The sequence below is a fragment of the Castor canadensis genome, chromosome 2 (assembly GCF_047511655.1).
Source record: "Castor canadensis chromosome 2, mCasCan1.hap1v2, whole genome shotgun sequence".
NCBI lineage: Eukaryota > Metazoa > Chordata > Mammalia > Rodentia > Castoridae > Castor > Castor canadensis.
In genome coordinates, this window is record NC_133387.1 from 173,259,195 (window position 1) to 173,331,283 (window position 72,089).

At 36.4% G+C, this 72,089-nt stretch overlaps 3 protein-coding genes and 1 pseudogene across 4 annotated transcripts; 3 read left to right on the forward strand and 1 right to left on the reverse strand.

Moving 5' to 3' along the window:
- Positions 1–11,858: 11,858 nt before the first annotated feature.
- LOC109678490 (olfactory receptor 8B12) lies at positions 11,859–17,911 on the reverse strand. Of its 2 annotated transcripts, XM_020154017.1 has the most exons (2): positions 17,891–17,911; positions 11,859–12,779 (listed from the first exon to the last, which is right to left on the reverse strand). In XM_020154017.1, the coding sequence occupies exons 1-2, from the start codon at positions 17,909–17,911 to the stop codon at positions 11,859–11,861; spliced, it is 942 nt and encodes a 313-aa protein (XP_020009606.1). The 2 variants fall into 2 exon arrangements, with proteins under 2 accessions (XP_020009606.1, XP_020009609.1); XM_020154020.2 differs by lacking the exon at positions 17,891–17,911 and having other exon boundaries at positions 11,859–12,794.
- Positions 17,912–47,859: 29,948 nt separating this feature from the next.
- Positions 47,860–48,789, forward strand: LOC109677963 (olfactory receptor 8A1-like). The gene has a single exon (XM_020153689.2). The coding sequence runs from the start codon at positions 47,860–47,862 to the stop codon at positions 48,787–48,789; it is 930 nt and encodes a 309-aa protein (XP_020009278.2).
- Positions 48,790–52,132: 3,343 nt separating this feature from the next.
- LOC109677968 (transcription initiation factor IIA subunit 1 pseudogene) lies at positions 52,133–53,138 on the forward strand (annotated as a pseudogene).
- A 13,001-nt stretch (positions 53,139–66,139) lies between these two features.
- Positions 66,140–67,183, forward strand: LOC109677962 (olfactory receptor 8A1-like). The gene has a single exon (XM_020153688.2). It carries the CDS (start codon positions 66,260–66,262, stop codon positions 67,181–67,183), a length of 924 nt encoding a protein of 307 aa, XP_020009277.2. The 5' UTR covers positions 66,140–66,259.
- The last annotated feature ends 4,906 nt before the right edge of the window (positions 67,184–72,089 follow it).

Genomic DNA, 72,089 nt, shown 5'->3' on the forward strand with positions numbered 1-72,089 from the left:
TAGAAAAGCAATTCATTAAAATAAGTCCATAAGGCAGGCTCTTCTTGAGATCCAAGTGCAAAGAAGACGGAGGTTCTCTGGAAGCTCTGGAGAGATTTTGTCTGTTACTTCAGAGACAGTTGCCTTGGCAACTTCATTTCCAAGTGAAACTTAGGCAAGGCTTCTTGAAAGCATGTTACCTAATGACTTGCTCTAGTGCAAGCAGCAAGCAAAAAACCAAATATTTTAACTTTTTCTCATTTTGTACAATACTGTCAACTTCCAAAACTTAAGACTCTGAAAAATGGTTTCCTTCTATTTCTTTCTAATTTAAACTACATATTATATGTTACATTATGAAGCAGGTGAAAGTTTACATACAATAAAATGTTTTTGCATGCATGTGCATTAGCTTTTAGACTTGTGGTAGACAGAGTTGCTCAAGTATGGTTCAGAATCAATTACTGAACATAGTTGGGTTCCCAACTTCAATAAGAAGCAAAAACCTAGCCAAACAGAAGAGATGGCAACAAAGACCTTTTACCGACATAGCCTCATTTCAATTAGCTCCAGAGAAAAATAAGAATTAAATTAATTTATCAGCAGAAATAAGAGTCTGCATTGTACTTAATGTTAAATTGATTTTAGTAAATGTATTTGGAAATGTAATATGTTGACATATTTCAGCATATTCATGGTTCACACCAGAAAGAAACTTACAGTGTAACAGAGCCATCTTTCATATTGACTGTTCTTATTTCTGTCCCTTCACTTACCAGGAATCCATTCTTAACCTATAATTTTCTGCTTCCTTAAAAATCTCAGTGACCTCATTTGATTCATGGCTTCAACAATCCCTCTGTACAGATGGCTCCAAGTGTGTCTTTAGTTTTCAATTTTCTGTTAAGCTTCTTTTCTGTTTATCCAGAATTTTTTCTAGGTATTTCCAAAGGCTTAGTCTGCAGTCACCCCAGAACTTGAGTACAAAAATGAGCAAAATCAGATGTCCTCTCAACCACTCCCCTTATTTATTGAAGTATAATCAAAGGTGAAGAAATAGAGTGTAGAACATATAGTTATTCTAAGTCCTGATTTTCTAGGACAAGTCCCAATTTTTATCTATTACCTGAGAAAATTGTTAGTAGCTCCCCCCTTTTCACTCAGAAATGTATTCTAATTGAGTAAGTAATTATGGCATGAACTTTGGACTCTGGTAGACCTCAGCACAAATCTGTGCGGTTTGGAAAATTTGACTTTTATGATTAATTTTTTATTTCAAAATGAGAAAAATAGCCAGGCAGATTGGCTCATGCCACAATCCTAGATACTCAAAAGATAGAGATCTGGAGGATAAAAAATGCCTAAGTTTAAAAAGGCTGGGGAGTGGCTCAAATGGCAGAGCACCTGCCTAATAAGTCAAGGCTCTCAGTTCAAATCTGACTACTGCTCCATACCCACAAAAATGAGGAAAACAGCCACAATTCAAAGGATTGTTTTAGTGAATGCATGATATACCTTCTGGTACAAAAAAGGCACAAATTTTATTTTTTATTATTATTATCTTAGAATTATATGTTTTAAGCATATTTATTTTAAATTTTTATTTATTTTATTGTTGTGTTGGGTAAGGGTACATTGTGGCATTTACAAAAGTTCTTACAATATACCATACTTGAATTTAGCCCCTCCACCACTCTATTTCATCCCCTCTTCCTCCATTCCTGGAATAGTTTCAATAGGTATCATTTTTCCATTTACATACATGTGTACACAGTATTTGCACCATATTTGCCTTCCTATACCCTTTCTCCACCTCCTCCCCTCTCCCACTGGTACCAACTCCCCCATGCAGGACCTGGTCTACCCTCCTGCTCTCTGATTTTGTAAACAACAACAACAAAAAAATGATATTTTTGCTTTTTTAAGATAGCTACATAGGGAGTTTCCTTGTGGCACTCCCATGTATATATGTATGATTGTCTGATTTGGTTGATCTCCTCTATTTTTCTTCTTTCTATCTTAGTCCTTTTCTTAGGGTGGTTGCAACTGGTTTAAAGATTCTATATTCATTCTTGTATAAAGAGTACATCAACCATATTTACCCCTTAACTTCCTTCTTTTACCCACTCCCTTGGTGTGTGACCTCCCCTTAGCATGACCTGTTTTTTATAACATTGCTGTGTTTGTACTAGGTCTATATTGCATATATGAGAGAAAGCATGCAGCTTTTGGCCTTCTGAGCCTGGCTAACTTCACTTAAGATGATGCTATCCAATTTCATCCATTTACCTGCAAATGTCAAAATTTAATTCTTCTTTGTGGCTGAATAAAATTCCATTGTATATAAATACCACATTTTCTTAATATATTCATCATTAATGGGGCATCTTGGCTGTTTCTATGCCTTAAATGTTATGAATAATGCTGCAATAAACATGGGTGTGCCTTTTTTGTAACCTGACTTACATTCCTTTGGGCATAGCCCTAGGAATGGAATTGCTGGATCATATGGCAGTTCTATTTTTACTTTTTTGAGGAGCCTCCATACTGTTTTCCTAGTGGTTGTACTAATTTACATTACCACCAACAGCGTATAAGGGTTCCTTTTTCCCCACATCCTCGCCAACATTTATTGTTGAGATGTTCTTGATGATAGCTATTCTAACAGGAGTGAGGTGGAATCATAATGTGGTTTTGATTTGCATTTAAGAGGACTTAATTTTAGAATTGATCTTGGGAAATTTAGTAAATATATTATTATTTAAGAATTAAATGTTTTAGGTATATTACTTTATTTTAAACAGTTATTAAAAAATAAAATTTATTCACTACTCATAAAAGTAATAATAGCTAACACCCTGGGATAAAATGTGCTGGTACAGTATAAGGCAAAAGGCAAGGAAATCAGCTTGAAGGCTTTACACAGCAGTAGAAATAAAAAAAGATGAACAGTGCCACCTGTTATGACATAATGGTCCAATGCAAAGCAGGATTTAGAATTCCTATGGTTTGAAAGAAAGCAGCAGAGGAGAAGAGACGCAGATCAAATTTGATTACATTTTCAAGCCCAGGGAAGCAGGAACAGCAGGAAAGAATTGGAAAATGAGAGGAAAGATTAAAGTGCTGGATTTTAGACAAAATTATAAAGTTCTAGCAAGACTTCCAAATGACAATAGTCAAGAATAAGTAGAAACTGAAGATCAGAACTTTGTGAAAGGGATCACATGCCACCTGGAGAGTCATCTGGTCAGAGGCAATCACAGAAAAGCAGGGAAACTGCTTCACAGAGAAGTGTGCAGGACAGAATAGTCAGTAAAATAATTAATTGCAAGGGTTGAATCTTTCAAAATTGTCACAAATATGTAATAGGGAAAGGAAATTGACCCCCCACAAAATACAAGTATGGCAAACTAAGAGCAAAAATTTGAGACAAATAAACCTGAAATTAAACCTCAACTATATTTCTCATTTCCTTGTTAAACATGAGTAAATCACGAATTAGAGACAGTGTCACTGTCTAAAATACAGGAATCATAATACCAAATTTGTAGTTGCTATATGAATTAAATTACACTCCAGTGAATATTCATTTGACAAATAATAGCTAGATTTATGAACTGTCAGAGGGCAATGTGGAGAGGATTCAAGAGTGAGAGATAAATAATGTTACTAAAGGGGAAAGGGGAAAGAAAAACTGAAAAATAGCCTTGAACCAGGTCATTTTCTTGCCTTCCTATTTACTTTTTGTCCACATAGCTCTTACTGTGCTTAGTTTAATACATCTAATATAGTCTTATGCAAGTCATTGATTATTTCATAATTATATTCCATATGCCCCAACTAGATTTCTGGGGTTTTTTTCAAGGAAAATTCAAAATCTTGTAGCATTGGGAAACATTAACACATCTATTATTAATCAGTTGTGAGTATAGTCTAGATATTTTTCAAATACTTGCTGAACATAATGAGCTTTCATGTACATATAATGTAATAATTGTTTATATTGCAAACCCACAATTCCAGAGAATTTTTAAACTATCTGTAATAATTAGTTGAGCTTTTGATAAGCAGCAATTTTATTTTTACCAAAAAATAAAGTAATACAAACTACATAAAACTAAGTTTACTGAAACCAAGTTGGAAGCTTTTATTATGTTGACTTTGATACTGAAGGCAATGATGTCAGAAAATTTCTGCCTACCAAGGTCAAGGTGTTTGTACAAGAAACCTCCTCTCTCTTATAAGTACTCACACAGTCAAATCACTAACTTCAGAAATTGATATAAATGTTTTAGCTAGAATGTTGCTAAGCAACTAAAAACTCTTCAAAACTGAATTGTTTTTCTTAAGGGCCTTAAATTCAGGTAAATCATTAGTTAGTAAAACAGAGTTGTGCTAATCAACACAAAAATACTGTAAAATCTATCATTATCCAGGAGTTTAAAGGATGCAAAAGACATTAAGACTAAGATAGAAAATATAATCTGGATAGAATTAATCAAAACAAACTTTAAAAAAATTTCAAGTGTAATTTGCTAGAAAGGAGATATGTAGTCTGGTGAGTAGAAGCAAGGAATAGTAGCATAACAGAGACAATTAAACAGACTAATAAAATTAAATGTTTTATATATGCAAAAAACTAAACATAAAAGAAAAAGCAATGAAACAAAGTTATCTTATTGGATATAAAACTTTCTGTAATACTAACTGCAGGATTGGGAACTTTGTCTGCAACTTCTAAAGACTTCTAGAAAGGAAAATCATACACTCTCTCAATTACATGTTATATTTTACAAAGTTTTCTCTCTGGAACTTTATTCTAGTGACTATCTTAACTCAATAGGAAATATGTTATTCTAAAGGGACCTAGCCTTAAAAGCTCAAAAATCTGCCTCTGGTGATACAGTTTGGACAAGTCAGAATGTTGTTTCTGCTTGGAAATTCCTCTTCCATAAAAGGAAAGACTAACATGCCTTATTCTACCACAGTATCCATGAATGTCAAGCCAGATATTGTTAAGCTCAGTGAATATTTTTAGTCCTATTTTATTTGATACAGTGTCAAATAACTCCTTAAACTACTCAATTTCCTTTTCTTTCAAGGCATTTCACCCTTCTGGATTTCTCCAACTTCTGGCCACTTCTCAGTCTCCTTCAGGAGCTAATAACTAATACTCAACATTCTTCTCTTGCATTATGCTCTCTGAATTATTTTCCCCAGCTCCCATACCTTGAATACTATGTGCTGATGACTTCCAAGTCTGTTCTTCTACCAACATCTGGACATTCAACACACATCTAAAACACAGCATATTAAAAATTGATATTGCTATCTATCCTCAAAGACTCATTCCTTCTCCTATAGTTCCTATCTTAATAAGTAACATTTTCCCAGATGCTAAATCACCCACATCAATCAATAATAAAGTCAAATTGATTCCAACTTTTAAGGCAATTAGGCCAGATCCCTGAAAATCAGTTCACTGAATGCTAATTTACCAAAAACTAATTCATTAAATAAGCAATTTGAAAATTTTCATTGTTCTTTGTAACAATTTACTTTCACAAGTACTAAATTTATGTTAGAAAATGGTGTAATACTATTAATATAAAGAAGGAAATAAAAACCACACATATTTCCACCATTCATAAACAACAACTATTTACATCTGGGTGCATAATGTTTGATGTTATATTTATTGTATGTATTACCTTCAAATATAACAATGTATTATTGTTATCTTTTCATGTCAATAAACTTCAAAGCATTGTTCTTAATGACTTCATCACATCTTTTCAATGGAAACACTCCTACTTAGTATAACAACTCTTTGCTTGGCATTTTACTGCTGCTTAGATTAATGTGAATTTTTTAAAACAATTTTTTTTAATTTTACTTTATTTTTAATTGACACATAATAATTGTCTAGTATACAATTTATAGGGTATGGTGTGATGTTCTTGTATATATGCACCTCTAACATTTATCATTTCTTTGTGATGAGAACATTAAAAATCCTGTCTTCTAGCTATTTTGAAATATATACATTATTATTAACTGTAGCCATTGTACTATGCAATAGAACACCAGAATTTGTTGTTCTTATCTTCCTGTAATTTTGTAGCCATTGACTGAGCTCTCCATCCCCCTCTCCCCACATCCTCCCCATTCTACTAAGCATTAGTCTACTCTCTTCTATGAAAGCGACATTTTTAGATTCCACATGAGTGAGCTCATGCAGTGTTTTATCTTCTGTGCCTGGTTTATTTCACTTACTTTCTGAGGATAAATTTCTATTTCTAACAATGTGCTTTTGAAGAAGACTGCTGAAATGTTCTAATAAAAGGCTTGTTTCAATTACCAGAAATATATGAACATGCATTTTGCCTTGTCTTTTCTAGCAATAGTCTAACAAGTTGAACCAGTTCAATGCTAAAAATGTCACCCTATTATTTTAATTTGTATTTCTTTAATTATAAGTTATGTTGGGCTTCAGGAATTTATTTTCATGCTTCTTGGCCTTGGCCACATATACATTGTGTATGAATGCTTAGGTGTGTTTACTGAGGTATAACTGAAATATAACAAAACCAATTTATATGGAAAGTGTGGTAATTTTTTAACAGGTACTTAGAACTTTCTTTTACTGAAAAGCACTGGCTCCTTACTAGGGCCCATGAATTATCTAAAATCAAAATAAAATTTTGATATCTCTGTCTCCATTTTGTATCTGTGTCCTTTGCTCTGACACTTTGCAATCATCTTGGAATTCCTAAAGGCCAGGACTAAGCAATAACATCTTTATAACAAGAGCTGAAACCACCCCAAGGAAAGGATCAGTAGAGCCTCACAGGACAGACAATCCCCCTATGAGGACAATTACATATAATGATGAGCCTTCACCCTGGAAAAGTAGTAGTTATCTCATGGGAACTAGATTGCTCACCTCAGTGATGACATCAATAACTTTTTGAGAACCCCTCCCAGAATCAGAACTGAGATAATGAGGAACAAGTCCACATTGTGACTGATAGTGTTTAACTATGCATACCTCTCACTCCCTACCCCAATTCTTTCTCTATTTAAACCTAACGTTCATGTCTGTGTCCCAGAAGATGAGTTGAAGTGCTTAGTTTACCTTATCTAGTGACATGCCCATGTCACATAAGAAACCTCCTTTCTCTGCTCATCACCATCACTCATCTCTTCATTTGGTTTGTTGAGACAAGTGATTGGACCTGATATGTGGAACCCTTGGAATTGGGCTTGTAGACTAAAACTCCACTTTTAATTTTGCCAAATATATATAACTATTTAACTACCACTCAAACAATACATATGACATTTTCTTTACCCTAAAAAGTTCCATAGTATAATGGGTGATCCCCATCTCCAGTCCTGGACAACTAGTGCCTAATTTCAGTCAGTATATATTTTTGCTTATTTTCAAATTTTATAAAAATACTATCCAGTTCATATATTTTTGTGTCAAGTTCTTTCACACACCATAAAGTTTTAAGGTTTATTCATCTTGAGAGTTATTCAAGTGTGTATTAAGTAATTAATCCCTTCTTATTGCTAAATAGTATTCAATCAGATGAATAGACTACAATTTGTTTACTCACTTTCCAGTTGAGGGAAGTTGGAATTGCTTCCAATTCAGGACTAGTATAAACAAAGCTGCTATGAATGTCCATATGCAGTCTCTTGGTGGGCATATGTCTCCATTTTACTTTGTCAAACACCTAGGAGTGGATTTTCCACATCCCAAAGAGCTTGTAATTTTAATTTCATAAAAATAGCTAAGGTATTTTCCAAAATGGCTATGCCATTTCACACTTTTACCAGCAAATAAAGGAGAGCCAGGTCCTCATCAACACTTAGTATTGTCAGTAGCTTTAATCCAGCCATTTTAGTAGTGATGAAATGGAATGGTGTTTTTTTTTTTTTGCATTTCCTTGATTATTAACAGTATCAATGCTATTTCTGTATTCTTATACCCTTCTTGAACTGTGCATTGCTTATTTGACTATTGCGTCTTCTCGTTGCTGACCCTGCATATATCTTTTGTTGATACATATGGAGAATATTTTCTCCTACTCAGTGGCTACTTTTCATTTTCTTAGTAGTATATTTTGAAGAACCAAGTTTTAAATTTTTATGAAGTCATAGTTATATTGTCATTAGTGCTTTTCTTGTTCTGGCTAAAATTCTTTGCCTAGCCCAAGGTTATGATTTTTTTTCTTTTATATCTTCTAGAAATCATATTGGTTTTTTCTTAATGTTTTGATCCATTATCCATTTTGAGTTAATTTTGTTTAACTTTTGATTGTGAAACATTTTAGAGAAAACGGAAGAGTATAATAATCTTATTTGTACCCATCAGTTTATTACCAACGATCTGGCAGTCTTATATTACCTATTCCTTATTAGCGCTTCACACTTGCTGTGGATGAATGACGATAATGTAATTATGGTTCTTTTTGAGGTAAAATTTGTGTACACTGAAGCATGTGATTCTTAGCTATTCTGAAAGTTAGATACATATCCAACATTTCCATCATTCCAGAAAGGTTTCTCTTTTTCTATCCAGGAAATCTTTCCCTCCAAAACAGATTTTTTTTCACCTTAAATTAGCTTTGCCCCTTCTATATCTTCATTAAAAAATCATATAGAATGTGACATTTGGGATGGCTTCTTTTTTTTTTGCCATAAATAACATGCTACCTGACTAAACTGATCCCACTTCAAGTGACTGCACAGGAATTTTTTGCCTCTTCCAACCAAGTTTATGGCTATAGCCCCTATCACCACCACCACCAAGCCAAGGTTATAGTTACAACCTCCCCCTTTTTGCTCTATTCTGATATTTGGCCAGACCATCTCTGATGATTGACAATACAAGAGAGAATCTCACCACCTTATACTATTTCTGGAATTTAAAACTCCTACTTCTTGTTTCTCTCCCAAAAACCTGGGAGACAGAAATTAGAGGAAGGAAATATATTTATTCAAGCTTGGCCCTATGGAAAATAGAGGAGAATTTCCTGTCTCACATCTACAGCTTTTGCGGGGAGAGGGGCTTAGAGGTATTAAGAGCCTCTATGGAACACAAAGAGGTTTTAGTGACACATAGGCATAAAACCCACGGGCTGGCCTGGGTCCTTCTCTCCAGAACCACAGCTCCTTCTCTTCTTTGAGAGTAAAACTAGCACTTATGGAAATACCACAATGAAACCTCCCATGTTGTATAATTAATAAGTATTAATTAAAAAATGTGAGAAGAAAAAGAAAGTAAATCTGGACCTCAGACTTCAACCTCCTGGGCCAGCATCTGTATTTTCAGTTTATGCAAACACATTACTTTTCTAAAAGTCAATTCATGTGAGCTGAAGAAAGAAAGAAGCTTAGAGGGGACTCTTTAGAATTTAGAATACATATCTAAGTTAGGACTGGGTCGTGTAATGTAAAAAGCAAACTACACCTAAGCTTAGGACACCATCATAGTAGGTGTCTTCGAAAAGCAGCTCTAAAATTTTACAATGAAAACAAATTCTAGACAGAAGCACTTTAAATTTCAACATCTAAGTAAGTTTTGTGTTATTTCAAAAATTAAAACTTTTATTCTGAATTACATATAGGTGGCCTCTACAGATCTTAATCAGGCCCTGCTTTAGGGAAGTCAGCTACCCTCTCTGGGTCCTCTTTCCTCCCCACCTCCAGGATTATGATTACATCACCTAAGTGAGGAGCCATACAATAAATGCTGGCTCATTTTACTTCCTTTTTCTTCTCTCTCTATTGCCCTTTCTTTCTCTCCAGAACCCAAGACATGCAAACATAAATAGATATATTTATTGTTCTAGACTCTAATTCAGCAAATTTCCATATGGGAATTGGGTTTCTAATTCTCTCCTCTGGTATGTTGCTAGCTTATCACACTTCCCAGGAATCTTTCATCAGTCTTCCATCCCCTTTTCCTACAATCACAGGATGGAGATAAGTGCTGCTTCTTCCTCTGACACACTTGGCTACTGTGGCCCAACAGGTTCCAACCCAGAAAACAGGGGCTTGGGAGGACAACTAAAGAAAATCAGGAAAATAGATTAACAGATAAAAATGCCATCTCCAGAAACTCTTAGGTCTTTTCTCCTTGGGCTTCTTTTGCTCCTCTGTTCTAGCTCATGGCAGCCTTAAACCTCAAAACTATCTCAACAAGATCTCTGCTGAGCAGTGTGCTTATGTGCTCAGCTCCTGCAGGAACTCCTTGACCACTGCAATCAGGATGAGTCCGGCATAAAAACATGACTCCTCATAGCTCACCTCACTATGCAAAGAGGGAAGACAACCAGCACCTCACATTCATTAATGTTTAAAATTACTATTTCTTCATGCCATGTGAAACCATCAGAGGAGAGATGATTGTACCAAGCAACCCAAACTTTGTCCAGGAGTTTGTTCCCAGTTTGAAATTTTAACTGATTTCTGAGATTATTTTTTAAATGCTACTTTTTCTCAATATTTTCTCTCCTATGACAATTTTGCCCAACATAAGAAATAGCTTAAGAAAGCATAAAAGAAAAGAAATTATTTCTGCTTACAAAGTAAAAAAATCAAAAGTCTATTCCTTCATTAGCTTTTTAAATTGATATGCATCTAGTCAACTAGCTATTTGGATGTGCAGAAAAAAGTCTTACCACTAGAATACTGTAAAATGCTGAAAAAAAATGCCAAAATTAAAAATTCTAAGCCACTAATTTATTTAGCTGATTGTTAAAATTCAGTGTAAACAAACTGTCTATTCTAATAAGCAGCTGCTTTTTACTGCCTTGATAACTAACTACATCCCCCAAATAATTTCCTTTAAAACTCCCAGATCCTTAGTTGATTATTCTGAGTCCCAGATTTCTCCATCCTGACTGAAGTAGCCATAGTAACCCCTAAAAAAAGACTCTAAATTCTGATTCCATCTTGTAATAATGTATGACTTTCCACTCAGCATCTTTATAGTCCTTAACCTATAGAAGTCCTAATTCACTAGGCTGAGGTTTTAGGATTCTACATGTTCTCAATCTTAACTCAATGCAAATTGCACAACACAATCTTAACACATTTCTCTTGTCACTACGCTAAGACCAATTTTTTAAAATTTTCATCTCCTACCCTCTCAAAAAAGTATAATATTCAAAAATTTCATATTGAGAAATTAAACTATTGTAAATAGAATCAGAAATTAATGTGTTATCATATTTTAGAAAGAAAATCTGTGAGGATAATAATAAAGCAAGAAAACATGATATAACAGAAAACAAAATACACTGGAATTCAGTGGCTGGATTTGCATCCTAGTTCTGATACCAAAAGGTTCTATAATCCCATTGTAACAGTATATTTCTGAATTCTAATATATGTGAAAGGAGGAGGTTATATTAAATGATTTATAAGATTAAGTGATTTAAAATTAAATGATCTATGATTATAGAAAAATTCGCATAAAATTAAGAAATCTTGGAATAGTTGAGGTAGAGCAAGTGTCAGAGAGAACAGATCTGCACTGAACACTCAAATGTAAGACTTAAATTTCTCTTCTGTACAGGAGAGGAAAAAAGCTATAACTTGAATCCCTCATTAAAAACATAGACACTAGCCAGGCTTTGGTGGCTCAAGCCTATAATCCTAGCTATTCAGGAGGCAGTGATCAGGAGGATCACAGTTTGAAGCCAGCCTGGGCAAATAGTTCATGAGACCATATCTTAACACAAAAAGGGCTGGTGGAGTGGCTCAAGGTGTAGGCCCTGAGTTCAAGCCCCAATATTGAAAAAAAAATAGACACTAATAAACAAAGCGTTATAACTCCTTGTCCAAATACTGCTACTTTCTTAAGAAAATATTTTCTTGTCCAAGGTTTTCCTCAGGGCAACTTTGACATCCTTATTCCTGAAGCTATAGATTAATGGATTTAACATGGGCACCACAATGGTATAAAACAGGGAGGACACTTTTCCTTGATCAAGGGGCAAAATGGAAGATGGTTTGAGATACATGAAGGCTCCAGAACCAAAGAAAAGGGAAACCACAATGATGTGGGAGCTGCAGGTGCTGAAGGCTTTGGATCTGCCCTCCGTGGAGTGAATATGAAGGATGTTAGAGAGAATGAGAGCATAAGAAATGAAGATGGTGACAATAGGCATTCCAATGTCAATGGCCACAACAATAAAGACTACCAGCTCATTCACATAGGTTCTGTTGCAGGAGAGTTCAAGGAGGGGAAGGATGTCACACATGAAATGATTGACAAGGTTGTCAGCGCAGAAGGTCAGACTCATTATGCTTCCTGTGTGGGCCATGGCTCCAGCAAATCCCATCAAGTAAACACCTACCAAAAGGAGTAAACACACTTGGGGAGACATGGTGACTGTGTACACCAGAGGGTTACAGATGGCAACACAGCGGTCATATGCCATTGCTGACAGGATGAAGGACTCAGAGATGACAAAGAAGCAGAAGAAAAAGAGCTGAGTCATACACCCAACATGCAAGATAATGTTCTTCTTTGACATAAAACTCATCAGCATTTTTGGGGTGATGGTAGAAGAGTAACAGAAATCTATTAAGGAAAGGTTGAAGAGGAAGAAGTACATGGGAGTGTGCAGATGAGAGTTCAACCCTATCAGAGTGATCAAACCCAGATTCCCCACCATGGTGACCACATAGAAACCTAGAAACAGGAAGAAGAGGGGTATCCGGAGTCCTGGATGGTCTGTTAAGCCGGCAAGGATGAACTCTGTCACAGAAGAATTCTTGGCTTCCATTCTCCTCTTGTGAGGGAAATCTGTGGTGATAGAGAAGAGGACCACTTGGAGAGAAAGAAACATCACTAGCACCCTTCCATATCCATCCCCTATTGTTAGAAGAAAAAAAAAGAAAGAGAGAGAGAGAAGGAAGGAAGGAAGGAAAGGAAGAAAGGAAGGAAGGAAGGAAGGAAGGAAGGAAGGAAGGAAGGAAGGAAGGAAGAAAGAAAGAAAGAAAGAAAGAAAGAAAGAAAGAAAGAAAGAAAGAAAGAAAGAAAGAAAGAAAGAAAGAAAGAAAAGAAAAGAAAAGAAAAGAAAGAAAGAAACTGAGATTTGCTCTTTGGAAGAAAAGTTTTTACCATTTACACTATGTAGTGGCAAACTACCCAGTGACTTTAATTTCCAGAGTACACAGTATGAAGCAAAACTTTGCCTCTATAGTGAGAGCAAGGGCTGATCAAGAAAGGGGTATAAAAATCAAGCTGGATGTCTTTTTACCTATGAAGTCAGTCCCTTCCTTCTGCTTCTGCTTTAATTGCTGAAATCTGAGCCTTTTCCCTGGAGGGAGTCCTGATAGGTGGAAGCCACCAGGATTCTGTGACAGGCAGAAGTTACTGTGGCTCAGGGTTGTGCTCTAAGATAAGGTGAAGTCATGATTTTCAAGATATCTTAGTTCAAGTTTAATAATAACTTTTTTTAAACTGACACTTATTTAGGGGCTATTGTGAGAACCTCTGTTCTAAGAGAGTTGTATGACATATTACTGTCCTCGTTTTATAGATGAGACAACTGAGATCATGTAACTAGCCCAAAGTCACCTAACTATAGAACTTTAGCCAGGAGCATGTCAGCCACCAGATTCATAGTTTGAACTTGTATCCAATGTGTGACATGACTGGCCAGAGTCAGGCAAGCACTCACCTTCCTTTATTTAGAGAGCCATAACACTATACTCTACTGTCTACTGTCCAAACTGTATTGGAGAGGATAAGACTCAGTGAATAGACTCTGCTCAGCTCATATTAAGGATCTGAATCTCCAATTTACTTCCTTTTTCTGCTCAAAAGAACTTGACTTACAGTTGTTAATTTACCCAAAGGAAGAAGACAGCACCTATTCCTGACTTGGGGATAAGAGGAGAATAGAGTTCGATTCTTGTTTACAGATTTCAATGACTTGATTATGAAGACAGAGTCTCTCTCAAGACCATTTCCTCAGAGACTACCCTCCCTAAGGAAGAAGAAATGTTTGTTTATCCCTAGGAATTGCTTGATTTGGCTTTCAGGGACAATTCTTTCTTTAATACTTATCCAGTACTGTTAAGAGAAAAATTATTTTGATGATTTCTTGAATGCTCAATAATGTATCTGACACAGTGCCTTTACACTGACCCCTGACTACCAAAATTCAATATATCTTATTGAATGTATCTTATTTTTAAAAAATAAGAAAGATAATATCTTATTTATTCCTCATGATAATGCTAGCCATTTCAGAAGTGAGCTGCTCAAGATATCTGTTTCAGAGACCACAGTCATGTATAAGTCTGTCTGATCCCAAGTGTCATACTGAACCACTGGACTAAACTACCTCTTGGTGGAACCCATAAAGCCTTCTTGGATCTGACAGTCTCTTGAAAAATAACAAGTAGACACCCAATAAATTTAATGAAAAGGTATGATAAGAGCAGCTTTAACACAGAGGACTATTATAATTTAGAATAGGACGCTCAATAATTTATTCATATTTCATTTCATTCCCAGAATCCATTGCACTACTCCAACAACAATGGACACTTCTCTGATTCCCCTCTCTGTCTTCTTATGGAGGGTAAGTTAATGGAATACGTATGAGGTACTGTTCTGAACCTCTGCCAAGACCAGCCTTTCTGTAAATCACTGAGAAGTCAAAACTCCCTTCTGTCTTTTTCCTCTACTCACTTTCTTTGAACACTTCTCCCAACTGCCTCGTGTTTGCTTTGCCTTTTTCTGTCTTCTATTCCCCTCCACCAAACCTCTGCCTTGACAAAAATTGTCTGTCACATTCCTCAGTCCCTCAAGATAATACTTAACATCGAACCCATAACATATAGGATTTTAAACCTCATTATCAACTCCAGCGTTTCTCAAAACTGACTGAGTTCCACAATTACCTAGAGGGATTATTGAAAAGTTCTGGGTTAATCCAGACTATTTGCATCAGAAATTCTCTGGGTATGAATATGGTCATTGTGTTTTTTAATCTTTGTATTTCCAATGCCTGCAACTTAGGAATTCATATAACTAATATTTGCCTTCATCTTGCACAGATGTATGGAATACTTGCCCAAGGTCACAGATAAAGTTTCAGACTCTGCATTTCCAAACCCTCTTCATTTATGAACCCATATGACCTTCAGCTTGGTGGGGATGCAAAGTACAAATAATGAAAATGTAAGTGATCAGAATTCATACGTTCCAGGTATAATGGACTAGCTGATATTGCACTTAACCTTTGAACAAAAACAACAATAAGACTAGAAAAAAATATATAAACTACTCTTTGCAAGCTTTTGGAAAGAAAACAACACAAAGATGAAAGTCTTGAAGAAAAAACATAAGGTGACTACCACATTCACCCAAGTCAATAACAAGTCAAGATTTGGGTCACATGATAAGGGGAGAGTACATACGGGAGGTATGGGGATAGGTAAGAAACCCAAAACATGAAAGTGTTTGATGTCCCCACTGCAAAGGAATTGATTCAGAAACCTTAAAGGGACAGAGGTCAATATGAGAAGGGGATCAAAAACTAGTAAAAAGGTCAGTTAGAGATTAATCAACTTGGGTTGTAACACATTTGTACATGGAAGCAATACTAGGAATCTCTCTGCATAGCTATCCTTATCTCAACTAGCAAAAACACTTTGTCTTTCTTATTATTGCTTATGTTTTCTCTTCCACAAAATTGGAGAAGAAGGCAGAACAGGTTCTGCCTGGAAGCAAGGTGGTGGGGGAGAGGGAGAGGACTGGGGTTACGGGGAAGAAATGGCCCAAACAATGTATGCACATGTGAATAAATGAAAAAAAACAAGTCAAGAATATTCATTCTCTCTTCTCCTCAACCCCCTCCATGGGGGCAAGGTAACTAATGTACATTATAAGTCTAATGAGAATTGTCACTGTGAATCCCCCCCATATAATGAATATAGCCTAATAAAAATTATGTAAAAATCCTAAATAAATAAATAAAACAGCAGTGCCTTTTTGCTCTATGGCAAAAAAAAAGAATATTCATTCTTATTTTTTTTTAAATATTGTTGTGTTGGGGGTACATTATGACATTTACAAAAGTTCTTACAATATGTTTGTAGTTGAATTCAACCCCCCTCCATCATTCTCCTTTATACCCCCCCATTCTCATAAATTTTATTCAACATTGTATGGGTAATTATAGGCTACCATTCAATAAGAAAAAAAGTGTAAAGCTTCTCAACACTCCCAAAAATAACAATATAGTTCAGTCTTTACAATATATCAGTCAAAATGTCAGTCATTCCCCTTGACTGCCTCTGCCTCTGTGTAATCTCTATTCACAGGTAGTCAACTAAATCCTCAGAGACAAGTTTCCCAGTATCAGTTTGTTCTCTGTGTTTCACTTGTATAAACAGGCCTAAAGATTAGACTAGAAGATATAAACTCATCTCTCTTTTTTTGAGACAGTCTTGTTATTTATAGTGTAGACTGTCCTCCAACTCAGAATCCTCCTGACTCATTCACTTGAATACTGGGATTACACACAGGGTCACCACACCTGACTAAACCCATCAGATAACTTAAGTGTACATAAGAAATACAAGTAAATCTATAAACAAACTATAGCATTTAAAAGTAAATTTAAAAACACCACAGAAATCATCAGAGACTACTTTGAGAATCTATATTCTAATAAATTTGAAAATCTTGAAGAAATGGACAGATTTCTAGATACTTATGACCATCAAAAACTGAGCCAAGAGGATATTAATCACCTGAATAGATCTATAACACCACAATTATCCCATGAGAACCTGAGTTCCTTTCTTCTACAACCTTATGGGGGAGGTAGTTGAGATTTGCACAGATTTCTTACTACTTTTACATAACTGATTTATTGTGGAAATGTTGAGTCTGTTCCTGCTGCTGATTCTCTCTCATCTGAGTGAAAGTAAAAGAGGAACTCATTACAACGTACATGCAAATCACAACATAGAAACATAAACAAAAGAAGTAAGCCCTATCAAATCTCCAAAACATCATAACAAATCAATAACTGAATCCAAAGAAAATTGGTTGAAATGTCAAATAAAGAGTTCAAAAGCTTACTTTTAAAAAATGATCTATGACCTTTTTGAAGAGGATTCAAATAAGCAGGTAAAGTTAAGAAATCAATTCAAGACCTAGATAAGAAAGTCAGTAACATGAATGAGAAATCTTAATAAATAAATAAATAGCATCAGCAACAGAAAAAATCAAGCATAAGAATTAATATAAGGATGGAGGATAAAATTCCACTAAGACAACAATACAGACAAAATAAAAACTGAAACTAGATCCATGTTTATCACCCTGTATAAGTATCAACTCAACATGGATCAAGGTCCTTAATATCAGACCCGAAACTCTAAAGTTGGTACAGGAAAGAGTAGGAAACACTTTGGAAGTAATAGGTATAGGCAAGGACTTCCTCAATAGAACCCCAGCAACTCAGCAACTAAGGGAAGGTAGAGACAAATGGGACTTCATAAAACTGAAAAGCTTCTGCATAACAAAAGAAATAGTCTCTAAACTGAAGAGACCACCCACAGAGTGGGAGAAAATATTTGCCAGCTATATTATTCATATGTGCATGCAACACTTGGGTCATTTCTCCCATCTGCCCCCACCCCCTCCCTTACCACCCACTCTGCCCCCTCCCTCTCCCCCCTACCCCCTCAATACCCAGCAGAAACTATTTTGCCCTTATCTCTAATTTTGTTGCAGAGAGAGTATAAGCAATAATAGGAAGGAACAAGTGTTTTTGCTGGTTGAGATAAGGATAGCTATACAGGGAGTTGACTCACATTAATTTCCTGTGCATGTCACACTAAGATTTCACCTGACCCCTGTTAGAATAGCCATCATTAGAAACACCAACAACAACAAGTGTTGGAGAGGATGTGGGAAAAAAGGAACCCTCTTACACTGCTGGTGGGAATGCAAGCTACTGCAATCACTCTGGAAACAAATTTGGAGGCTTCTTAAAAATCTAAACACAGATTCGCTGTATGATCCAGCAATCCCACTCTTGGGGATATACCCAAAGAAATGTGACACAGGTTACTCCAGAGGCACCTGCAAACCCATGTTTATTGCAGCACTATTCACAATAGCCATGTTATGGATACAGCCAAGATACCCCGCTACTGACAAATGGATTAAGAAAATGTGTTATTTATATACAGTGGAATTTTACTCAGCCATGAAGAAGAATGAAATCTTATCATTTGCAAGTAAATAGATGGAACTAGAGAACATCATTCTGAGCTCAGAAGACCAAAAATTATATGTTCTCCCTCATACGCAGACTTAAAATATAGGGCAAATACAGCAAGGTGATTGGACTTTGGTCACATGATAAGGCGAGAGCACACAGGAGGTTTGGGAATAGGTAAGAAACCCAAGAAACATGATAGTATTTGATGTCCTCAATGCAGAGGAACTAATGCAGAAACTTTAAAGCAACAGAGTTCAATAGGAGAAGGGGATCAGGAACTAGAGAAAAGGTCAGTTCGAGAAGAATCAACTTAGAATGTAACACATTTGTACATGGAAGCAATGCTAGGACTCTCCCTGTATAGCTATCCTTATCTCAACTAGCGAAAATGCTTTGTCTCTCTTATTATTGTTTATACTCTCTGTTCAACAAAATTAGAGATAAGGGCAGAACAGTTTCTGCATGGAAGCAAGGAGGTGGGAGAGAGAGGGAAGGGGCAGGGACAGGGGAGAAATGGCCCAAACATTGTATGCACATATGAATAAACAATAAATAAATAAATAAAAGTAAATTTAATAAAGTCACAGAATACAAAGTTAATATATAAAAGGCAATAGCATTTCTACATAGTAGAAAAAGCATTGTGAAATTAAAAGACCATTTATACTAACAAAAATTATAATATCTAGGAATATATTTAACAACATTTTTGTACAACTTTCATACTAAGAAATATAAAATATTTCTAATCAGTATTTAGAAAAGCTACATAAATGAAGAGACAGATCTTGTTCATGGATTAGAAAATGAAGTACAATCATTCACTGAACAGCATTTAAGCAGGTAATGAACTATATCTGTGACTGTGGTCTCCTGAGATGAAATTGCCTATTGAAATCATAGCCATCCTAGTTTGTGCAAGTATGCTCTGTGACATTCATCCAGCTATGAAATTCTCTGACAATGAGTTTCTCACAACATATCCCCTTTGTTTTGCCATGCATGACTATATTATTAAATTGTTAAACCTTCCTAAATGAATCTATGAGGTCAATTAAATACTAGTTAAAATACCAGCAGATATGTTGGTAGAAATTTACAAGATGATTCTAAAATATACATGGATATGCAAATGTCATAGAATAGCAAAATAACCTTAAAAAGAAGAAAATTGGAAGACTTATATTACTTGATCCCAAGAAGTATATAGTTTCAAAGAGTAATGAAATAGGCAGCATAGATAAATGAATGGATCAAAGTATAGCAATCTAGAAATCAACTCACTTAGAGAGTCAACTGATTTAATTCCAAGGTATTAAGCAATGCCACAGGAGCAGGGGAAACAACAGAAATAGATAGATGATAGATAGATATAGATAGATAGATATAGATAGATAGATAGATGATAGATAGATGATAGATAGGTAGATAGATAGATAGATAGATAGATAGATAGATAGATAGATAGATAACAGGTAGATAGATAGATAATAGATATAGTTATATAAGCAAAAGTGATCTTTGGCCCCAATCCCACACCATACAGAATTAATTCATGATGAATCAGAAGAATAAATGTAAAGCTGAGCTTATAAATGTCAATAAGAAAGCAATAAAATATCCTTAGTACTGTACAGTAAGGAAAGATTTCTTAGATATAAAATGCACTAACCCTAAAAGAAAGAACTTTCATTTTGATAGAATTTTAAATTTTCCACTCTCCTAAATAGACCTTTAAGAAACTGTAGGAAAAACTACAGCCAGGGAGACAAGATTCACAAATATGTACCTGTCAAAACACTCATCTACAAATATATGAAGATCTCTACACATAAATTAATAAAACACTAAAAATATTTTAATGAGACAAAGATTTAAACAGACACCTTAGAATATGTGTAAATGATCAAGAAACATATGAAAAGTTGTTCAAATAATTACTTATTAGAAAACTACAAATTAAAACCACAGCAAGTTTTCACTACATACCTATCAGAGTAGCTAAAATAAAGGGACTGTGTTACAAAACGTTATCAAAAATAGCAAATAAAACTCTTCTATTGCTGTAGAGCTACTTATAAAACTTGTGATATCTAGGAAAACAAAACTATATACCTATCCTGTGACCCAGAAGCTCCAGTCCTGGTCATATGTCCCCCCTCCAAAAAAAAAACACATTAATGCATATGTCCAACTCATGGAAAGCCCCACACTTAAAGATTCATAGACACTTTATTCATAATAGCCCAAAACCACAAATGACCCAAATAAGTATCAACAGAGGAACAGAGAATTAAACCATATCTTCATACAATGGACACAATTCAGTAGTAAAAAGAATAGATTATTGATATGTGCACAATCTGTGTAAATGCTGAAAAGAAACAAGGGACTGGGGACTAGAAGCATGACTCAAGTGGCAGAGACCCTGCCTGGCAAGTGTGAGGCCCTGAGTTCAAATCCCAATACCACTAAAAAAAAAGAAAAAATGGGTTAGTCTAGAAAATAAAATTCCAGGAACACACAGAGAAGAACTTAGAATGCTAAGCTTAAAGGCAATTTGTTAACCAATGGGTGATCACTGAGTGTTTGAAAAGGAAAGTGACATTTATTAATTCAAAATCTTGAAAAAGTGTGTGCCATGCACTGTTCTAGGGATTGCAGATAAAGCATTAATTAAAACAAAACCCCTGCCATTGCAGAGCTCCTATTCTAGTAGGGGGGAGTCAAGTAATAAATAAAATAAATAAGTAACTTATGTAATATATTGGAAGATAGTAAGAACAGTAAAAAAAATATCAAAAAGGAAAGGCAAGAGGAAGTATGGGGCTTCTGGTTGTACATTTAAACAGAATGGTAGGTTAGGTCTCTTTGTGAAGGTCACATTTAAATAAAGTATTGAAAGATGATGGTCACAGTAGCGCAGGTAGTATCAGGAACCCTAATGGACCACTGGGTAAACGCTGCTTAATGAATCACAATGACATTGTCCCTCATTTAGATTGAGCTCGACCCACACCACTGGCTCTAATGAAGGGAATATTCGATATTGTGCAAGTTAGAGAAGCAAAAGACCTTTCTGAGCTTTTTACAAAATCACAAGTCACATAACAAAGACTGCACACATTTCTGGTCTTTAAACCTTCAGAGACACTGCTCTAGATTTCCTTCATTTTTAAATTGACTCTCAAGAAAGGGCCAGGCATGGTTACTCCTTCTGTAATCCCAATTACCCAGGAGGCAGATATTGGAAGGATCAACATTCATGGCCAACTTCAGTAAAAAGTCAGTGAGAAACAATCTTAATAAATAAGCTGGATTCCAAGATGGTGGCTAGAGGGAGGAAGCAGAAAGCGAGCCTCCTATAGTGAAATCTTGGAGAGACACTGGAGACACATTTTGCAGGCATAATCACTGAGAAAAGGCATAACTTTGACCCCTCCACACCTCCAGCCGGTGCAGAGAATCTCCACTTCAGGTTAAATGGAGAAACAAGGAGGGCCCCCGGGCCGCCAGTCACCAGCGCCCAGACAGCTTGGGAAGATGCGAACCAGGTGAGCTTCACGGTGCCGCGGTACTCACACAGACAAGCCTGGGCCAGAGCAGCATAGCCCCCTGGACAGACTGACCTCCACCCGGGGAAAAAAAGAGAAACTGAGTAATAAGCAATAAGAACAATAAAGACACACTGGAAAGAGTGTCTTTCCAGTGCTTTTCCCAGTGCTTGGAAAGGGGAAAGCTTGTAGCAGAGGCTCACGCACAGGAGAAATCTGAGCAAACAAAGCCTGCAGGGCCAGGTGAGTGCTAAGCTCACCCCAGAGATCTGCATAAATAAAGCCCCCAGCAACAGCAGGCAGGCAAGCCACAGTTGCAGATACCATTCTCAGAACTGTCTCCAGACTCTTTTTTTTTTTCTTTGTCTCCCTACCTTTGATAAGAGAACAACCGAATTACACCTGCAAGATGAAAAACTTACTGAAACTGTATTGCATTTGAACTTGGGACACTTGGTGGGTTGTTTTTTTTTGAGCGGGGGTGTGTAGTTTTGTTCTACTTTATGCATCCCCTTTGATGAGACAACTACAGAACAACATCTGAGGCCCCATCTCCAGGATTGGAGACTGAGACTTCACTGCATTTGAACTTGGAGGTTTTTTGGTTTTTTGGTTTTTTAAAATTTTCTATTTTTTCATTTTATTTTAATACATTTTTATGAATAGATTTTTCTTTCATTTACTTATTTTTTATTTTTATTCTTACCTTCATTTTTTAATTTTTGATTTTCAATCCTCTCTCTGTCTCTCTAATGTCTGATCAGCTTCCTGTCAATTAGTACACTAAAGTTCCCTGTTTATACCTTTGAAATCTTCTTGTCTGATACCTTGTTCTGTTTTCTCCCTCCAATCTGTGTATTTGTTTTTCCCTTTTCTTTAACTTCTTGCTTTCCATCTCAGCTCAACCTGCCATTCTAAATATTACCATTGTTATTATTACAAGCTAGAAAACACTTAATTGCACACACTACAGGGACAGTAACAACACCAAAGACAATGATGGAAAGACAGAAAAAACAGGGAAACCAGTTTCCCCACAGCAAAAAATTAGTACAGGAACCAGAGTGGAATGAAGAAAACAGGTACTCAGATATAGAAACCAACAAAATGAAGATAAACTATGCCAAAGGACCCAATGAAGCCCACAAGAATAATTTAAAAGAAGACATACTACAGGTACTCTATGAGAATTTTATAGAGATGATACTGGATAGGGTCAACCAAAATGTACAGGAGACACTCAAGAAATTCCAAGACAACAAAAATAGAGAATTTGAAAAAGCAAAAGAAGAAATAAAGGAAACCATAGAAGCACTGTATAAACACCAATGTGAAACAGAGAACACAATGAATAAACAGATAAATGAACTCAGGAGAAAAATAGACAGCACTAAAGAGGAAAACAGCCAGGATATGGAAAACCTCAAAAAAAGAACGAAACAGAACTGCAAAACAAAACGGAAGGCCAATCCAGCAGAATAGAACAAACAGAAGACAGAATCTCAGAACTTGAAGATGAAATGGTAATTAAAGGAAAAACTGAAGAACTATTAATTAAACAACTCAAGACCTGTGAAAAGAAAATGCAAGAACTCACCGACTCCATCAAAAGACCAAACTTGAGAATCATGGGCAACGAAGAAGGAGAAGAGGTGCAAGCAAAGGGAATGCATAATATATGCAACAAAATAATAACAGAAATTTTCCAAATCTAGAGAAAGACATTCCCATACAGATGCAAGAGGCCTCCAGGGCTCCAAACAGACCAGATCAAAATAGAACTACCCCATGACATATCACCATTAAAACAACAAGTTCAGAAACTAAGGAAAGAATATAAGGCTGTAAGAGAGAAAAAACAAATAACATACAAAGGTAAACCCATCAACATCACAGCAGACTTCTCAACAGAAACATTAAAAGCAAGAAGAGCGTGGGGTGAGATCTTCCGGGCACTGAATGAAAATAACTTCAACCCCAGGATACTCTACCCAGCAAAGCTATCATTCAAAATAGATGGAGCAATCAAAGTCTTCCATGATAAGCAGAAACTAAAACAATATGTGACCACAAAGCCACCATTACAAAAGATTCTGCAAGGGATCCTGCACACAGAAAGTGACACCAACTTAACCATGAAAAGGCAGGCAGCACCAAACCACAGGATAAGAAAAAGCAAGACAGTAGAGAGTAACATCAAGTTAGATACACACAATCAAACCTTCAAACAACTAAGATAACTAAATGGCAGGAATCACCACATACCTATCAGTACTAACACTTAATGTTAATGGACTTAATTCACCCATCAAAAGACACCGTTTGACAAAATGGATTAAAAAAGAAGATCCAACAATTTGTTGCTTACAGGAGACTCATCTCACTGACAGAAATAAGCATATGCTTAGGATGAAAGGCTGGAAGAAGATTTACCAAGCCAATGGCCCCCGAAAACAGGCAGGAGTAGCAATACTTATCTCTGACAAAGTAGACTTCAAACCTACATTGATCAAACAAGATAAAGAAGGACATTCCATACTAATAAAAGGGGAAATAGACCAAAAGGAAATAATAATCATCAATCTGTACGCACCCAATGTCAACGCACCCAATTTCATCAAACATACCCTGAAAGACCTAAAAGCATATATAAACGCCAACACAGTGGTTGTGGGAGACTTTAACACTCCATTATCATCAATAGATAGGTCATCCAAACAAAAACTCAATAAAGAAATCCAAGATCTAAAATATGCAATAGATCAAGTGGACCTAGTAGATGTCTACAGAACATTTCATCCAACCTCTACACAATATACATTCTTCTCAGCAGCCCATGGAACCTTCTCCAAAATAGATCATATCCTAGGGCACAAAGCAAGCCTCAGCAAATATAAGAAAATAGAAATAATACCGTGCATACTATCTGACCACAATGCAGTAAAAGTAGAACTCAACAACAAAAGTAAAGACAAAAAACATGCAAACAGCTGGAAACTAAATAACTCATTACTTAATGAAGAATGGATCATCGATGCAATAAAAGAGGAAATTAAAAAGTTCCTAGAAGTCAATGAAAATGAAAACACAACCTACCGGAACCTATGGGACACAGCTAAGGCAGTCTTGAGAGGAAAGTTTATAGCCATGAGTGCATATATTAAAAAGATTGAAAGATCCCAAATCAATGACCTAATGATACATCTCAAACTCCTAGAAAAACAAGAACAAGCAACTCCCAAAACAAATAGAAGGAGAGAAATAATAAAAATAAGAGCTGAAATCAACGAAATAGAAACCAAAAAAACCATACAAAGAATTAATGAAACAAAAAGTTGGTTCTTTGAAAAAATAAACAAGATCGATAGACCCCTGGCAAACCTGACCAAAATGAGGAGAGAAAAAACCCAAATTAGTAGAATCAGGAATGCAAAAGGGGAGATAACAACAAACACCATGGAAGTCCAGGAAATCATCAGACTACTTTGAGAACCTATATTCAAATAAATTTGAAAATCTTAAAGAAATGTACAGATTTCTAGATACATATGATCATCCAAAACTGAACCAAGAGGAAATTAATCACCTGAATAGACCTATAACACAAAATGAAATTGAAGCAGCAATCAAGAGTCTCCCCAAAAAGAAAAGTCCAGGACCTGATGGATTCTCTGCTGAATTCTATCAGACCTTTAAAGAAGAACTGATACCAACCCTCCTTAAACTGTTCCATGAAATAGAAAGGGAAGGAAAACTGCCAAACACATTTTATGAAGCCACTATTACACTTATCCCAAAACCAGGCAAAGACGCCTCCAAAAAGGAGAACTATAGGCCAATCTCCTTAATGAACATTGATGCAAAAATCCTCAACAAAATAATGGCAAATCGAATTCAACAACACATCAAAAAGATTATTCACCACGACCAGGTAGGCTTCATCCCAGGGATGCAGGGGTGGTTCAACATACGAAAATCAATAAATGTAATAAACCACATTAACAGAAGCAAAGACAAAAACCACTTGATCATCTCAATAGATGCAGAAAAAGCCTTTGATAAGATCCAACATCATTTCATAATAAAAGCTCTAAGAAAACTAGGAATAGAAGGAAAGTTCCTCAACATTATAAAAGCTATATATGACAAACCTACAGCCAGCATTATACTTAATGGAGAAAAATTAAAACCATTCCCTCTAAAATCAGGAACCAGACAAGGATGCCCACTATCTCCACTCCTATTCAACATAGTACTGGAATTCCTAGCCAGAGCAATTAGGCAAGAAGAAGGAATAAAAGGAATACAAATAGGTAAAGAAACTGTCAAAATATCCCTATTTGCAGATGACATGATCCTATACCTTAAAGACCCAAAAAACTCTACTCAGAAGCTTCTAGACATCATCAATAGCTATAGCAAGGTAGCAGGATATAAAATCAACATAGAAAAATCATTAGCATTTCTATACACTAACAATGAGCAAACGGAAAAAGAATGTATGAAAACAATTCCATTTACAATAGCCTCAAAAAAAATCAAATACCTAGGTGTAAACCTAACAAAAGATGTGAAAGACCTCTACAAGGAAAACTATACACTTCTGAAGAAAGAGATTGAGGAAGACTATAGAAAGTGGAGAGATCTCCCATGCTCATGGATTGGTAGAATCAACATAGTAAAAATGTCTATACTCCCAAAAATAATCTACATGTTTAATGCAATTCCCATCAAAATTCCAATGACATTCATCAAAGAGATTGAAAAATCTACTGTTAAATTTATATGGAAACACAAGAGGCCACGAATAGCCAAGGCAATACTCAGTCAAAAGAACAATGCAGGAGGTATCACAATACCTGACTTCAAACTATATTACAAAGCAATAATAATAAAAACAGCATGGTACTGGCACAAAAACAGACATGAAGACCAGTGGAACAGAATAGAGGATCCAGATATGAAGCCACACAACTATAAGCAACTTATCTTTAACAAAGGAGCTAAAAATATACGATGGAGAAATAGCAGCCTCTTCAACAAAAACTGCTGGGAAAACTGGTTAGCAGTCTGCAAAAAACTGAAACTAGATCCATGTATATCACCCTATACCAAGATTAACTCAAAATGGATCAAGGATCTTAATATCAGACCCCAAACTCTTAAGTTGATACAAGAAAGAGTAGGAAATACTCTGGAGTTAGTAGGTATAGGTAAGAACTTTCTCAATGAAACCCCAGCAGCACAGCAACTAAGAGATAGCATAGATAAATGGGACCTCATAAAACTAAAAAGCTTCTGTTCATCAAAAGAAATGGTCTCTAAACTGAAGAGAACACCCACAGAGTGGGAGAAAATATTTGCCAATTATACATCAGACAAAGGACTGATAACCAGAATATACAGGGAACTAAAAAAGCTAAATTCTCCCAAAACTAATGAACCAATAAAGAAATGGGCATGTGAACTAAACAGAACTTTCTCAAAAGAAGAAATTCAAATGGCCAGAAAACACATGAAAAAATGCTCACCATCTCTAGCAATAAAGGAAATGCAAATTAAAACCACACTAAGATTCCACCTCACCCCTGTTAGAATAGCCATCATCAGCAACACCACCAACAACAGGTGTTGGCGAGGATGCGGGGAAAAAGGAACCCTCTTACACTGTTGGTGGGAATGTAGACTAGTACAACCACTCTGGAAAAAAATTTGGAGGCTACTTAAAAAGCTGGACATCGATCTACCATTTGATCCAGCAATACCACTCTTGGGGATATACCCAAAAGACTGTTACTCCAGAGGCACCTGCACATCCATGTTTATTGCAGCACTATTCACAATAGCCAAGTTATGGAAACAGCCAAGATGCCCCAGCACTGACGAATGGATTAAGAAAATGTGGTATCTATACACAATGGAATTTTATGCAGCCATGAAGAAGAACGAAATGTTATCATTCGCTGGTAAATGGATGGAATTGGAGAACATCATTCTGAGTGAGGTTAGCCTGGCCCAAAAGACCAAAAATCGTATGTTCTCCCTCATATGTGGACATTAGATCAAGGGCAAACACAACAAGGGGATTGGACTATGAGCACATGATAAAAGCAAGAGCACACAAGGGAGGGGTGAGGATAGGTAAGACACGTAAAAAACTAGCTAGCATTTGTTGCCCTTAACGCAGAGAAACTAAAGCAGATACCTTAAAGCAACTGAGGCCAATAGGAAAAGGGGAACAGGTACTAGAGAAAAGGTTAGATCAAAAAGAATTAACCTAGAAGGTAACACCCACGCACAGGAAATCAATGTGAGTCAATGCCCTGTATAGCTATCCTTATCTCAACCAGCAAAACCCCTTGTTCCTTCCTATTATTGCTTATACTCTCTCTACAACAAAATTAGAGATAAGGGCAAAATAGTTTCTGCTGGGTATTGAGTGGGGGAGCGGGAGGGGGTGGAGTGGGTGGTAAGGGAGGGGGTGGGGGCAGGGGGGAGAAATAAACCAAGCCTTGTATGCACATATGAATAATAAAAGAAAAATGAAAAAAAAAAAAAGAAGAAATTCAAATGGCCAGAAAACACATGAAAAAATGCTCACCATCTCTAGCAATAAAGGAAATGCAAATTAAAACCACACTAAGATTCCACCTCACCCCTGTTAGAATAGCCATCATTAGCAACACCACCAACAACAGGTGTTGGCGAGGATGCGGGGAAAAAGGAACCCTCTTACACTGTTGGTGGGAATGTAAACTAGTACAACCACTCTGGAAAAAAATTTGGAGGCTACTTAAAAAGCTAGACATCGATCTACCATTTGATCCAGCAATACCACTCTTGGGGATATACCCAAAAGACTGTGACACAGGTTACTCCAGAGGCACCTGCACACCCATGTTTATTGCGACACTATTCACAGTAGCCAAGTTATGGAAACAGCCAAGATGCCCCAGCACTGACGAATGGATTAAGAAAATGTGGTATCTATACACAATGGAATTTTATGCAGCCATGAAGAAGAATGAAATGTCATCATTCACTGGTAAATGGATGGAATTGGAGAACATCATTCTGAGTGAGGTTAGCCTGGCCCAAAAGACCAAAAATCATATGTTCTCCATCATATGTGGACATTAGATCAAGGGCAAACACAACAATGGGATTGGACTTTGAGCACATGATAAAAGCGAGAGCACACAAGGGAGGGTGAGGATAGGTAAGACACCTAAAATATTAGCTAGCATTTGTTGCCCTTAATGCAGAGAAACTAAAGCAGATACCTTAAAAGCAACTGAGGTCAATAGGAAAGGGGACCAGGAACTAGAGAAAAGGTTAGATCAAGAAGAATTAACCTAGAAGGTAACACCTACGCACAGGAAATCAATGTGAGTCAATGCCTTGTATAGCTATCCTTATCTCAACCAGCAAAAACCCTTGTTCCTTCCTATTATTGCTTATACTCTCTCTACAACAAAATTAGAAATAAGGGCAAAATAGTTTCTGCTGGGTATTGAGGGGGGGAGAGGGAGGGGGCAGAGTGGGTAGTAAGGGAGGGGGTGGGGGCAGGTGGGAGAAATGACCCAAGCCTTGTATGCACATATGAATAATAAAAGAAAAAAAGGAAGAGAATAAAATAGATTCTGCATACTTTAAAAAAATAAAGAAAGAAGCTGGTCAGAGTGGTACATGGCTGAAATCCCAGTTACTCGGAAGGCATAGGTAAGAGAATCAAGGTCTGATGTCAGTCCAGTCAACAGTGAGACCATATATGAAAAATAACCTAACAGCAAGGGCTGGAAGCATGGCTTGAGTGGTAGAGCATTTTCCTAGCTCACTACCAAAAAAAAAGGGGATGGGAGCATGATGTAGAGGGAATCTGGTAAACTCTTTTGTACAAGGAAATTTTGACCTGATGTGTGGCCACCTGCACTCAAAATCTTTCATGGAGCCATTTATGATTCTTTGAGCCAAAGGAGAAAGAAATTTCTATTTAAAAAAATTCAAACTTTGGTGAGCAATAGGTAAGCTATTTTTCATCAGGGGTTCTCTTTTAAAGTTTTTAAAAATACCACACCAGGTGTGGTGGACACACTTATAATTTCAGCTACGCAGAAAGTGTTGGTATGAGGATTGTTGGCTGAGTCTAGCCCTAGCAAAAAGCCTAAGAGTCTATCCAAAAACTAACTAAATCATAAAGGGTTAGGGTTGTCACTGAGTGGTAGAGTATTTGTGACGCCTTGAGTTTAAACACCAATACTTCCCCCAAAAAAGTTTAATATGCCATACCATAAGGATAGAGACCCAGCTTCTTGTTAGGTTCAACTACAATTATAGCACTATCATTGTATTTTTATGTGTGGGTACATATGTGTGTGTGAGACAATTTCAGCCAACGCTCCACAATAATGGTATATCAACTGTAGATTGACACAGAATTTTGCTGTGTCCAGTAACTTTAATGAATGCCAATGCCTGATCTTATTTCCACTACCAGTAAATTACAAATGGAGAGAAAAAGCACTTACTTATCATAAACTCTCTGAAGAACCCAAAAACAAAGAAGACCCTTAGGATTCATTTGAGAAGGCGATGGGGGTGAATACTGCCTAAGTGCATTACATTTAGGTGTAAAAGTAGCATAATTAAACCCACTAAAAACTGAAAGAAAGAGGGGACAGGGGAAAGAGCAAGGTTTAGAAAAAGTAATGGGGTGCATTTGATCAAAATACATCATACGCATATATGGAAAGAGTACAAGGAAATCCCCTTCGTACAATTAATTTATGCCAACAAAAAGGAGGACAAAATAGTGTTGGAGGAGCCTAGGATGTAGCTTAGTAGATGAGCACTTTTCTAGAGCATGTGAGGCCCTTGGTTTGATCCCTAACACCACAAAGTTACCTTTCTCTAAGAACCTTAGAATGATACAGCACCAAGAAAATTTCTTCTAAGTTGATGTCATTTTAGAGATTGTTGCTATGAAAACTACTTTCAAATGAACTTCAGTCATGGTTTCTGCAAAGTCAAACTCATGACTAGCTCCAATATAAGCAAGAAGTAGTGTAAAAAATGTATTTCTTTTAAACATATTTTGTGTGTGTGTGTGTGTGTGGTACTAGGGTTTGAACATGGGTCCTAATACTTGTTTAGGCAGGTACTCTACCACTTGAGCCATGCCTCCAAACCAAAAGAAGTATTTGTAACCATATTCATCTTGATAGAGGGCCTTCTCTTCCCAAAACCTAAATCTCTGCCTAATGAATGTCTTCTTTGCTACAGACGTATCTGCCATATATCTAAAATATAATGTATGCGTATACATTATACATGTTGTTAGATATAATATAAATGTATTCCTAATACTTGAGCCTGTATTTAATGTCTTCACGTGTGTATCTTGGAGTTTTTATAAACCATCAAATAGCACTAGTATGGCCCCAAATGAGTCAGTGGCTCATCACTACTCATCAGAGAACCACATGAATTAATTTCAGTAAGAAGCACAGAACCTCACTGGAGAAAAAAGAGGGTAGCTCATAGGTCTTCATATGAAATAGCCCGCATGGTTGAGAAAGTAAATAAAATTAATTTCTGGGGATATCAGTCTGTGCATTTCTTCATACTATATAAAGCAGTTGCCTTCAGGTTTGCCTTGCCCTGAGTGACTCCATTTTGAGTGCAAGTGCAAAAGCAGAATGACTTTACATGCAAGTAAACATCAGCAGACTGATAAATACCTTATTTACACACAAAAAATAGCACTGCCCATGAATTTATCAAATTAGAGTCAGGAACACACAGACACAAGGGTATATCAAAACCATACCAAAAAAAAAAAAAAAAAAACAGGCCCTTGAGCCAGGCATGCTCACACATGTAATCCCAGCTACTTGGGAGGCAAAGATCAGGAGGATCCTGGTTCAAGGCCAATCCAGAAAAGAAGATAGCAAGACCCCATCTCAACAAACAAGCTGGGTGTGGTGGTTCACACCTGTGATCCCAGCTATGCATGAGTAGATCCTAGTAGGATCGTATGATCATGGTCCAAGGCCAGCCCCAGGCAAAAACCACAAGACCCTACTTGAGAAAAAAAAAAACAAAAGAGCTGAGGATTTCATCTCACTCCAGTCAGAAGAGCTATCCTCAAGAACATAAACAACAACAAATTGCTAGTGAGATTGCAAGAAAAACAAACCATTATTTCTGTTGATTAGGAATGTAAACTAGTCCAACTACTATGGAAATCAGTATGGAGGTCCCTTAAAAAACTAAAAATAGAACTGTAATACAATTCAGTCATACCACTCCTGGGCATATATCCAAAGGGATGTAAGTCAGTATACAATAGAGACACCTGCATATACACCCATGTTCACTGGAGCACTATTCACAATAGCCAAGTTATGAAATCAGCCTAGGTGGCCGTCAGCTGATGAATGGATAAAGAGAGTGTGGTATACCAATGGAGTATTATTCAGCCACAAGGAAGAACAAAATAATGGCATCTGCAGGAAAATAGATGAAACTAGAGATCATCATGATAAGTGAAATAAGCCAGATTCAGAAGGAAAAAGGTCACTTGTTTTCTCTCATATGCAGAATCCTAACCTAAAATATATGTACTTGCACATATACACATATGTATATATATATGTACATATATACATACATATTATGATGATAAGTGTGAGACTGTTTGGGAGATAAGAGAGAAAGATAAGAGAATGATGGGGGAAATGAATTACATTGTGTCTATGTGTGAAGATGGCAAAAGGAAACCCCAGTGAAACTTGAAAAATAAGAGTGACTAGGTGACAGACAAAAGAGAAATGCATGAGATTTATCTGATCAAAATACATATATGCATTGTGAAATGCCATGGTGAAAGGCCTTTGTACAATTAATATACACTAATAAAAAAATTAAGGGCTGGTGTCCTGGCTCAAATTGTAGAGCACCTGCTTAGCAAGCACAAGGTCCTGAGTTCAAACTCCAGTTACACACACACACACACACACACACAACAAACAGGCCCATGAGTTTATCAAACACATGAAACCAATGAATGATGACTCACCATCACCTGGACCATATAAAGGGAGAGGCACCTAACACTGGGTTATGGTAGCACCTACTGACCTGTCCTCCAACCATCCAGTCCATGCATCAGGATATCAAAAGGTGACAAACTCCCAACTCTATCCTCAGCTCAGCATGATCCTTCTGCTCAATGATGCCCACTGGAATTTTTTGTTTTTCTGGATCCAGTAAGCCTGGAACCAGCTCTGTGCCTGGAACCAATTCTGTGCCAGAAACTAGCTCTGTGCTTTGGCTGTCCTAGGCCAAAACAGCTTATAAATCACCTGCATGACTCTGTTTGCATCTATAGCAGCTGTGTGTCCTTGTCTTCAGGAAGGCCCCTTTGAACTCTACAGCCACTTCAACCCTTTCTTGGCCATTCTGTAACCTCCATATTGTGTGACGTGTAATGTGTGACCTGAGAGTTAATGTTCATAATTAAGATTGGAAGAGCTGGGGTTGGAGCTAAGTGGTAATGAGCTTGTCTAGCAAGCATGAGGGCCTGAGTTCAAAACCCAGTATTGACAAAACAAAAAGACTGGAGTAAAAGAATCTATGATTGCCTAAAGTTACGGCTACCAAGTGAAATCAGTAGCAATTGGTAAATTAAATCCAATGAATTTGACACAGCTTGTGAATCTGACATTGTGGAAAGACATAAATACGTCTATCTACGTTTCTGATACAACATGCTCACAAAAATTTCCTTAAATAGAAGTCATGTGGGACAGCACTCTATTGCTGACATTATCTTTAACTTGGACATTATTCAGCATTTTAAAATTCTAGTTTCAGGGTCAAAAGACATGATTCATTTGCTGAAAGGATTAAGGTCTCAAGTAAACCAGACCATCTATGCTGCTTCTTCCTCTTATCTCAAATCTCACCTTTCTCAGGGCCCTCTGCACTCTTCTTTCTTTTTCAAATGCTTGATGAGCTCATCTGTTCAACGACCTCATCTATACAGATGGCTCCCAAAATTATAACTTTAATCCTCAGATTTAGCTCACTTTAATAGATATTTGCAGTCCAGTCATTTTAATAGGTATTTCCAATATGCAGCTCTTTGGTCGATTAGAATACTAACTTCAAGCTGGGCTCCTATTCTGTTCTGCAAAACAGAACTCAGCCTCCCCCACATATCTGAGTGGGTACAAACATTGAAAAAGAACTAGAGTGTAGTATAAATAAGGTGACTACCTATCAATTTGCCTGGAACAGTCAAATTCATGCCTATTATTCCAACCAAATTACTAGTCATGCCTTCCTTCTATACAGGTGAATGATAAATTATGGTTTCCTAAAATGTTCAGAACATGAACTTTAGAATCAGGTTTACCTCAGAACAAATCCTGACTTTACCTCTTACTAAATATGTGACCTTAGTAGGTGTTCAAATTCTCTCTAAACTTAAAATTAAGATAATAAATCATACCTCAAAGAATTTTTTCCTAAGAAGGCAAAAAAATGAAATAGATTAAATAATTTTAATATTCAAGGCAATTGCTCTTAATAATCATGATATTTTGTACAGATAGTATTGAAATCTATTGAAACAGAGAGAAGGGCAGGCAGAGAGATCAACCAAAAGGCTTGTCACAAGGACTGGTGGAGTGGCTCAAGCAGTAGAGCACCTACCTAGCAAATGTGAGGCCCTGAGTTCAAACTCCAGTACCGCCAAAAACAAAAAGACTTGCCACAAGCAATACGTACAGAAAGAAGTTAACAGTAGAGGAGACAAGATAATGTAATAATTAACATGGATTGATGTCCCAATGGTACAAAAGAGATTGATGACAAAAGGCACAAGTCAAATTTGACTAAGATCTGAAACCCAGAGAATAAGGAAGATGATACAAATGAAGAATCAAAGAGTGAAAAGAATAATGAACTGAATTTTAGACAAGATCATAGAATATTGGCAAAAAGTTTAAAAGACAAAGATCAAATATCAAAAAGATGTTGACAATAGAAGTTCAGACCATGAGAAAAATGAAAGAATGATGCATTTTGGAGAATTATCAACACAAAGTGATTACAAAGAGCAGAGCAATAATGAGTTGCTCCAAAGCTGTGTCTTTAAATACATAAATTCACATAAGAGAATATGTGAGGTTTAAAGACCAAAGACATCATAAAAACTACCCACACACAAGAAAAGGAAGTTGATCGACAGAATTGTTTGAAAAGGCACATATAACATATACAAAGCAGGCTTTCCAGTCAAATAGGCCTTCAATTAAATATTAACCTTATTATTCATTAACTGAGTGAACTTAGTTAGGTTGCTTGACACTGATTCAGTGTCCCTATCTGAAAAACCAGAATAATAATACATAACTTAAAGGTATTTGTGAGGATTATACATGGCCTTAGTACTGAAAAATGACTTTGAATTAGATCATTCTCTTAGGCCCCTCTTCACTCATTCTTACATAACTCTCTATATGTGCTTAGTCCAAAAAGACTAAGAATTTATTATTTCAAGAGTATACTCTACAAGACCCAACTAGATAAAAAGTTTCATCCAGGAAAAATCTATAGCTCATAACTTTTGTGTATACTAGCACAACCAATATTTAATACAAGGCTGAATATATTATAAGTGCTCAATAAAATTTTTTACTGAATATAATAGACTTAAATATGAGTTTTAATATAAATGCATATTGCAAACCCATAAGTTCATATTTTCTGAAGTAATGTACCAGAGGTTTCTATAGACATTTGGTGAAACTCCCTCATATTTACAAAAAAATTAGAAGTATAACTAAATCAATACAGGGCCCTTGAAATTCTAGGATTATTATTTTTAACAAACATATATGTCTAGTATGTCATCCAAGGTCAAAGTATTTGTGGAGGAAACTAAAAAAAAAAAAAAACTTACCACAACGATAGTAGAAAAGAATTTAGTGGCATAGCTATTTCCTAGCTCTCATTTCTTATAAGTAGCTCCACAAATATTTTCAAAATCAAATTCTTATCTTTAAAATGTTACATTGCAGGGACAGGTCCACTACTTCATAAAGCAAAATCTACATTACAATGGAGTAGAATCTATAATTTCTCAAGACCAAAATATTAAACAGATACTGTGCAATGACTTTAAATTTAAAAAAAGGTATTAGGCAGAAAAAACTAAGGTAGTCACCAAGTGAAAGGTGTATGGTTCGATGGGAGGAGAAAAAGCATGATTTTAAGCATAATGGAGACATCAAATGAACACAAACATTTTAAATTCATTTTTATTAGCATAAATTAATTGTACAGAGTGGTTTCATTGTGATATTTATAATTTGCATATAATGTATTTGATCAGATTCTCCCCACCTATGTTATTCTTTCTTAACCACCCTCCCTGGTGGGTTTAATTGTGCTTGTATGTATATACATATATATATATATATATATATATATATATATATATATATATATATATTCACTCCCCATCACCCTCTCCTTTCCCCTTCCTTCCCCCTGCTGGTCCCCTCAGCAAACAGTTGTCCTTTTACAATCATGTCAGATTAATTTTTATTAGGTCTAGATTCCATATATGAAAGAAAATATGCAATGCTTGTCTTTCTGAGCTTGGCTTATCTCTTAATATGATGATTTCCAGATTCCTTCATTTTACTGCAAATGGCATAATTTCATTCTTTTTGTGGCTGAATAACCATCCACTGTATATATGTACCACATTCTTTTTTTCTAATCATCAGTGTTGGGCACCTTAGCTGGTTCCATCTCTTGGTTATTGAAATAGTGCAGCCACAAACATGGATGTGCAAGTATCTCTCTTGTATGTGGATTTACATTCCTTTTGATATACATCCAAGAGTGATATGGCAGGATCATATAGTATTCTATTTATAGTTTCTTGAGGATCCTCCATACTGTTTTCCATAGTGACTGGACTAATTTACATTCCTCCAACAGTGTATGAGTTCCTTTTTCCCCCACATCGTTGATAGTATTTGTTATTGTTTGTTTTCTTGGTGATTGCCATTCTGACTGAGGTGAGATGAAATCAAGTGTCATTTTGATTTGCATTTTCTTAATGGCTGAGGATGTTGAACATTTCTTCATATGTTTATTGTCCATTTGTAAGAACATTTAAAAGAAAAAAAATTGTATACAGAGAACAAGGATTGATGGGACTAGCTGCAATTCTCAAGGCCTTTCCTGAGACAGAAAGCCACAAATGGTCTCTGTAAGGTGCTCGGCAATTTCACAAAACCTTCTCTCATGAACTTTGTTGTGATAACTAGCTTGAATGAAGAAATAATATGTTTTTGTGGAAGGACTCCACTCCAAAGATTTGGCTATTATATTGTTTTGAACAAAATACCGTTATCTTTACCTACCATTTTCTCCCCTGTAGAATAGTAAAATTTAAATGGGACTCAATTTAATTGGATTGATTTTTGTCTTTTTGATTGGGACTTCTTTGAGAACTCTTTAAATGTTCTGAATTGCAAGCCCTTTGGTGTACACATTGAATATTTTCCCCAAATCTGTGTCTTGCTTATTCATTTCCTTAATAGTCTATTTCAAAATGTAGAGGTTTTTATTTTTAGGCTTAATTACGTTTTTTCTTTTAAGGTTAGTGCTTTTTTTCCTAACCTAAAAAAAAGTGTTAACTTTTTACCAAGGTCATGAAATTTTTCTATTTTTCTATTCTTTCTTCTAAAAGTTGTAGAATTTTACTTTGACTCTTAGATCTATTTTTAAGGGTTTTTTTTTTACTTTTTAATGCAGAAAATTTCAAATGTAGCAAATACAAAGAATAGTGTTACAAATCAACACTCATTTCCAAACTTATCAGCATTTTGTATTTCTTGTGTGATCTATATCTTCACCTATCTATCAACAAAATATTTGCTCATTATTTCTTCAAATAACTTCCTGTCTCTACCCATATTTCTGGAACTCTACACATTTATTACACCATTTGATGTTGCTTCAAACAATATAGAGTTTGTTCATTTTTTTCTCTGTGTGCTTTAAGCTTTCATAGTTTCTGTTATTGTATCATTGATCAGCTATTAAACCCATTAAGTACATTTTTCGTTCCACAATATTGCATTTTTTCATCATAGAAGTAGTATTTCAGTCTTTACACTTTTCTTTTTTTCAAGGTGTTCACATTTGCATTTAAATCCTTGGGAAAAATTATAAGAGTTGTTTTAAAATTTCTGTCTCTTCATTTTACCAGATATATTATTTCTGTTGCTTTTTCTCCTAGTTTTTTAATGTATTTTCCTACTTATCTGAATGTCTAATAATTTTTTGATAGATTGGTACATATTGTTTGCTCTCTGAATTGTTTTTTTGTTTGTTTGTTTGTTTCTTTAAAAAGATTTGAGACTGAAGGTGTGGTTCCAGTGGTGGAATACTTACTTAGCATATGCAAGGCCCTAGGTTTAATTCTGAGCACCACCAAATAAAAGTTTTTTGGGGGAAGAAAAAAAAAGCATCCAGTTTAGCTACTTAGTTTTAAGCTTACTTAGGAAATATCAACTACACATTTTCAAGAACTAGGTTAGCTCTAACACTAAGACATGAACCTTCTGGGCTCTCTACCGAATGCCACAAATGTTCAAGGAGATCTTACCGACTAGTGGTAACACAAATATCTCACAGTCTGTGTAAGCTGTGATAATTAAATATTCAACTTAAAGTTCCCAGACATTTGTTCTTTTCCCCATTTCTGGAGTTTTATCACAGATATGCAAAACTTAATACTCAAAGACACGATTCTCACGTGCTGGCAAGCTTGTCCTAGAAACCTAACTGAGGGTGACTGAGATAGAAAAGACAACAGACAGAAGACAAAACATGCATAAAGCTGGCGCCAAGTAGGCTGGGTGCTCAGATGGAGATACACGAGCCCCCTCCACCTCCAGTGAGTTTATTATATACCGTGGCAACATAAGGCAGACAGGCATTTCTCTGGGGAGGGGTGTGACATTGTAATCTTTAGAAACCGGAGGAACCTGTGACAGCTTCTCTCTGAACGTAAACATTAAAGGAAAAAACAGTACTCCATCTTGCCCACTTCTGCAGCTGAGGCTGTCCCAATCCAACCATGCAATTTACAGGGCATAACTATGCTTGCTCCCTTCTGCAGTTTGAGAATGTGCCAAACTCAAACACGCAGCTTATTCAACACATCTGTTGGCTCTCAACACACAAGCAGTCCTCTACACAGACATCTGAGCTCTTTTTCTCTGTTGCTCCACCATGCTTCTACACATGTCCCAGGCATCTTCACCTCCCAAAATGTGATCCACATCTTCTCAACTCAGAAAAATGCTGTGCTTTGTTGACATTCCCCTTCTATGGGCCACGCTGCAGACATTGTCTGCATACAAAAACTCAGGATAAACACAGGTTCATCTTACTAATTTCTCTCTGTCTTAGATCAGAATTCAAAGTGTATTGTCTATGTCTAAAAAAATTGTTTCATATATTTTGTATACCATCCCAATTGGTTGTGTAGAAATAACAAGTCTAATATCAGTTATGTTCAATGATCCAAAGAAAAAATTGAAACTATTTGCCTTTATTTGTCTGTCCTTTTGTGACTTGCCAAAACCAAGGAGATAGAAAGAGGGAAAAGTAAAGAACAAAAAATATGCACAAGAAAATATGCCTGTTTTATTCTAAGCTCTCAGTAATTGGGAGCTACTAATAGTCTTAACAGTTCATGGTCAAGAATATTTACAGCTTATTCAACACACTATACTTAGAGCTGGGCACCAGTGGCTTACACCTATAATCCTACCTACTTGGGAAGACTGAGATCAGGAGGATCATGGGTTAAGGTCAGCCCAAGCCATGAGACCCCTCATCTCCAAAATAACCAGAGCAAAAGAAAACAAACAAACAAAACACACTAAGTAGGAGGCAACGGCAGGAGTATCACTTGAGTTCCTGAGTGCAAGACCAGTCTGGGCAAGATAGTGAGATCTGATCTCAAAAATAAAACAATAAATAAATAACACCACAGCATATATTCTTTATGAATGTTCTGATTAAATAAATCTTCTTCGAAATATCCAACAAATGTGTTCTCATACATATACAAAAAAAGTCCTACTTAGGTGTGTATGCCTGATATGTCCTTATGCTACTAACACTGCTGTTTCTTCTTCCCTTAGTGTGTAATAATACATGGGATATTTCTGGAGGATTTTTAGATGATGATGATGTTATGGGTTTTTATTCTCCCTGGACACCCCCATTTAAAACCAAAAACAACTAGATAGCATAGCTCAATCCCATGAATAGCATATATATAACAAAAATAGGTGACATGCTATCCCCTTTAACCACAAACAAATAGGCTAAAGCCACCACGACCTTAAAATGTGGATAACACCGACATCTGTACAGGAAGAAATATAAAGTTGCAACCAGACATCTGTTAAACCTAAGAAGCCCAAACTGACTGACCATTCCATAAGAATCTCAGCAAGCTATTTTGGGAACAGAACCTAACACTACAAAGGGTTTTCATACTTTAACAGTGGGTGAGTGGGACTGTGGTTAGATCTGAAGGGGCTTCAGCAGTTCTACTCCTCTGGACGCTCAAATAAGCCCACCAAAGCTCCCTATGAGAATTGGCTGGTAGGAATAAAATCCAAATCCAACATAACAGTAACAACAAAGACAAAAGAAGGAAAAGAACCAGAAAAAAGCAAAAGGAGAGAGAGCCAGGAGAGCACAGGCAGAAGGGCATCATTTTTTTAACACTTCAAAGAAACAACAGAGGCAGTTTCATGGGTGTGAAGTTAGAAAAACAGCAGCTTGATATAGAAATAGACAATACAAAGGAATCAAGGTGAAACCCTATGTAAAATTATTAAGAAAAAAATTTTTTCATTAATTAAGACTGAACTAGGACTAATAGAAAATAAAGTATTCAAATAAATAAATGTTTTAATAAATTATTATTAATATTGTTTGATTGTTAAAATATGTTGTTATATTATTAAATTAATAGATTTGTTTTTTCAATAAATTATGGGAAGTAGAAGGTGAAAACAGTAAAAAAAGGAAAAAGAAAAATGAAATGAAGAGGATTTACAGGAAAGTAAGAAGCTGGGTAAGGAGGGTCTAACTGCTATAGAGTAGGAGTCCCAGTAGGAAAACACAACAAATGATAAAAATATTTCAAGAAGCTTCTTCTGGTGTTCAACAAAATAGATCTGAGGTAACTTGAGAGGAAACACAATACCTACAAAAATTGCCCCAGAATGAAAAATAAATCATATCCTAGTAAAATCACTAGATTTTTTTATTTCAAAAAGGGGAGAGAGGGAAACTTGGAGAACTGTGCTCTGTTTGAATTTCCTAGCTCTGTTTGAAAAGACTTGGAAACAACAATGAATGGAGAAGCCAAAACTTCTCCTTGTGAGCACCTAGTTTGCATTCTGGAAATACTTTCTCCACTAAAAGAAATCAAGTTTCTCAGAGAAATGGCTGATTCTAGATCTGAAGCATAAAAACTATGAGATAAATCAAAATGTCTTGAAACATCAGATAGCAATCACCCAGACTACTGGATTGAGTAAAAACAATTCTAAGACAAATTGAAGAGAATTCCAAAGACAGAAAATTTTGATCAACCGTAATAACAGCACTGGATTCAGGCACATTAAATATGTTTAAATTCATGAGTTTAAGGAGAATGGTGGAGGGGCTAAATTCAAGTATGATATATTTGATGTATTGTAAGAACCTTTGTAAATGCCGCAATGTATCCCTACCCAGCCCAATAATAAAATAAAATAAATTGATGAGTTTATAATGAAAATAATGAGTCAACTTAGGAGGAAAATAGGAAACCAAATTGTTTTAAAAGTTAGAAAATGAGGATGATTTAAGTGCCGTTATTGGAACTATAGTGGTGGATACATGAACTAATAAAATTTCGTAAGACACAATATACATGCATACATACATAGAAGAGTGTAAGTAAAACTCAGGAATTTTGAATAAAATCAATGAGGTGTGTCAATGTTAGTATTCTGGGTATGATATTGTGCAATTGTTTTACAAGATGGTACCACTTGGGAAAACAGCAGAGAGAATATAACATGGGATCTCACTGTCATTTCTTACAATTGCATGTAAATCTACAATTATCTCCAAATAAAGACTAATTTTAAAGTCTTCATTACAGCGCTATTCACAAGAGCTAAGTCATGGAATCAGCTTAGGTGCCAATGATAGGTGAATGGATGAAAAAAATGTGGCTATATCCACAATGCAAATGCAGTGTCATTCAGCCATTAAGAAAAACAAGGTCATGCTGTCTACAGGAAAATGGATAGAACTGGAGATCATCATGTTAAGTGAAATAAGGCAGACTCGAAAAAGAGAAGTATCACATATTTTCACATATGTGGATTTTTTAAGACATGAAAGTAGGAAGAGGACCATTAGAGAATAGGAAGGGAACCAGCAGGAGAGGGGAAAAGTATAACAGGGGACCATATATAATGAAAGAACCTTATACACATATATGACAATGTCATAGTGAAACCCATCATTTTGTATAATTAATATATGCTACTAAAAGAGCCTTCATCAAGAATACATGCATCTATAATAAATACTGAATACGGTGCTGAGGAGGAGACTTTATGAACAAGCTTCCCTTATGAATGAGTTTATATGGAGAGTTGCTATGAGTCCACCTTCCAATGATCCTCCACCCCCACCTACTCTTCTACACTGTGACTCTACAGATGCAGCAGCAGGGTGACAGACTCAATGTTCCTTACAAACTTAGTATTCCTTTACTGAAACTATACAGTTTGTTTTAGAAAAATCTTCGAATTTTTTTTCAAACCCCTTTAAAATAAACATTGCAATGCTAGTTGATGGTGCATAAGAATGCAGCACTAATGATGAGTAACAACCATAATGGGGAAACTGATGACAATATTGACAGTGACAACTGGGATAATTGTGGAACTGATGATGATGATGTGGATGGTGGTGATAATGATGATGCTGTTTTGCTAAATATTCCAATGCTCCCATTAGACCATAGGTTACTGAAACTGCAAGATGACTCTACAAATAAAAGGAAAATTAACACATCTGGAAATAAAATCAAGATTCACAGAGCAGGTGTAAACCAAGACTAATTGTTCCTTTGGAGAGAACCACTGTCTCTGGAGTGAATCCATCCCAAGAGATGTTCTGTACATTCACATATAAATAGAACCTGAGCTTCAATTCCCTGTCACTGACTCTTCATGACTGAGCTGGCCCATTTGAGTAAACTTAGCATTAGATATAAATCCACATGCTTCTGGCATTTGCTGGTTGTTGATACCAAAGCTATCCCATAAAATTTCCAGGAGAAGAATTTTCTCAGCACAGGTATTTAATTACATACCTTAAAATGTGTATAAGGAAAACCTTTGTTCTATGAACTCTTGTTTGTAGCACAGGCTATTTATGACCATATGTTGACCCTTGTCTCCAAGTTCTTTGTACGCTAAGTTCTCTTCAGCAAGCAGTCCTGAATCTCTGATGGCTTAGTTATACTAGAGTTAACCACTATGGTAACTCATAGGAAATATGTGGTTCATGTTTTCTGTGTTATATTATTAGCAGATTTCTGGAGTGAAAACTTAAATCTAAGCCATCCAGCCTTTCTCCTGTACAATAAGGTTCCCACTTGCACTCATTGAGTGAATGGTGTTTACTTTGCCCTGCTTCATAAAGCACTTTGATCTGTGGTAAGATATTCTAAATGAATTTTCTACATTTCTTATCATTCTTAGAGACAGAAATTGAGTGAAAGGAAGTACAGATTTTTTTAATCTATATAGATAAAATATGTTTTATCTAGATGTTAATCACACCTAGCCCTGATATTAGTCATAAAGTTAAATACCTCTCCACCAATAATTAAATATATGAAGTTCGCAATTCAATACAGATTTTCTTATATTCAAACCAGCTCTTAAGGATTTTAAAGACTCTTTCCTATATCTAAGAAAAATAAACACAGTTGGTGCCAATTATTATAGAAAACAAATGATTTACTGTAAAATACTGCATAAGAAGCAGTTTACAAAATTTTATTGCATACAAATGCGTGTGTGTGTGTATATATATATATATATATATATATATATGAATGTTTGCTGCCAGTGTTCAACTCCAAGTAACAGAAAGATGTGGGGTTTTTTTTTTACTTAGTTACATTTCTAATTTACTACAATGAATACATGTTGTTTGTATAATGCAAAGCAGCTGCACAGAAATTAGTAATAGGGTAACTCTTCTATCTTCAAAATTAAAATAAATTTATTTTACTAAATGATAAACTAAAACACAAAGATAATCTATAACAAACAATACAGTTTGTTAGAGACAAGGCAGACTGGTGGTCAGGAGTCCTGAACTTTAGGACCAGGTCTGCCTCTTACTGACAAGCAGACCTTGAGTAACTTACTGAAATTTTAGAGCTTCAATTTACTGGGAAGTAAAAACAAAACCACCACAGGTCACATTTTTGTGTGCCGTGCACATCCTTAAATGTCACATGCAAAGCTTGCAGCTATCACACACTTCTTAGAGTGCAGGTATACAGATTTATAAGGCTTCACATGGCGGAAAGGGAACAAGCTCATGACCAGGTTTGATTACAACTCACCAGTTATTCATAGGCCTGGGGCAAGTCATTTAGTATCTAGTGTTCTCAATGTGAATTAGGAATAAAAATTCTGATCTAAACCCACATTTTTCATAAACCCAATACTTTTAAGAGCCACTGAAATTGACCTTTGAAAGAATATACAAAACATACAGCATTGAAGGAAAGTTGATAATCACATCAGAAACAATGAATCTAGTGAGATTTGCTTTCTCACTGGAGAAATATATCCCACAAATGAAGTATCTATACATATTTACCAATAATGATCCATGCTTCCTATACATGCTTATAATTTGAATATTTGCCATTAGCAATGAAGTAATGTCAAGTTTTGATATTACAAAAATGGTAGCAATCATAATTATCTGGGGAGCACTTACTGAGTACAATAGTAAATGCCAGTGCACAAACTGAACAACAGTTCAAATAAATCAAAATGTCTGTGGGTAGAACCCAATCCTCAATACTTTCTTTTTTTCTGGGAAACTTGTGATTATATTATAGGTCCACAGTTAAATATTTTTTAAATAAATACACTGGGAAACATTAAAATTGCACTCATATATAACTTTGGGGTTTTTTGGTTTATTTATTCATTTGTTCATATGATTCATATGTGCATACATTGTTTGGGCCATTTCTCCCCCATGCCCCTTCTTTCTCCCCCCACCCCACTCACTTCCAGGCAGAACCTGTTCTGCCCTCTTCTCCAATCTTGTTGAAGAGAAGACATAAGCAGTAATAAGAAAGACTTAGCATTTTTGCTAATTTGAGATAAGGATAGCTATACAGACAAATTCCTAGCATTGCTTCCATGCACATGTGTATTACAACCCAAATTGGTTCGTCTCTACCAGACCTCTTCACTACTTCCCAGTTACCTTCCCATAATGACCTCTGTCGTTTAAGATTATTATATTAGCTCCTCTATAGTGGGAACATCAAACACTTTCAAGTTTGGGGTTTCTGACCTTTCCCTATTCCTCCTGTATGTGTTCTCCTCTTAGTGTGTGACCCATGTCCAATAACATTACTGCATTTGTTTTAGGTCTAAAGTCCCCAAATGAGGGAGAACATATAATTTTTGGCCTTCTGAGCTTCTCTAATTTCACTTAAGATGATGTTCTCCACTAGAGAAAAGGTGAGATCAAAAAGAATTAACCTAGAAGGCAACACACACGCACAGGAAATTAATGTGAGTCAACTCCCTGTATAGCTATCCTTATCTCAACCAGCAAAAACCCTTGTTCCTTCCTATTATGGCTTATACTCTCTCTACAACAAAATTAGAAATAAGGGCAAAATAGTTTCTGCTGGGTATTGAGGGGGTAGGGGGGAGATGGAGGGGGTGGAGTGGGTGGTAAGGGAGGGGGTGGGGGCAGGGGGGAGAAATGACCCAAGCCTTGTATGTACATATGAATAATAAAAAAAAAAAGATGATGTTCTCCAGTTCCATCCGTTTACTTGAGAACGACAAGATTTCATTCTTCTTTATGGCTGAGTAAAAGTCCATTGTGTATAAGTGCCACGTTTTCTTGATCCATTTGTCAGTAGTGGGGCATCTGGGCTGTTTCCATAACTTGGCTACTGTGAATAGCGCTGCAATAAACATGGGTGTATGGTACCTCTGGAGTAACCTCTGTCGCATTCCTTTGGTTATATCCCTAGGAGTGGGATTGCTGGATCATATGGCAGATCTATGTTTAGTTTTTTAACAAGCCTCCATATTGTTTTCCAGAGTGGCTGTAGTACCCTGCATTCCCACCAGCAGTGTATGAGGGTTCCTATTTCCCCACATCCTCACCAACATTTGTTGTTGGTGGTGTTTTTTGACGATAGTTATTCTAACAGGGGTGAGGTGGAATCTTAGTGTGGTTTTGACTTGCATTTCCTTTATGGCCAGGGATGGTGAACATTTTTTCATGTGTTTTTTGGCCATTTGGATTTCTTCCATTGAAAAAGTTCTGTTTAGTTCAGTTGCCCACTTTTTTTAATCGGTTCATTGATTTTGGGGGGGGGGCTAGTTTTTTGAGTTCCCTATATATTCTGGTTATCAGTCCTTTGTCTGATATATAGCTGACAAATATTTTCTCCCACTCTGTGGGTGGTCTCTTCAGTTTAGAGACCATTTCTTTTGTTGTGCAGAAGCTTTTTAGTTTTGTGAAGTCCCATTTATCCATCCTTTCTCTTAATTGCTGAGCTGCTGGGGTTCTTTTGAGGAAGTCCTTACCTATACTTATTGCTTCCAGGGTATTCCCTGCTCTTTTCTGTGCTAGCTTCAGAGTTTCGTGTCTGATATTAAGGTCCTTGATCCATTTTGAGTACAGGGTGATAGACATGGACCTAGTTTCAGTTTTCTGCAGGCAGATAACCACTTTTATCAGCAACATTTGTTGAAGAGGCTGTCTATTTTCCATCATATGTTTTTCAGGCCTCAATACTTTCTAATTGCTCCATGTAGATATAGTATACAATAAACATTGAGAGCTACTGTTTTAGGGCTACATACAGTGAATAACTAAGAACAGATTTCAGGCACTTAATGACAGATCACATTTTTATATTAATCTACATTTTGAAATGAGGAGACTAAATATATATTAGCCCATGTTATTTTTACAATCACCCTTGAAATTGATATTACTAGACATAGAAATTGACTTTTAACTCAATGACAAATCTTCTGACTATATCATGCTGACCATTAATTTCAGATATTCATGCCACATGTGACTGAACATTTAACAAATGCATAGATGAAATAGTTTTATTTCTAAAGCAAATTTCACCTCCAACTACAAAATATTATGTACACTATTTATTCACCGTAGAGAAAATGGTTACACTTTTTTTTGAACCAGTGCCACTAGAGTTTTTGTTAAAAATGGATTGCTGAGCTCCACCCCAGAGTCCCTGATTCAATACCTGTTGGGTGAAAGCTGAGAATTTACACCTCCAGCAAGATGAATATGAAGGTGATGCTGCTGGTCCATACAGGAAGCTTTAAGGCACAATTGTCTAGGACATTTAAAAACAGGTTAGATATCCAGAACTTATCCACTTTCCTCTCCAGATCATTGACACATTCGTGGCTGGTCCACACCTCAGCAAGCAGCAGGAGTGGGGGAAAGATACATAAGCCAACCAGTCAGCCAGGATGGCTCAGCAGGTAGCAAATACAGAGAAAACCACTTACTCCAAGGGGAGCAAGGGCAGCCTCTCACTAGCAACTTCTATCCCATCCTCACAGAACTCCCTCACAGAGACAATGGCTGTAGGAAATCACTCTACAGTGACAGAGTTCATTCTTGGGGGATTAACTCACAGTCCAGAGCTCCAGCTCCCCCTTTTCCTTTTCTTCCTGGGAATCTACCTGGTCACCATGGTGGGGAACCTGGGCATGATCACCCTGATTTGCCTCAATAGGAAGCTTCACACCCCCATGTACTTCTTCCTCAGTAACTTGTCACTTGTGGATCTCTGTTACTCCTCTACCATTACTCCTAAAATGCTGGTCAATTTTGTGTCCCAGGAGAACATCATTTCCTATGTGGGGTGCATGTCTCAGCTCTACTTCTTCCTTGTTTTTGTCATTGCCGAGTGTTACATGCTCACCGTGATGGCTTACGACCGCTATGTGGCCATCTGCCACCCTTTGTTTTACAGTATCATCATGTCTCATGCCCTCTGCTTTCTACTGGTAGCTCTGGTTTACATAGTGGGACTCATTGGATCAACAATAGAGACTAGTCTCATGTTAAATCTGAGCTATTGTGAGGTCTTCATCAGCCACTACTTTTGTGACATTCTCCCTCTTATGAAGCTCTCCTGCTCTAGCACCTATGATGTGGAGATGGCCGTCTTCTTTTTAGCTGGATTCGACATAGTATTAACCAGCATAACAGTCCTTGTTTCCTATGCCTTCATTCTGTCCAGCATCCTCTGCATCAGCTCCACTGAGGGCAGGTCCAAAGCCTTCAGCACCTGCAGCTCTCACTTTGCAGCTGTGGGGCTGTTCTATGGCTCCACTACCTTCATGTACTTAAAGCCCTCCACAGCCAGTTCCCTGGCCCAGGAGAACATGGCCTCTGTGTTCTACACCACAGTGATCCCCATGCTCAACCCCCTGATCTACAGCCTGAGGAACAAGGAGGTCAAGGCTGCCCTGCGCAAGACCCTGAGGAGAAAACTCTTGTGATGAAAATGTCAATCCTCTTTCTCAGTGGAAGAGTAAGTGATTATTAACACAGAAGCACACCCTCTACATGCTACCAAACATGGATAGAGACAATCACTTCTTTCCATGCTAAGAGGCATGCCTCATCTACTTCTTTCCCTCCCTCCCCTTTCTCTTCTCTCTCATGTCTGTTTGATTTCCCATTTGTGCTTTATTTCATTTGGGATTCATTTCCTCCATCCTGAGACCTTTGTTTAATAATTACCTTTTTGATTGCAACTTAAGCTAAACATCAAGTTTGATAATCATTAATGGTCACATTACTTTTAATATAGAAAATATTTCTCAACTCATTAGTATTTTTTGTACATAGGAAGATGCAAAGAGAGGGAAATTTAAAGTCACAAAGAAGTGATTCACAGTCCCTTTCTCATCCACTTCTTTCTCCTCTTTTTTCATCTACTCAACTTATCCTTGTCCAAGAAATTCAACCCGATACTTTTATGTAATTTCCTTAGTAACTATTGTGGCTTGAATATGATATGTTCCCCCCATAAATTCATATATTGTGGGTTTGGCTTCCAGCTGATGGAAAGTAAGTAGATTATGAGGGCTCTGACATCATGAATGGTTTAATACACTGATGGATTTGTAATTTGATGGCATTATTAGAAGTTAGTAGAAACATTAGAAAGTGGGACCTGGTTCAGGTCCCACTCTGAAAGATATATCTTATATCCTGTCCCTTTTCTCTATTTTTCTCTGTTGCCTGACTGCCAGGAGGTAAGCATCTTCTACCACATGCTCCAGAGACCATGATATTCTTTCTCACCTCATGGCTAAAGTAGTGGATTCAGCCAATGTTGGACTGAAACCTCTGTAAATGTGAGCCTGAATAAATCCATTGTATTTTAAATTATTCTTTTTGAGCATTGGTGACAATGATGAGAGGTCTAACTAATACAGTAATAATAATAGTATCAGTTAACATGTTTTGATGCTTTCTCTAACATGTAGCTCTTCTTAGTGCCTTTCTATTTCACTTATACCTTCCCATACTGGCTAATTGTGACCCAAACATTTCACACCCTTATGAAAGCTCTGAAAATGAATTACTTAGTAAAGTTTCCAAATATTTGTTCTTTATCCAGATTCATGGAGTTTTACCATAGACATTCACAATTTATTACTCAAACATATAAGCACATTTCTACACAGATTTCTGTAATCTGTTGCTCCAACACACTTCTTCATATGTTCTTAGTCTCCCAAGTCTGATCTTCATCTTCTCAGCTCAGCAAAGTCTCTGTGCTCTATCTGCATTTCCCTTTCTTGAGCAGAGATGTGCACCAGGTCTGTATACCACCAGTCAGCATGAACACAGGATCACCTTACTTGTTTCTCTTCTGTCTTGGATCATAATGCAGCAACATCAGTTATCCGATGTCTGAAATAGAATATCTTACAGAATTTGAACAATTTTTAAATTGTTTATACTGGAATGGCTAGTCTACTATCAATTATGTGCCATGACTAAAAAGTAGATACCATACTATTTACTTTTATTTGAGTGGTTGTTCATCAATATCCAAAACTTAGAATACAGAGAGCAAGGAAAAGGCCTAAAAAAGAATCAAACAGAAATATATGCAAAAAATATGTCTACACTATAGTAAACACTGAGTAAATGCTAAGCACTAATAACTTTTGTTGTGAATGTTTTCTTGTGGCGCTATGGACAAAACCCAGGTCCTTATACATGCTAGGAAATCATTCTTTTACATCCCCAGCCTACCATTAATATTCTTAATACCTCATGTATTAAGAGTAGTTGATGCATATTAAATGTACTAAAGAATATATTCTGAGTGAATGTTCTTATTGAATATATCTTCTTCAAATATTCAAAGAACATTCTTCTCATAAATATTCTTGTTGTTATAAATAATAAAATCTGTGGAATATTATGAAACAATCACATCATGGGTGTTTAGTCTCTTCAACAACCCCATTTAAAAAATGGTGCACCAAGATAGCATTAATACCAGAAAAAAGTCCCATGTTGCCCTCATTAGCAGATGGGGAAAAAAATAATAACTAAAGATCTACATAGTATCAAGATCTGCATGAGCAAACAGAATGACACCATAAGACATTGCTAAACCTGAAAAACCCAAACTAACTAAGAGGTATTCCATGATAATCCATAAAAATCCCAATAGGCCAGTTTAAGAATAGGACCTGAGACTATAAGCATTGTCTTCTTTAATAATGGGTGGGTTTTAATGGGACCATGGGCTTTACCAGTGTGGGAACTATGCAATCTCAAGTCAGCCAATCAAAAGCTCCTTACAAGAATCTGCTGGTAGGAATAAAATGAAAACAACAGAACAGTATAATAGAGATGAAAAATGAAAAGAACTAGATAAAATCTGAAAATGCACACAGACAGGAGTTCTCCAGCAATAAGAAATCATATTTTTAATGCTTCACAGAAATTGAGAGAGTTCTATAGATGTGAAGGTAGAAAAACAATAACTTCATGTAGAAATTAATAATACAAAGAATCAAGGTGAAATCATACCTGAACTTATAGGAAAAAAGAATATTTTCTTCCAGAAAATGTAGAACAAGACAGAGAACATGCCACACAAATAAATATCATTACATTATTCCAAAAGGAAGTAAAACACATGATAACAATACAAGGTAGGAAAGAGCCAGAAAACCTAGAATTAGAAAAATTACAAATAAAACAATAGAATTCAAGAAACTAATAGAAACATAAAAAATTAATTTCAGAAATGAAGACTGAGCTAGGAGTGACAAGAAAATACAAAAACACAATACCTAAATCCTTAGGAGAAATAGAATGGGGGAAAAGAAAAGGTAAAAATGAAATGAGACTATGAAAGTAACAAAAGTAGAAACTGGGCAAAGAGGACCAAGTTAAGTTAGGAGCCTCAAGGGAGAAATCCAAGTGAACAGAACAGAACAAAGGACAAAAAAGAAATTCAAGCTGAAGTTGCACTCTGTGACAGACTGGGGATGTGGGGAGCAAAACCTGGGGTGATTTCCCTCCTAGGTACCATGTGGGAAATGAGCCTTGCCCCCCAGGACCCCAGAAGGGTCATGGATTTCTATTAAAAGTGGTTCTTGAGGTTTTTACCTCTGGAAAATGTGCCCCTGCCTCCTCATCTCACAGCTCCTTCCCTACTTCTTCAGGAGCAATTTTGTTTAAAGTTTTCGCTTCAATTTTTTTTGTAAACCTAGGTTACTCTTGAGATTGTTTTTTCCATCTTGTTTTCCGGGGATTGCCAACCACCTTGTTTGTGATAAATGTGCAAATATTGTGACATATAGGTCTGTGACTGAAAATGTTATTAATGGTGGAAGAAACATCTTTCTGGATGATGAAATAAATGAATAAATACTGATGGAACTAAAGATTTTGTGGAAGAGTAGACTAATGCAGTCTAGGGGAGCAGGTGGATTTCCTTCAGCGCAGGAGCTTTTTCTGCAAGTACAACAACAGCACCAACTTCAGCAAAAGCACCACGACAACCACCACCAGCAAGCTCAACCTCAACAGATGGTACTTCATCAAATACAGAGGCAGGGGGTCCTTATTCCAGCATCATAGCAGGCTATGCCACCACAAGTTACTGTTGTTGATTCTAAGCTGATACAACTTACCCATGCATCAAGTGCTGCTACCGTGGCACTCCCTACAGGCATGGCTCCTGTTCAACAAATACTAACAAATTCAGGCCAACTTCTTTAGGTGGTCAGAGTAGCAATGGCATTCAGTATGTCTTTCAGCCTCAGCAGTCAGTGGTTTTACTACAACAGGTTATACCACAAATACAGCTTAGTGGAGTACAAGGTCCTGCTATACAACTGGTCTTAGCCCCTTTCCTGAAGGGTTACTACCACAGATACAAGAGTCATTCTACAACCTCAGCAAATCTTATTTATAGGAAATAAGACTCAAGTTCAACCTACAACAGTGACAACAACCACACCAGCATAAGCACAGGTAACTGCCATCACAGTGCAGCTACAAGTTGATGGAAATAGGGTACAGCATCTGAAGAAGATGAAGATGAAGAAGACTGCGAAGATGAGAAAGATGAAAAGAAAGACAAAGGTAGAGCCCAAGATGGGCAGGTAGAAGAGGAGCTCCTCAATAGTGAAGATGATGTGAATAATAAGGAATAGGAACTCTTTGATACAAAAAAAAACTCTTTGTCATTGATAAGATATACAGGAGCAAAAATAAATGGAAATTTCATTTCAACAATGGCATTATGAATCTGAATGGACAAGATTATATATTTTCCAATGGTATTGGAGATGCAAAATGGTGAAGTTCTTTTCTTTTATAAATAAAATTTAAAATGGTTTGTTTGAAACTTGGGATATATACCAAACAAAACTTCAGTTCTGCATGTCAGAAAAGTGCAGTAGAAACAAAGCTACTGCAGGTAGACCTTCACAACACAGACACTGCTTCTAACCAGCAAGCCAGGGAGCTGTAGCACCGGGGTCATTGGGAGACAAAGGAGAGGTTTGTGTAGGAAAACCATAATTGTCAATTTTAAATACAGGAACCTGTCACTGGTAATTAGTATGTAAAACTTTGTCTTATATAAATTCCTCCAACTTGGCTCAATGGGCTTACTGGAATGAGTTGAAGAAGCTTCCCTTTTGATAGATTGAAATGAAACTGCTTAATGTATGGGGTCGTAAAAATTACATGTGATCTTTTTACAAAAGAGCAATAATTTTTTTATGGTGTTAAACTTTAACTCACTTGTATAAGAAAACAATTTAAAACTCATAATAGGTCTTAAATATTTTCACTTGTTTTTCTCCCTTAGTAATGCATACCTCTTCCTTCCCTGCTTTATGAAAGTTCTTTTTAAGACTTAAATGAAATAATTAATGATCACATGTTTGAGACAAAATTTTACATGGGAATAGATATTTTAATTGTGTTTCCATACTTGTTAAGTATAATTAAAAAGGTTGGATCTTAACTGAGTCGAGTGGAATTAAAAGTGCAACTTTAATTTCCTAACCAAAAAAAACCAAAAACTATTTAGTTCAGTCCCACACTTTAAAATGAAACCCCAGGTAGCATTCTGCCTCCAGGGCATGCCTCCTGTTTCTGTATTTAAACTGCTAGGTTTATCAGAGCTATGTCCCCAAACCCGCATGAATCACATTAATCCCACAGCCCCACACACATGGAGATGAACTGTGGGGTGGGGACAGAAAACACTTTGACCTGCTCCTGGGAAATGCATCCTGTGTATATTTGTTGTAAGTGGGCATAAGCTCAGGCCCTCTGAATCACAGAACTTCCACAGCATCCTTACACACATTCTTACACACTCCGCAGTTGCCCTCAGACTTGGATACTTCCTGCCTCTGGCAACAGAAATTTGGGGTGGGGGTAGAGGGAGGCAGATATAAAGTAAAGATAACCTGCTTAGCCCATAAGCTTAAAGTTCCCAATAACCAATAATATCTCCGAGTACACAAAGAAGGGAAAACTCTGTACAGAAAGAAATCCCCATGCAGAAAAATGACCATTCTATAAGAGACTCCAGCTAGTTTACCTTGAGCTGAGCAGTGGCTTGGGATCAGGGCCAGTGCCCTGATCACTGGATAAAACTTGGCTATTGAGGCATACACCCCCATCCCGGAGTGAGAATTATCTCCTCAACTTGTTCTGCTTAATCATTGAGACTATTTCAACAAAAGACTACAGGTGAACAAAACAGCCAACCAACAAATCATCCTCAGAGATATAAATCCCAATGTAGAAAAATAAGGTGATATGTCTCCTCTGAAAGTCAACAATACTATAACAAAGGACTTGTCCAATAGTGAAGCAAATAAAACTTTAAAAAAAAACAGTGATAACAATGAGCAATGAAATTAAAGAGAACACATACAAGCACATGTATGAATTCAAAACCAATACAAATAAACTCAAAGAGGATACGAATAAACAGCTGGATGAGATAAGAAAGACACTGTAGGCTATAAAGGAGAAATTAGATAAAGAATAGAAATCATAAAAAAAATCTGAAACTGAACACCCAGATATGAAAAATACAACAACCCAAATAAAACACTCAATTGAAAGCCAGCCTAATAGAATGGAAGAAGTTGAAAATAGAATATCAGGGAAGAAAGAAAGAGTACAGGGATTGACCAACCAGACAAAGACAAAGAAAAAAATACTAAGAGAATATGGTAAGAACATGCAAGACCACTGAGACACCATCACAAAACCAAATCTATAAATCATGGACATAGAAGACAGAAAGGAGATTCAAGGTAAAGTCACAAAAAACATATTCAACAAAATTAAAGCAGAAACACCTGAGCGAAGAAAGGGTCATCCAGACACAGGAGGCTTTCAGAACATCAAACAGACAAGATCAGAAAAGAGGTACCTCTAGAAATAATATATTCAAAACACTAAATATACAGAACAAAAGATAAAATTGAAAGCCACAAGAGAGAATCAACAAGTCATATATAAGAACAAACCTATCAGAATAGCAACAGATTTTTCAACAGAAACTCTAAAAGCAAGGAGACCATGTAATAGACTATTCCACTCTCCAAAGACAATGACTATCAACCTAGATTAATATATCCAGCAATGCTACCCTTCATCATTGAAGGAGAAATAAAAAATATTCACAATATATAAGAAATATATTCTGAAGAGAGAAAGGGAGTAAGAAGTGTGGGCAATCACCAAAAGAAAAAAAGGTGAAAGGAAAGCAGAAAGACACCACAAAACAGAGGCAAAAGAGAAAAGAAGCAAACACTTCCAAACTCTGGCTCCAATAAGGAGGGGAGGGAGTGAAGATGTGATCACCAGGTTAGCCAAAGGGCCTTGGCACCTGTTTCTTGGCAGTGGTTATCCATCTGCAAGAAACTGAAACTAGATCCATGTCTATCACCCTGTACTAGTATCAACTCAAAATGGATCAAGGACTTAAAATATCAGACCTGAAACTCTGAAGTTACTACAGGAAGGAGCAGGAAACACTCTGGAACTAATAGGTATAGGCAAGGACTTCCTCAATACACCCCAGCAGCCCAGCAACTAAGAGAAAGAATGGACTGATGGGACTTCATAAAATTAAAAAGCTTCTGCACAACAAAAGAAATGGTCTCTAAACTAAAAAGACCACCCATAGAGTGGGAGAAAATATTTGCCAGCTATATATCAAATAAGGGACTGATAACCAGAATATACAGGGAACTTAAAAAACTAAACTCTCCCCAAATCAATGAACCAATAAAGAAATGGGCAGGCAACTGAACTAAACAGAACTTTTTCAAAAGAAGAAACTCAAATGGCCAAAAAACACATGAAAAAATGCTCACCATCTCTGGCCATAAAGGAAATGCAGATCAAAACCACACTAAGATTCCATCTCACTCCTCTTAGAATAGGCATCATCCAAAACACCACCAACAGTAAGTGCTGGCGAGGATGTGGAAAAAAAGGATCCCTAATCCACTGCTGGTGGGAATGCAAACTGGTGCAACCACTCTGAAAAGAAATTTGGAGACTTCTTAGAAATCTAAACATAGACCTGCCATATGTCCAGCAATCCCACTCCTGGGGATATATCCAAAGAAATGCAGCACAGGTTACTCCAGAGGCACCTGCACACCCATGTTTATTGCAGTGTTATTCATAATAGCCAAGTTATGGAAACAGCCAAGATGCCCCACTACTGATGAATGGATCAAGAAAATATGGTACTTGTACACAATGGAATTTTACTCAGTAATGAAGAAGAATGAAATGTTATCATTTGCAGGTAAATGGACAGAACTGAAGAACATCATTCTGAGCGAGGTCAGCCAGGCCCAGAAGACCAAAAATCGTATGTTCTCCCTCATATGTGGACTTTAGATCTAGGGCAAATGCAGCAGTGCTGTTGGACTTGGATCACATGACAAGGGGAGATCACATACAGGAGATATAGGAATGCGTAGAAAACCCAGAGCATGAAAGCATTTGATGTTCCCACGCCAGAGGAACTAATACAGAAACCTTAAAACTATAGGTTGTCATGAGCAGGGAATCAGGAACCAGTGTAAAGATCAGTTAGAGATGAATCAACATGGGTTGTAACACGTGGGTACTTGAAAGCCATAGTAGGACTCTTTCTGTATAGCTATCCTTAACTCAACTAGCATAACCTCTTTGTCTTTCTTATTATGCTTATGTCTTCTCTTCAACAAAATCAGTGATAAGTGCAGAACAGGACCTGCCTGAAACTGAGGAGGGGAAGGGGAAAAGGGTGGAGGAGAGGAGCAGGGTGTGAGAAATGACCCAAATAATGTATGCACATGTGAATAAATTTAAAAATAGTAATACTAATATAAAATAAGAAAAAAAAAGAATGACCTCAGACTTGTCAGCACAAATACTAAAAGCCAGAAAGGCATGGAACAATATATTTCAAGCTCTGAAAGAAATTGCCAACTTACAGATACCAGATCCTACAAAGTTATGCTTCAATTTCAGTGGAGAAATAAAGACCTTCTAGAATAACATTAAGCTTAAAGCACTTCGTGTCCACCAAGCCTTCATTACTGAGGATACTTAAGGGAACACTACACACAGAAGAGGAAGAAAAACAGTCACAAACACAAGAGCCCAGGAAAGGATAAAATTCAAAACAGGAGTAGAGTAGATGAACACATGAGAACTAGGATGGTATCAAACATGTTCAACTCAGAAAACCAGAAAAACTCAAAGATGAAAGTGGTAAAAGAAAAGAACAGGCAACACTTGAATCAACCTGAAAAAAATCAATGTAATCAGAGGAAGCAGTAAATGACTCTTAACCATACCCCTAAATGCAAACGGGCGTAACATGCCAATCAAAGGACATAGTCTGGGAGGGAATATGTGAGGAAGCCATGAGCCTCCTGTGCCACTGAGATTCCAGCCCCCAAAATTTTGACAAGTTGTTGGTGCCTAGCAGAAAAAGGAATCACAAAACACACAGAGCCACCCCCTGAAACCAGCCACTCCCGCCCAGCCAAGTTGGACCCACTAGTTCAGCTCAAAATTTAAAGCTACCCCTTCACTATACACCAATGTATGGGTGATATCCTGCAGGAGTGTCAGGGTGAGGAGTGGCCACATTTGCCAGTGGCCATCAACAACAAAGTGTCAGGCATTTAGTGGGTGCTCAGACCTGAGCAGGCATGCAGGGCCTGCCTCATAGCCTAACAGCCTCACAGCCTCACAGCCTCACAGCCTCACAGCCTCACAGCCTCAGGCATGGCTGGGTGGAGCCTGGCATGACCAGGCTCCTTGAACAGATGTCTTACACCACACTTGACTTTGCACATGCTCACCATCACCCTTTATGCCACTGCAATTGTCCACTTGCCTTCTCCTAGCTTGGCGATTTCCTCCCAAAACCTTAAGCTGCTGAGTCAGTATCAACTACCATTGCTAGACTACATCCAGGGAACTGGGAAAAGTCAGGTGCCTAAAGAAAGTATTCAGAGCTGCTGGCCATCACGGAAGAGTTGGGGGAAAAGATCAGATTCACCTATAGAGAGCAATAGCATCATGGAGCGAATAAAGAGAGGCATCATTCATACTGAAGCACTGGTTCAGGAGGGACCAGCAGGGATGGAACACAATGACAGATCCTAGCCTCCTTAGCTCTGAAGGCTCCTATCATTCTTCAAGATGAGTGGTCAAAGCTCATTCCTCCTGTACCTTCTTTACAAAATGCTAACTTCAGGGTTTTGTTTTTTTTAATCTCTCATGGTTCATCGGGCTCTGAACCTTGTCTCAGAGATTGGGAAAAGATTTCACAGTTAATTAGGATTTGCATTTCAAGTAGCTAAGAATGACTCTGTTGGTTTTTTAAAATATTGATTTAAAAGATGCACATGAAGTTATTTTATAGCCAACCGTTATTTGTCTCCAAGATACACTTATCTCCCATAATCTTCTCTTTTGAATACATTTAAGTCACCCATATTATTTTTCTCCTTTTCATAACCTCATACAACTCTAAGGACTTTGTTTTAATGCATAAAGAAAGCACGTTTTACTTAGTAACTGTTCTCATTTGCCATGCAGTGTAAATTCTGCTTGTTGGAACTTCTATTTGCTTAAGCATTTGCATGGCCCTTAGTCTTTAAAGTCAATCTTTAAAATGCACAAGTTATAAATACAGAAGGAAGAGCAACCAACCAAACCTAATAAATACACCAAACATTTTCATGCTAAGACTGTAGATTTCAGTCCCACATGTATTATAAGCTGATCAAGACCACCTATAAAAGAACTAAAACAGTTTGCATTTTTGTATGTATTTAGTACCTGCTGTAGTAAAGCTTATTTTTGTTAATAAAAAAGACATAGTCTGTCATTGGATTAAAAAGAAGAATGCAGCAATTTTTTGTCTACAAGAAACACATCCCACAAGCTGAGACAGACTAAAAGTGAAAGGATGATAAAAGATACGTCAAGCAAGCAGAAGTCAAAAGCAAGCAGGAGTACCTATATTCATATTGGACAAAGAAGATTTCAGTCAAATATTCAAAGAGATAAAGAAGGAACATACATCAACATAGTAAAGGCTATAATATGGCAAACCTATAGCCAATATCATACTGAATGAGGAAAAACTGAAATCATTTTCTCTAAAATCAGAAATGAGACAAAGGTGTCCACTCTCCTTTCTCATATTTAGTATAGTACTAGAATTCCTAGCCAGAACAATAAGATAAGAGAAAGAAATAAAAGACATATTTAATAGGGAAGGAAGAAGACAAATTATCCTTTCTTTCAGATGATAAGATCCTATACATAATGGCCATAAAAACTCTACCAAAAAACTCTTAGATCCTATAAACACTTTCAGCAAAGAAGCAGGACACAAAATCAATATACAAAATTCAGTAGCTTTTCTGTACACCAACAACAAACAAATTGAGAAATAAATCAGGAAAGCAATCCCAAAGTAGCCTCAAAAAATACTTAGGAATAAATTTAATAGGGGAGGTGAAAGACCTCTACGTTGAAAACCATAAAACATTGAACAAAGACATCAAGAGGACACTAGAAGATGGAAAGACTTCCCATATTCAAGAATCTTTAGAATCATTACTCTGGAAGTGGCTGTTTTACCAAAGCAGTCTATGCATTCAATGTAATCTCCATCAAACTTCCAATGACATTCTTCATAGAAATAGAAAGATCACTTCTAACACTCATATGGAAGCACAAAAGACCCAGATTATACAAAGAAATCCGAAGAAAAAGGTTGATACTGAAGGTCTCATAATTTGTGACTTCAAACAATGCTATAGAGCCATAGTAACAAAAAAAGTATGGTACTGACCCCAAAACAGACACATAGACCAATGGAATGGAATAAAATACACAAAACTAAGATGGAGTTACCATTATCTGATTGTTGACAAATGTGCCAAAAACATATGTTGGAAAAAAGACCGCCTTTTCAACAAATGGAATTGGGAAAAGGATATCCACATGTAAAGACTGAAGCTAGATTCCCTCCATTCTCTCTGTACACTAATATCAATTCAAAGTGGATCAAACACTTCATGTAACACCTAAAACCTTGAAACTACTACAGGAAGATATTAGAAGATGTGGATATAGACAACAACTTCCTGAATAGGACTCCAGCCAATCAAGAATAGAGCAGGATTGACAAATGGGACAGCATGAAACTAAAGAGCTTCTGCACAGCAAAGGAAACAGTCACTAGAATGGTAGTCAGTCTACAGATTGGGAGAAAATCTCTGCCAGCTACACATCTGACAAGAGTTTATAACCAGAATACACAAGGCACTCAAAAAACTAAACTCCAAAAGAACCAACAATCCAATTAATAAATGGAAATGAATTGAACAGACAATCCTCAAATGAAGTACAAATTGTCAATGAATGCATGACAAAATGTTTAACATCTCTGTCCATAAAGGAAATGAAAATCAAGATGAGGAGATTTTTATCTCACCCCACTCAGAATGTCAATCATCAAGAAAACACACAACAACAAATGCTTACCAGGATGCAGGGTAAAGAAACACATATTCTTGAAGGAAATGTAGATTAGCACCACCACTATGGAAATCAGTATGGAGGTTCCTTATAAAACTAAAAATAGAACTAGCATGTGCTCTGAGATACCACTCCTGGGCATAAATCTGAAGCAAAGTAAGTCAGGACACAATAGAGACCTGCACACCATGTTTATTGCAGAACTACTCACAATAGCCAACTTGTAGAATCAACTTAGATGCCATCAAACTGATGAATGGGAAGAAATCATGGTGTATGTACCCAATGGAGTAGTATTCAGCCAGAATAAAGAACGAAATTATGTGAAAAAATGGATGGAACTAAATACCATAATGTTAAGTGAAATAAGCCAGACTCAGAAAGACAAATACTGCATATTTTCTCTCATACATGGAATCTATACCCAGACACACACACACACACACGATATATACATCACAAATGTTTTTGTGAAAACTGTTGGGGAAAATGGAAAAAGAATGATGAAGAATAAATAATATTTAAATTGTCTCTGTGTGAAGATGGTATAATGACGCCTACTACAAACTGTTACAAACAGTAGAGGATAGGGTGGGGAATAGAATAAAACAGTAAAGGAGTTAATCTGATCAAAGTACAATATATGCACATGTGAAACCCCTGTGTACAATAAATGTACACTAATCAAAATTTAAAAGAAACCCAAAATTGGCTCTTCAAGTACATTTTTATTTCACAAAATAAAATGTAAAATTATATATGCTAAATTATAAATGTAAATTATAAACACTAAAATTATATATACTTGAGTATATGAAGATTTTCCTTCTTGGGCAGAAGTGTGCTTACATATGCAGATAATCTTTAAGCTCAACAGTCTGATGACATTCTGTACAATGATTGATCAATAAAGACATCTTATGAAGACCTGGATTTTTATTAAGCTATTTTTTTAAAAAGAAATTCATCAAACTTTCTCTGATATATATGTATACTATATGTGTATATATATAAACATATGTATAATTCACATATTATATATGAAAGGACATATTGAAAAGAAACACCAAATCTTAGAAATTGCCCAAGAATGAAGAATAAAACATAATGACTGGACTTTTTGTGGATAACAAGTGATCCTTTGAGAATTCCATAGTCCTAAATTTCTTAGTTCTGTTTAAAAGACATTGAGACAATTATGAACTCAGAATCAATGAGCCTCCCCAACACTTAGTTTGTGCTCCTAACATATCATTTTCCCACTAAAAGAGACAAGTCTCTAAAGTAATGGTTGATTCCAGTTTCCAAGAGTGAAGAGCACAAGGTAAATCAGACATCTTTTCACATTCAATAATATGGAAAATATTAGAGACTAATAACACTGGGTCACAACGTATCCAGAGACAATTCTGGCATGATAGTCGGTGTATGCAGAGACAAACCTACCTGCACTCCAGAGGCTGATGGAGGAGGATCGTGAGTTCAAGACCAGCCTATGTGGAATTCTAAAAAAAAAAAAGAAAAAAGATCTGAAATAGGAACTGGGGTACTACTAAGGAATAGGAAGGGGACCAGTGGAAGGGGGATAGGTGAGAATAACGGGGGTAAATACAATGAAAGTACCTTAATTACTTACATGAAATGTCAAAATGAAACCCATTGCTTTGAAACTCATTTGTTTACACTAATAAAAAAAAGAAAGAGTCTTCTTCATTAGGAAATCTTATCTAACTAGCAAAAACGCTTTGTCTTTCTTACTATTGCTTATGTTTTCTCCTCCACAAAATGAGAGACAGGTTCTGCCTGGAAGTAAGGGGGATGGAGGATGTGGGGGGGGAAATGGCCCAAACAATGTATGCACATGTGAATAAATGAATTTTTAAAAAGAAAAAAAAAAGAACACACCTATGGATAATAAAACACTGAATATGTTTTTGAGGTGGAAATTTACTTAAGAACAAACTTCCCTTATGAATTAATTCATATGATTGAAGAATTAATGTGTGTCCACCTCCCCATGGTCCTCAACCTCCTGCCTTTCTACACTGTGAGTCTACAGATGCAGCAACAGAGTGACAAAATATAGCATTCCTTTACCAGAACTGTACTATTGTTTTACAATAATCTCGGAATTTATTTTCAAACTCCTTTAAAATAAACATTGCAATGCTAGATAATGGTGTAAGAGTATATTGCCAATGATGAGTAACAACCGTAATGGGAAACTGATGAAGATGTTAATGGTAAGAACTGGGATAGCTGTGGAGATGATAATGACTAATGAAGATGGTGGTGATGGTGAGGGGATGATGACGACAATGATAGTGATAGGGTTCTTTTGCTAAGTATTCCAATGCTCTCTTTAGACTCTAAGTTTCTGTAATTGCAAGATGTGTCTACAAATAAAAGGGAAATCAACACAACTGGGAGGAGAAAAAAAGCATGATGGCAGAGCAGGTGTAAACAATACTCTAATTGTTCCTTTAGAGGGGACAACTGTCTCTGGAGTGACTGCATCCCAGGAGAAGTTCTGTGTATACACATGTATGCACGGAACCCCACATCTCTGTCACTCATTTTTCCTGACTGTGTTGAACACTTTGAGTATATTTAGCACCAGATATAAATTTGTACTCTTCTAGAATTTGTTGATAGTTGAAGTCAAAGCCATTCCCTAAAGTTCCCAGGAGAAGGTACTTAATTTTTCCTCAGCACTGGTCTTTAACTATATCCCTAACCAATTGTGTAAGAAAAATGGTTCTTCTATGAACCCTTCTTTATTATGCAGGTTGTTTACAACTGTACGTTTGTTAGCCTCATCTCCAAGTGCTTTGCTCTCTGTGGGCCGTGTTCTCATCCACAGCAATTCTGAGCCTCTGCATGCTTGGAAAAGCTAGAGGTAATAATAGTAGTAACTCACAAGAAATAAGTGGTTCATGTTTGCCTGTGTATATTATTAGAAGATATGGAAGTGAAAATTTAAACCCAGGCTGACTAAGTTTCTTAAATATAGCAGTTTTCCCACTTGCACTGCACTGAATGACAGTTGTCTACTCTGTCCTTTTGCAAAACACATTGATCTATGGCAATTTTTATTAAAAGTGCGTTTTCTCTATTATTGTTTCTAGAGCCAGAGATGGAGTCACAGAAGGTATGAGGGTTTTCTTAATCTATTTCTTATTTATGTAGAAAACAACTTGCTCCTTTGTCATAAATTAAAATAATATTCAAAAAGTTATAGCTACCTCTGAGACTAATTGTTGTGAAATTGAATGACTTGCCCTCAGTAATTTAACATAAAAAGCTTGTAGAAAAATGCAGATTTTCTTCTCTTCAGACCACATTGTAAGTGCTTACAATGACTTTAATGACTCTTCTTTTACTTGACAAAACGTAATCATTCCAGATATTGTTATTAAAGAAATCTACTGAAGTAATAGGTTTCAAATACTATGTAAAAATGTAACAAATTATTTTTATAAAAATACACATTTTATACATTTATTTTCATCTATGCAAGCAAAAAAGGATAGTGTAGGGATTAGAAGGATAGTCCCTACCAATAATATACACCAAATAAAAAGAAAAATATGTTTTTGGATTTTGTTTTGTTTTTTTGCTCATCTGTATTTCTAATATGCACAATGCATGTATGGGGCCTTTAATTAAAAATTTACCTGAATTTTGCATTAAGATACCTCCTACAGCTCTAGAAACTTAATGAGTTTTATTAAACAATAAAAATTATACAAAGATAACTACAACAAAATAGCTATAGTTTTGTGCAAACAATACAAAATAGTGATCAGAAGTCCTGTATTTTATTTTGAGCTCTGTCCTTACTAGCCAGATTACCTTCGTGGTTTTAAAGAATGAAAACTACAATACAGCATCCCTCTTCTTCTGTATTCTGTGCACATATTAAAATGTCAAGTATAAAACATGTTACAAGGACACACTTCTTAGAATGCAGAAGTGCAGATGTGTAAGGCTAATTGTGGTAGACAGGCAAGAAGCTGAGGACCAGGGAAGAGCAATGGTAAGTACAACTCCAAGTATCCAATAATTACTAGAGCTTGGACAAATCAATATCTGGTACATCAGTTCTTCAAAATGAAAAAGTTTATAAATATCCTTTACCGAATACATTTCGCCCAATACCAAAACTTAAGGAGTCAATAACAGTGACCTTGAAAAAAATGTATAAACTACGGAGCACTATGTAAAAGTTAGTCATTATTTCAGGAACCAAAATAGTGAGAATTTAAGTTTTCAGCAAAGAAATTCATCCCACACATGAGGATTATATATGTATTGTATCTAGGAATAAGGATCCATGCTTCATAGAGACATGTCTACAATCTGAATACTTGCCAGTATGAATCTAACAGTGCCATGTTTTGATAGTACACTCAAAAATAATTATGAAAGACCCATGGAGCACTTATTAAGGACAAGATGATGTGCAGTGCCCAAACTGAACTAAAAAACAATTAAATCAGAGCACCTGTGGGTGGAACCCAGGTCTCAATAATTTCCGAGAACTCCACGTGGTTATAATGTACAGCCACTGTTGAGAACTACTGTTTTATGATGTCAAGTCTGCAGAATCACTAAGAACACTTAATATCAACTCACATTCTCATAGAAACTTAGAATTTGAAATAAGATTTTAAATATGAATTGTCACAAGTATGTTTTACAATCAAATTTAGGATTGATATTACTCAGTTTCTTCATCTCTTGGATATAAACATTGACTGGTAGCTCAACAACTATGATATTACACTGAAATGCTTCTATTTCAAATTCATACCCATGTGTTCATTAAATAGATATTAGGAACTATATAGATGACAGTGAAATTAGATTTCTGAAGCAATTTCCACCTACAACTATTAAAAATAAAATATACTCTTTATCACAGTATGGAGATTATCTATCTGACTTTGGTATGCATCAGCATTCTTAGAGGGATGGTAAGCATGAATTGATGGGCCCATCTCAGAGTTCCTGATTCAGTGCCTAGTGAAACAAGATTTTTGCATCTTTAATAGGGTCTAGGTGAAGGGGATATTATTGATCCAGGGACAACATTTTCAGAACCATAGTTGTAGGCTATCCGAAAAACTGGTAAGCAATCCAGAGCTTGGCCCCATTCCTCTTATCTTCAAGATCTTGGAAATAGTCTAGGGCTAGTTCTCCATTGGGTCAATAGCTGAAGTGGGCAGAAGATGCATCAGCCACACAGAGAATGGCAAAGCATGAGGAAAATGCAGAAACCCAGTTTCCCCAAGCAGGGGCATATGCAAAGGCAGCCTTTCACCAGCTCCTGCTCTACTATCCCCACAGGACTCCCACACAGAAACAATTATGACAGGAAATCACTCTACAGTGGTGGAGTTCATTCTCAGGGAATTAACTAACCAAACAGAGCTCCAGATCCCTCTATTCCTCCTCTTCCTGGGAATCTACATAGTCACCATGGTGGGGAACCTAAGCATGATCACCCTGATTTGTCTCAGCCCACAGCTTCACACACCCATGTACTTCTTCCTCAGTAACTTGTCATTAGTGGATCTCAGCCACTCCTCTGCCATTACTCCTAAAATGCTGGTCAACTTTGTGTCCCAGAAGAACATCATCTCCTATGTGGGGTGCATGTCTCAGCTCTACTTATTCCTTGTTTTTGTCATTGCTGAGTGTTACATGCTTACGGTCATGGCTTATGACCGCTATGTGGCCATCTGCCAGCCCTTGCTTTACAACAACATCATGTCACATGCTGTCTGCTCTGTGCTGGTGGCTGTGGTCTACACTATGGGACTCATTGGATCAACAATAGAGACTGGCCTCATGTTAAATCTGAGCTACTGTGAGGTCCTCATCAACCACTACTTCTGTGACATCCTCCCTCTTATGAAGCTCTCCTGCTCTAGCACCTATGATGTGGAGATCATTGTCTTTTTTATAGCTGGATTCAACATTGTAGCCACCAGCATAACAGTCCTTGTTTCCTATGTCTTCATCCTGTCTAGCATCCTCCACATCAGCTCCACTGAGGGCAGATCCAAAGCCTTCAGCACCTGCAGCTCTCACTTTGCAGTTGTGGGGCTGTTCTATGGATCTGGTGTCTTCATGTACTTAAAGCCCTCCACAGCCAGTTCCCTGGCCCAGGAGAACATGGCCTCTGTGTTCTACACCACAGTGATCCCCATGCTCAACCCCCTGATCTACAGCCTGAGGAACAAGGAGGTCAAGGCTGCCCTGCGCAAGACACTAAGAACACTCTTTTGATATCGATGTTAATCTTTCTCCATGAAAAGGAAATGATTACAAACACCAGTAGGATGTTTTCTGCATATTGGTCCAGCTTTGGAAAGAAGCAATCACTTTTCTAATGTTAGAATGCATGCCTCATCTCTTTTTTTCCTCTTTCTTCTCTGTCTCTTCTCCCCTTTCTGTTTAGTTTCATGGTCTTATTTTATTCCATTTGGGATTCATTTTCTCCTACATGAGTATTTTGGTTAACAATTAGTGTCTTGATTGCAACTTAGCTTAACCTAAAAATTACCATTCATTTTAGGAGTCATTCATTATCTCATTACTTTCAATATAGAAAATATCTCTCGATTCAATTCCTAGTATTTGCACAAGGGAGCACACAATCCAGAAGTTAATTCTAAAATTCACCAAGAATTGATATTCTTTCTCACTTTCTCTCTTACTGTTCTCTTAACTTAGTACTGCCTAATAATTTCTACTTGAAAGTTTTATGTAATGCCCTTAGTAGCTATTATGGTTGAAATATGATACACCTCCATAAGCTCATTTATTAGGGATTTGATTTCCAGTTGATGGACTTTAGTAAGGTGATTGAATTAGTAGAGCTCTGACTTCATGAATGGACTAATCTATTGATACATACCTAATTTTAAAGCATTATTATTTGGAGGTAATGGAAACATTAGAATCTCAGACATGGTTCAAGGGAGTTGGTCAATGAGGGCATAACTTTGAAGGACATATGTCATATCCTACCCCTTATTTCTATTTCTCCCTGTTCCCTGGATACCAGGAGGTGAGCATCTTCTGCCACATCCTCCTGCCACCTCCTATTCTGCTTCTATTCAGGACCAAAGCAATGGATCCAGCCAACTCTGGACTTAAACTTCTGTAACCATGAGCTAGAATAATCCATTTTCCTTTAAATTGTCCTCTTGGGTATTTGTCACAACAATGAAAGGTCTGAGTAACACAGTAATAATAATAGCAACTAATTCATTTTGATGCTTTCTCTGACATGTAACTCTTCTTAGGAGCCTTCTCTGTCACTTATACCTCCTCCTACTGGCTGGTTGTAACACATTCATTTCACAAGCTTATGATAGTTCTGAAAATTATTCTATAAAGTTTCTAAATATTTTTTCTTTCTCCAATTTCATGGAGTTTTATCTTAGACATTCACAACTTATTACTCAAAGGTACAATCAGACTTCTACACAGATTTCTGGAGTCTGTTGTTTTAAAACACTTCATCACGAATTCTTAGTCTCCCAAGTCTGACTTGAATTTTCTCAACTCAACAAAAATGTTGTGCTATGTTTCCATTCTCCTTTTGTGAGCAATGATATACACAGGATCTCTAGACCACTAGTCAGAGTGAACTCTCACATGTTTCTCTTCTGTCTTTTATCACAATTCAGCAACATCAGTTATCCAATGTCAAAATAAAATGCCTTATAAATTTTGACCAAGTTTTAAAGTGCTTATACTGAAATGACTAGTCCAATACCAATTATATGTCATGACTAAAAAGCAGATATTATAACTTCTTACTTTTAATTGACTGTGCATTTGTCAATAACTAAAGCTTAGAAGACAGAAAGAGAAAAAAGGCCACAAGGAATAAAACAAAATATATGCAAAGGAAAATACGTTGTGAATATAGTAAGCACTGAGTAAATACTAAGGCACTAATGTACTTCTCTGTGATTGTTGTTTGCTTACAGTATTGGGGATCAAAGCCAGGGCTGTGTATATGCTAGACAAGCATTTTATTACTGAGCTACATCCCCAGCCCAAACTGATATTCTTAATATTTCATATTGAAGAGCATTTTCAGCATACTAAAAGTAGAATAGACTATATACTTCATGAATATTCTTATTAAATATATCTTCTTCACCATATTCAAAGAATATATTCTTCTTAAAGATATTCAACTTCTTGTTATAAATAATAAAATCTGCAGAATATTTTGGAGCATTTTGACAAGATAGTATCAGGGGTTTTTAATCTCCAGGATCTGCCCATTGAGAACAGAATAGGTAGCACAGTGCAATTCCAAGAAGAGCATTTATACCAAAAATAGGTCACATTCTGTTTTTATAAGCAGATGGGAGCAAACCATGGACAGCTAAAAATCTACTTGGCATTCCTGTCTGCAGGTAAAAAAGAGAAAGATGCAAAAAGACATTGCTAAACATGAAAAACACAAACTGACTGAAAAGTATTCTATTAACCCCAACAGGACAATCTGAGAATAGTACCTAAGACTACAGGGGGTGTCTGCTCTAATAGTAGATGTATTTGAATGGGACCACAATAAGATGTAAAGGGGCTACACGTCTTATTGTGTAGTAATGAGCATCAAAAGAGTCAACTAACACTCCTTTCAAGAACTGGCTGATAGGGATAAAATGCAAACAGCAGAACAGCAATAATAGATATAAAACAATGAAAAGGACTAATTAAAAGCAGAAAAGGCACCGATCCATGAGATCTCAGTCAGCGATACATCATAAACACCTCACAAAACAACAGACGGAGTTCTACATGAACAAAGTTGGAAAGATATCAACCTATATGCAAATTAATAAGGAAAAGAATCAATGTGAAATAGCTTGTAAATTTATTATGGTAATAAAGAATAATTTTCTACAGAAAATGAAGAACAAGACAGAAAAACATGCTGCACACAAATAAATGTCATTACACTATTTAAAAAGGAGCTAAAACAAATTACAAAAAAAAATCAGATAGGAAAGAGCCTGAATATCTAGAATTAGAAAAATTATGAATGAAATAAAATTCAGAGCCAGAGGTGGTGGTTCACTACTTTAACTCAAGATACTGGGGAAGCAGAGGTCAGGAGAATGGCAATTCAAGTACAACCTTGGAAAAGAGTTAGTGAGACCCCATCTCGATCAATAAGCTAGGCATGGAAATTCACCCTGGTAATCTCAGTTACTAAGGAGGTAGATGGTTTCAGGACCTCAATCCAAGGGTGAGCCTAGGCAAAAACATGAGACACAATCTGAAAAATAACTAAGGCAAAAAAGGGCTAGGGCATGCCTCAAGTGGTAGACCCTCCACGTAGCAAATGAAACTCTTTGAGTTCAATGCCCAGTCTATGTATAAACATACAAAAACCACTATATGTTTGTACATATATATGCACATATATGTGAGTAGGCATACTGATATGAAACATCACATCTGCAGAAATTACCTGAAAATGAATGATAAAACAATACTGGTAAAATTACTGCACTTTTTATGGAAAAAAAACCAAGAATGATCCTTTAAGAACTCTGCAGTCCTAAATTCCCTAGTTCTATTTTAAGACATTGAAACAATGATGAACCAGAGGCAGTAAGCCTCCCTAGCATTTAGCTCCTGTTTCTAAAATATTTCCCCATGAAAAGAACCAAGGTTCAAGAGTAATAGTTGATCTCAGATCTTAAGAGTGTAGAGATAAAGAACTGATCCTTTAAAAAGGATCAATGACCTCTCTAAAAAGGATTCAAATAAACAGGTAAAGTTAAGAAATCAATTCAAGATATAGATAAGAAAATCAGTAACATGGATGAGAAATTCAGCAAGAAATTTGAAACCGCAAAAAAAAAGATAAATGTTGGAAATGAAATGCTCAATAAATAAAATAAAATTGCACATACATCAACCATAGACAAGATCAAACAGAAAAAAGAATAAGGGATGGAGGAAAAAATTACACTTAGACAATAATAAAGAAAAAAATAAAATAAAAACCTTCAGTAACTTTGGGACATGTTCAAGAGACCAAAACTAAGAATCCGTGGCATAAAAAGGGGGCTGAAATACAAACTAAAAGCATAGAAAATCTGTTTAATGAAATTAGAGACAAAAATTTCCCAAATCTAGAGAAAGAGATAGATACTCATGTATTTTGACAAAGTAGACATGATTAAAGAAGGACCTCACCATGTCACATCAAAATTAAATGCCAAAGCTAGCCAGGAGAGGTGGTACAAGCATTACTACATGAGAGGTATAGATTAGGTGAATCTCAGTTCAACAGAGCCTTATAAGAAATTGCTGGTAGGAATAAAATGCAAACAACAGAACAGCAACAATAGAGACAAAAAAGGAAAAGAACTTGATAAAAGCTGAAAATGCACACAGACAGGAGTTCTCAGGCAACAAGAAATCATATCTTTTTAACACTTCACAGAAACAACTGAGGGAGTTCTATAGGTATAAACACAGAAAAACACTAAACTCATGTAGAAAATAATAATACAAAGAATCAAGGTGAAATCATACCTGAACTTATAGGAAAAAAGAATAATTTTCCTATAGAAAATGTAGAACAAGACAGAAAACATGCCTCACGTGAATAAGTATCATTACATCTTCCAAAAGGAACTAAACACATGATAATAATACAAGGTAGGAAAGAGCCAGAAAACCTAGAATAGAAAAATTATAAATAAAACAATAGAATTCAGGAAATTAATAGAAATCTAAAAAATTAATTTCAGAAATGAAGACTGAGGTAGGAGTGACAAGAAAATACATAATCACAATACCTAATTTCTTAGGAGAAATAGAAAGTGAAAAAAGAGGGGAAGGAAAAAAATGAAGAGAATCTATGAGAAAGTAACAAATGTAGAAACTGGGCAAAGAGGACCTAGTTAAGCTAGAAGTCTCAAGGGAGAAATCCAAGTGAACAGAACAGAACAAAGGACAAAAAAGAAATTCAAGCTGAAGTTGCACCCCGTGACAGACTGGGGGTGTGGGGAGCAAAACCTGGAGTGGCTTCCCTCTTAGGTACCATGAGGGGCACAGATCTTGGCATCCAGGACCCCTGAAGGGTCAGGGATTTTTATAAAAGTGATTCTTGAAGTTTTTACCTCTGGAAAATGTGCCCCTGCCT

Excerpts from the sequence above, each read along its gene's own strand:
- LOC109677962 (XM_020153688.2), top strand. The coding sequence starts at position 66,260 with ATGACAGGAAATCACTCTACAGTGGTGGAGTTCATTCTCAGGGAATTA.
- LOC109678490 (XM_020154017.1), bottom strand. The coding sequence starts at position 17,911 with ATGATGGCTATTCTAACAGGG. Across the intron at positions 12,780-17,890 it reads TGATGGCTATTCTAACAGGG|AATTCTTCTGTGACAGAGTT; the intron begins GTCAGGTGAAAT and ends ATGGAAGCCAAG.
- LOC109677963 (XM_020153689.2), top strand. The coding sequence starts at position 47,860 with ATGGCTGTAGGAAATCACTCTACAGTGACAGAGTTCATTCTTGGGGGA.